Here is a 72,089-nt window from a genome sequence, read left to right as displayed (position 1 = left end):
GCCTTTTGTAGACTTTTTTAATATGGGTTTTTAATTTATAAAAATCTTCTATACTCTAAGTCTCACATATCCTTTCTTAGACTAAAATACAGGTTGCTCTTATATTGCATTTATTTATTTGTATAGAATTCATATTGAATGCGGAATGGAATGAGAAAACAGACTTTCTCTAGAGGAATGGAATGTGGCTCTAAAAAACATTAATGGAATAATCCACAGATTTATTCAGTCCTATTTATTGAAACTTAATAAGCATCAGCAACTGCTAGAAGGATGTTAAGTAGTTAATTCGAAGGCAGGAAAGCTTGCTCATTTGTTTTTTGTTTTATTTTGTTTTGTCCTTGTTGTGTTAATGAGAATTCTTGCCATGTTCACATCTATACCCAGTTCATATCTAAGAATTTAAGATTATTTTTAAGAAAATAATCTGCCTTTCCTGACATAAACATATGCATTCTAAAGTCAGGAAGAGTTCGTGTGTTACTAATATAGGTCAAATAAATATTTGCAATTCTGGATTATATTAAATTCAGAATTCAATTCTGAATTTTATTATTTTGACAAAATTAACATCACAAAAATTATTCTAACATTTTCAGTAAGATTCTATACCAATACTCAAAAATTATATATGCATACTTTTTCTTTTTGCAATCTTTGTCATATTTTTATATGTGATATGCTGATTTAAAATATGGAAACTTTCTCTTCATGGGTCCCTAAATTAAAATTTTTAGTTTCTTATTAGTTGAAAAGTAATTTATCTGTGAATAAAAAGGGACCTGTTGCATATGGAAGTGACTTGTTCTAAAAAATTTGCTTCAAATTCTTCAGAGATACTTAGTGAGTTAGATTTTTCTATTTCTTTATGAGGCATGGTTAATGCCATAATTCATAACAAAGGGATTTAATTTTATGCCTTTCCTTCATTTAATTTACTGCTTATTATTTAAATTATTTCCTTTCTATCATTTATATATTTGCTCAATATTGTGAATTTAAAAATATCATCTATTGCATTAGAGTGTTAACATACCTTTATTTCTTTTCCTAACTCCATGTTATCTTTTGGAAACTTATTTTTGTGCATGAATTTTTTTCTTCTTAAAAGAGTAGGTGTATATTAACCAAAATTGATACCTGATGGGATAATACAAAGATTATAAAATAAATAAGGAAGAGCAAAGTAAAATTTTGAAGACAGTATAATATTATTTTAAATAAATATTATAATTTTAAAATAAATAATAAAGATTTATTGAGATGATTTTCCAAAAGAAGAAGCCATATAACAAAATACCAAGGCAGAGATAAATACTAATAGTTGCTGACATATATGATGGACAAATACATCAATGAATTGAATAGACTTCAGAATCAAATGTAAACCTAGTCATCTGATGTAGAATTATATCATCGTAGTGCAGTGGGAAAATAATATTTTTAGTGAATTGTGTACCTATTCCTCTAAACTTTACCAATAAGCCTTTGGATTTCTATTAAATTACTATATTTTTTCAATATTTTGCTTTATGTATAGCTACTTGAGGAACTCAAGTATCTATAAAACTGAGAACCCTTAGTTTCACATCTTCACAAAGAATAGTATGTTCTCTTCCTCGATAGTGTGTAACTCTTATGAAGTCTCTGACTTTGTGCTGGTCTCTTACCATTATCAAGTAACTTGGGCAAACAAAGATAACAAAAACAATTTCCTGAGTATTGAGTGCAAATCCAGATAAACTAAGTAGAACTTTCCAAACTTACCCTTCACCATAAGCAAGTTAACTTCTGTTATGATTAGCATGTTTACTCACAATTTTTACCTAATAAAATGAATATTTAAGGTTATGAATGTTGTTTTCCAATCACTAGAGATAATTTTCCTAGTAGGATACATAGCTCTTTTACAAATTTATTTTCTAAATATTCTATGATGTGTTTTGCTTTATCATTTATTCACTCCTTAAGAGAGGAATCTATGGAAGAGGCTGCATATGTTTCTAGATTTTAAACTAGCTTGACTCCTCTATTAACATTATATTCTACATGTAATGAATTGAATTGTCACTATTTGGTCTTATGGTTCTCCATTTTAAATTACTACCTACCTGTACTTTTCTCTCAAGTCTGCTAGAAACCTAAAATTGCTTTTAAAATAACATTATAAAATCTCCACAGTATGCAGAAAGTCATAAAGTTGTGAAAAAAATGTTCTTGACAAACAACATTAGGGAACTGAATGTGACTAAACATTCATGACAGGGGAAAAACTTAAGGAAATACTTTGATGAAAGGATGGAGTCACATCTTCAAAGATAGTGAGTACCAACTAGGATGCATGGCTTTCCTACAATTAATGACAAATTTTAAACAGGAAAGTGACATAATAACATTTGCTATTTAAAAGTTTACTCAGTCAACACTGTAGAAGACTCACTAAGTTGGGGGATAACTCAAAAGACAAGCCTGTCAGTGAAGTAAGTATATTTACTCCCACATGACTCTTGGTGAGATAGAGTTGTGCAAGGTGTATGGGTTAGAAAGTTCTGGCTTTATTTCATTTTATGAGAGGTGGTGTAGCACAAAACTTAAGGTCTAGCAGGCTGTTCTTTCCAGTATACACTTCTGGTTGTCTTCTCAGCCACATATTCACAGATCGCCCGCTAAGTTCCCACAGGTAACTGCTATTTCAGCTCTCTAAGTAAAACATTAGGGATCTAGATAACAGAGCTCCATAATGCACCTCAACTTAATAAAAAAATTTGCTGCTGTTCTTTGAGAGAAAAGTGCCTTGTCTGGTTACTTGTCATTCTAATAATAAGCAATCTGAACTTGCTTATAAAAAAAAATAGGCCTTATCATGGCTTTTCTGTTGGTTATAGTGTATGCACAATAAATAGAAAGTTCCTCTTAAGTGTGAGATTTAGATAAAGCTAAAAAAAAAAAAGTATCATATTGTTCTTTATGTATTCCTTGTTTTGTACTAAATTACTGTGATTACTTTGGGGCACTGATATTTGCAAAGCAAGTCATTATTTTGGACTTTGAATTTTTCTCCAAAAGAATCACAATTTGTTTTTCTGACTTACTAATAAGAAATTTCTGTAACTTGTTAAAATATAAAATTTGTATATATAAAGGTTGATTAACCCACACTTAAAACACTGATAATGGGGCCCTCCCTGGTGGTGCAGTGGGTAAAAGCACAGCACTAAGAAGGTAAAGCCACTTCAGCATGAGTTCGATCCCTAGCCCCAGAGGTGATCCACATGGCGTGGCAGACCTCTCCTGACCCGCCCACTGCTCCCCTCAGTAGTGTACTTCGATCTGCCTGTTCTGCTTCCCACTCTGTGTCTGGTGAGTCCTCTCACCACCCCTGCACCTCTGGCCTCTACTCCAGTTTTGTATGCATAAATAAATAAATCTTAAAAAAAAAACACACAGGCAGATAATGATAACAGCAATAGCTAATATTTATAAATCAAAGTGCTATTCTAAGGGCTTTATATAGGTTAGCATATTTAGACCTTGAAATACTCCTAAGAAGCAGATTACAGGACAGTTGAAGTACTATTCTGCTCTTTATTTCATCTATGAGGAAGCAAGAAAGGGGTCAAATGTACACAATTGATACATTTGAATCCTTGCAGGAAACTTACAGTTCTTAAAACAACATTAGACTGTCAATCACCTGCCACATGATGAAATCTCAAAGATTCAAAGTGACTCGCTTTGCCAATTTGAAAGATTTGGTAACTTAACCAAATCTACAATTCAAAATGTTTTTTTTTTGAAGAATTTATCACACTAAATACAGGCTTGTTTCTTTATTTGCTTGGTGGTTATTTTTTTCCTGTTTTCTTTTTATTTTACACACTATGATCACAAACTATGGCAAACATAGAAAGAAAAAGGATGATGCTCAGAACAACGTGCTTATTCCACATTCTCTAATTAATTAGTTACTGAGAAGATGCTGTTTATATGTTCATACACATATAAACAAGGCAAAAAAGCTTTCCTGCCCTTTATGTCCAATAGTGAAGTCAAGAGATGAAATGTACAATTTCCATTTCTTTAAGAGTGGGCTAATGATAGTGATTTTGCTTCTTGTTTATAAAGAATAAAGGATGAAAAGATAAAAACTAGAACTTTATAGAGGATAAATCTGGCCAACTCTGCTTTAGTGAAGTGCTCAAGGCTAACATCAATAGTAATAAGCTGCATTGATAACTATGTAGCTTTTAGTATGAGATAAGGAGGGGAAACTCTGGTATTCTTTTTCAAAATCCATAAGTACAGTGTAATCATGAGGCAATCAGAAAAAAAAGATAATTGAAATACATAAAAAAAAATACAATCAGTGATCTTAAAATATTCCCAAGTCATGAAAAAGAAACACTAAGGAAATTTCACATATGATACGAATACAATATAATAGCTATGCTTGATAAGAGAAAACATACATGAGTGGAAAAACTACTTAATAGTGAAAAACAAAATATATATATATAGTTACTAGTATTGTACCAATTTACCATGCACACACCTAACGTTCTTCCAAGGAGAAACTAGCTGAAGGGTATTGTGGGTGCTCTCTGTACTAGCTTTCAACTCTTCTGTAAATATAAAATCACTCATAATGAAATATTTTCCATAATTACAGTGTTTACAAGCACTATTTTCAGAAAGAGCAAGGTGCTCTTGAGAACACTTTAAAAGTTCTAATGCAAGGGTTGGCAAATTAAAGTCAGCTGGCCAAAATCTGCCCTGGAATATTTTGGGATGACCTGAAAGTTAAGATAAGTTTGTAAGCCAAAACAAGAAAAGAATGACCAACAGAGACCATATGGGGCCTGAAAAACTAAATTGCTTAATAATCACCTTTTCCAAAAAAATTGTCACCCGTGGGTTGAGATAAATCAGAAATAACACTTGGTAGCAGTGACTTTAAATGAAAAACTGAAAGGTGGAGAGGAGTCAGTCTAAGGGGGCAAGGTAAGAGTAGGGCGGGCCAGGGAGGTTCTAAAATGCAAGGCAATATTCCAGGTCAAAGGCTGACCCGTGGAAGGGCAGAAAGAATGTGAGATTATGGCCTGCCTAAAAATCATGAGTGGAAATAATGGCCATGTGAATAGAATGCTTGATGGGTATGGGAGGAGTTACACTGGTGATTTAAACAAGTGCTCGAGCTGGCAAGGCCTTGAATGTGACATGAACACATTCAGGAGTCTAAGTTATTAATGAGAAATTGATCAGCTAGCAAGTTTACTTGATCTGCCTGATATTTCTAAAACTAGTCATTCTGACTTGTATATGGAAAAAAGAATGGAAGAGGAAAAAGACTAGAAACCTATAGACCATATGCACATTTGTAGTAGTTCAAAAATATAATGTTAGCTAGATAGTGAAATAAGCCACAAAGAAAAGGAAAAATACTGGATGGTTTCACTCATAGCAGAAATATAAAGAACCAGGTGAGAAAATAATACTAATAATGAACAACTATATACCAGAGTTATTTTACAGGGATAGAGTGGGGAATGGGATCCAAAACGGCTTGGGGAGGGAAGTGCACTGGACTATGGTGATGACACATGGGTGATTTGGTGATGGGAAGCCCACAGGCATTTCAACTGAGATGGAAAAGTCACAAAATTATGTAAAAATAAACTATTACATTAAAAAATGATAAAAAGTAATGTTAGCTTGAACATGAAATGAAGAGAACTAAAGAAATTTGAGTTGGCATATGAGATACAATAGTTAGCATTAGCTGTAGACAAAGGGGGAGAAAGATATGACAAATAGGATAGCACGTACTGGTATGACTCAACAAGATTATGAATAGATGCAGGTGAGCAGGTTTTAAAGGAAGGCATGGAACAATATTGACAGGAATCAACCTTTAGGTTTTCAATTAAGTGGGCCCTGGAACTTCAACTGGAAAAGTAATGAACTCATTAAGTCATAAAACCTACAGACATATTAGAACTAAAGACTACCTAGTTGAATAATCCTTGCTTGAGTATAGTCTGTTTATATAGAGCTATACATATTCTATGTATGTATGTATATTTCTATGTATTTATGCTTATATACATAGTCACATATGCATGTATGTATGTACACAAACCTATTCTGTGTGTGCATACATGTATGTGTGCACACATGTATATATATACATATTCTATGTATGTGTGTATATTTCTATGTATTTATGCTTATATACATAGTCACATATGCATGTATGTATGTACACAAACCTATTCTGTGTGTGCTTACATGTATGTGTGCACACATGTATATACATATATAACCAGAGAGCCATTCTGCTGGCAAATATCGTCCCACCTTTGCCCCAAGCAAATAAAACTCCGTAGACAGTGACCTGAAAAATCAAAGTACAATTTGGTAGAAAATCTAATAAGCAATGGATTCCTAATTGTTTTCTTGTTGTTAAACTCTGCTGCCAGCAAGAATTCTTGATGGTTAGGCTGCCATTATCCTAGCCTGAAATCTGGTTATTTCAGGTAAGGAGCAGTGGCAGCCACTGCTGGAGGCCCCCGACTGGGTCTACGCTTTCTTTTCCTGTTGTAAAACACTCATCTTAGGCTAGGTAATAGCTGTTTCCCAGGGCCCTTATTCTGCAGACCTTCGTCTGGGCAACTAATCACCTTTCAGCTGAAACTGTCAGTCAAAAATTTATTGGAAAGTAGAGGAGAGGTGTCAGGTTAATTTAACTTCACACTTCATTAGGTTATGTAGTTCCTATCTTTTTAGTTAAATATGTTATGCTAGAAAAAATATGACATATATTGCTTTGAAAGGGATTTTCAGAGGTCAATTACTTCAAGTATTTCCAAGTAAATTAGAATATACTTGTATATGATTTTCAAAATTTATTTTGTTTTAGATCACTTCTAAGCCACTAAGTGAAAAAGTGCTTGACTCAGCTAATCAACTGTCAAAACTTCCCTTTTTGGCATTAAAATAATAAAAAAAATTGCTACCATTCACCTGGTGACTGTTTTTCTGGGCATGAAAAGACTCAATAGGCAAGCAAAACAGTAAGAAAATGGTGAAAGCTCACCTTTCAACCTCAAATTTAAAAACTAAAGCCAACACTAAAATTATTTGCCCAAGAAAATTTGCATATGAAGTGATGTTTTCAAAATGTCTTTACTAAGGGATAAATAGGGAATGTGAAAGGTTACATAATTTACCTTCCTTACCTATAAAGACAGTTCTATAGTTGATTCAGTTCCCTAAACTCTTAATCAGCACATACATGTATATACTATATGTGTGTGTGTGTGTGTATAAAATGTAGCTACTAAAATTTGTATGTATATCATTATCATTTATACTAATCATGAAGAGATGATGAATGCTTCTTAAAATGCCTACAGAATACATTGGCCCTCCCTGGTGGCCCAGCGGGTTAAAGCACTGCACTAAGAAGCTTAAGCCACTTCCACATCAGTTCGATCCCCGCCTGCCCCGGAGGAGATCCACATGGCGTGGCAGACCTCTCCTGACCTGCCCGCTGCTCCCTCAGCAGTGTACTTCGTGGATCTGCCTGTTCTGCTCCCTGCTCTGTCTCTGGTGAATCTTCTCACCCTCTGCATCTCTGGCCTGTACCCCAGTTCTGTACGAATAAATAAATAAATCTTTAAAAAAAATGCCTACAGAATACAAAGAGCCAGGAAAATAGATTCATTTTCGGGAGCCAAAAGGTAGCAACAACAAAAAAATCAACCTTTGGAGGAAAATTTTCTAAAATGTCTAAACACTGGAGGCAGATCAGTGGTATCTAGGTAGTAAAATCACTTTTCAAGTTCAAATCTTGCAAGTTCTTAGAGTCATGATTCTGAATACTTATTGCTGCTTACAGTACAGTTGGAGATCTGGCAAGAATGGATATAAAATAATTTTCTTAATGGGTTTGTAATATTATGACCAAATTCTCCAATTTTGCTTAGTTTCAATTTAATATTAATATTTATTAAATACTAGTAATTTTTATATTCTATATCAGAATAGTTCATTGATTGAGATAGTTTTTAGTTTTTCTGATAATTTCTGATGTATTTAATCACTTAAAATTATGCAGAGAAAAATAAAACATCAACAAGAATGACACATTTATGACTGATATAACTGTGTCATTTTGGAACTTGATAAAAAAAAAAGTATGTTCGACCTAGTTTGATAATTCTAGTAAAATTTTGTAAAGCAGAGTTTTATATTTAAAGTCTAATTATAATCTGATAAGAAACCGCACATAAAACTTGAGTCTAGGCCGTCCCTGGTGGCGCAGCGGGTTAAAACACAGCAGTGAGAAGTTAAAGCCACTTCCACATGAGTTCGATTCCCGCCTGCCCCGGAGGTGACCACATGGTGTGGCAGACCTCTCCTGAACCGCCCGCTGCTCCCCTCAGCAGTGTACTTTGTTGATCTGCCTGTTCTGTTCCCCACTCTGTCTATGGTGAAGCCTTTTGCTGCCCCTCAGCCTCTGGCATATACCCCAGTTCTGTATGCACAAATAAATCTTTAAAAAAAAATTGAGTCTAGATTAATTACAGTCTCAAAATAGTGTCATTACTTATAATAAACAATGAATAAATTGAGAACTAATAGGCATAGTAAGTGAGCTCAAAGATTTTTGAGATTCTATATGCTAGTCCTCTCTTCTCTCTCTGCCTCCTCCCTTCTGTCCTTCCTTTCCTCTCTCTTACATTCTAGGAAATAAAGAAGATGGGTATATATCTCTCCAAGGAAGAAGAAAGGATTCGGGACTGATGCAGAAATATTGAAGAGTGTCAGGAAAACCTGATCATAGCTTATGAAAGTGTTGGATATAAGTGGTTCTTCAGCCAATATTTGATGTGGGAGCCTGAACAGGATAAGGAGGTCAGCCAGTTTGAGTGAGGTGCTATTATTGTAATAAATGTCAAAGAGAAAGGATTGGGCCCTACTTTAATGTCTCTTCTTTTACCATCAAGTAGAAAGTACTTCAGACTTAAGTAGGATAAATATAGAAAAGAGGAACTTAATTGCTTACATCAGATATTACAAGGTCTCATGCCTTTAGACACTAGAAAGATAGCATAAATGAAGAAAGCAAAGTGCACAATGTATAGAAATACAGGGGAAAGATGAAACTAAGAACACAAAACATTCTTATTTACAGGGATTTATGTTCCATAATAGAAAATAAAAATTCATTGTGTGGAAAGAATTCTTCCAAATAACTACTACCCTTTTCCTGATACCCTTGATATGAAAAATGTTCTAGAATTATTTGCCTGAACTATTTATTCTAATTTGTATTATATAAAATGCTCCAGGAAAAAAAAAAGATTCCCCAAAAACAGCACCTATGAATAATGAATGCATTATAACAGACAGCTGGGTTTTATTATTGTTGTTATTTGTTTGGTTAGTTATGACTGGGCCATTTGATTTTGTTTGGTTTTAGTGCTTTGAAGTCACTCCTTACTGCTCAAGAAGAGAAATCTCAGTGGTGATAGAGGAAAAAGGGAACAGGAATGCAGAGGTAAGTTAGTCGAAATTTAAAACTACTTTGGAACCTAAACAGAGACTGAAAACTAAGAGAATATCTTATGGTTGTTCAAACAGCAGGAAACATGCAAGTAAGAGAATTGGACTAGAAAACACACCTAAAATTTGACTCCATATAGTGAAATTCTCAGTGAAAAGATGGGGCAGTTAAAATTTTAATATAAACATAGCTAAAAACAGTTATTTAAATCCTCGACCACTTAATCCTAATTTGCTTAGGTCCTATATCTACCTATACATTATATTCAGGCTCACAAATGTTCTCTTAATTACTACATCAAAACCACTGAGACTTCATCTTACATTTCTTTGATAGATTTGTGTGTGTGTTTTCTGATTACTTGCCTCTTCCTCTGTGTTTCACATTTATGCATTTAAATGTGCAAGACTGTGCTTCATAAAAATGTATGTGGGGGTATGTGTCCTCATGAACACATTTTTTCAGTGCTTTTTCTTCCTTTCCATATTCTTTTTTATTTCTAACGGAATCCAAATATAAATAAGGTTATTACACCACTGGTTGCTTAGATTCTGTTGTTTATTTTCCTTCTAACAGCCCTTTTTCTCCTTTGTTTACTTCATTTGACAGGCTTTGGGGTGTGCCTGTGTCTTCAAGTGCCCTTAATTTTGTAGTGTGAGATCCAGTGCTACAACCTCCCTGAATGTGTGTGTGTGTGTATGTGTGTGTGTGTGTGTGTTTTAGCTCTTGTGGCATTTTTATACCTAAACATCCCCTTACCTTCTTTTTAATGATTTCTACTTCTTTATTCGTTATGCTTATATTTCCTTTACATCCTTAATTAGATTTTAATGGATTTTTACATGGCTCTTCTAGAGATGATACTCAATACAATGTTATGCGCGTTTAATGGAATCTTTCAACTCTTACTGACAACATAACATCATCAAACAAACATCTTTTCTTTTCAAGTTGTAAATATGCCAAAACAATAAATCACGTCAAATATGTGCCGTAACCAAGTTTGCAGAACATACAAAGATGTGCAATAAATGTAATGCCTACTCAGAAATGTAAACTGTTGCACTGTAAAAACTGGTCAGTAGTAGATCTTTTATGAGGAATGGTTTCCTGAATATGCAGAGTTGACTTCATTCATAAACACTTTAATTATCAGCCATAATAAGGGAATACTTAAACAGATTTCTGAAGCCCTGCTAACCTCTAAAGTCCACCTACTGTGTATTTCCTCAAAACTATTCTCTGCTTCTGCAAGTCAGCAGCACCTCTGTACTAGTTTTGAAAGAAATGCCAAGCCAGTGACTATTGTGATCATGGGGCTCATTTGTTTACCTTGTTCAGGGGCACAGGTAGTTTACACTGTCTGAAAATATTTTGAAAAGTTTAGCTGCCTAGAATAGAGAATTCAGTAACATTTACTTTGCAATGAATATTATTTTTGTCTAGGTTAATATTTAAGTATCTGTTAAATAATGCTGTCCTAAGAATAGGCATTTGAGAATTAGCTGAGTATTTAATGCAAGTTATATATATATTTCCAATCACATGGAAGGCATAAGCACAAAAATTCCCAAATGAATTTGTAGATAATAAGAAATGATTAGATCATAAGTATATTAAGTGTACTATAAAGTCATAAAGGAAGTAATTTTTTAGCTCATCTGTGTAAATATGTTTATTGATCTAGAATTTTTTTAAAGCCATGTGATAACTGTTGCTGCTGAATCAAGTAAATGTATAAAACTCTTGAGCAAGAATTTCATTTGATTTTCACATACATATGATTCACATTTGCAAAATCATAGTAAACCATATCTTAATGGGATTTGTGTAAAAGATTATTGATACTTTTAACAAATGCATTTGATTTTAACAAAAATATGCATATGAATATAGTATTTGAATTTCCTTTCAACATTTCAAAAACATTCCATATTTTTTGTGGGAGTGCTGATTCTTCATATTTAATTCTTTACTAGTGTCAAATGCTAGTCTCATTTAACTGGATGAGTAACCTGGTAAAATAGTACTCAGCAAGAAAGAAGTAAGACTCAAAATTTGAATCAGGGTTCAAGTGCATTTTACTATCATGATAACAGCAATCCCCTCTAATGTTTTTATTGCATATTTAGATATACCTCTCCTAAGAGTGCTTAGTTAGACACTCTTCCAAATTGATATGCATTCGGCACCTTTTTGGTGGCCTAGGGGTTTAAAGACACAGTGCTATGAAGATATTGCCAACCACTGTGCACTAGTTTGATTCCTGGCCATGGAGCTGACCCACACAGTGCAGCAGACCTCTCCTGTCTTAGCAGCTGCTCCCCTCAGCATTGTATTTCAATAGATCCACCTGTTCTGCTTCCCACTATGTCTCTGATGAATCCTCTCACCCTCCCACATTGCTGTCCTATAGCCCAGTTCAATCACCACTCAGTTTGCCATAAATAAATGTATAGTAGTATTTACATGGTGTTTTGTGTCTATATACTTTGCAAGAAAATGGAAGTTGGAGTAAAGAATAACATTCAATCTTTTGGCAATTGCCGCGCCAGCACGGCAGGGATACGAGTCTGAGCGGGGGACGTTGAGGTTGAAGAAGCAGCTCACACAGATGGTTGCAGCAAAATGTCTCTTTATTTTTTCCCTCCAGCCTCCCTTTTATACCCTTAGTACCAGGGTGTTGGCCTGGGGGCTAGAGGAAGTCTCCCTCACATGCCTTACTGTGATCAGGGCAGATATTGACCAGCTGCTCACAGGTTGATCAACTCACACAGGTGGCAGACAAAACAGGATGTTTTTCTTCCTGTTATGATCTTGTGCTTAAGCTCCGGGGGTGGTTAGGGAGGCTCATCCCGGCTGGGACCCAACAGGCAATCATTATCATTTCCTTGTGTATTAATCTGACATAGGATCAAGCGTGTGTTTTTTTTTTTTTAAAGATTTATTTATCTATTCATACAGAACTGGGGTACAGGCCAGAGATGCAGAGGGTGAGAGGATTCACCAGGGACAGAGCGGGGAACAGAACAGGCAGATCGTCGAAGTACACTGCTGAGGGGAGCAGTGGGCGGGCCAGGAGGGGTCTGCCAGCACCATGTGCCCCTCCCCACCCCCCAGGCGGGATCGAACTCATGAGGACGTGGCTTAAGCTTCTTAGTGCTGTGCTTTAACCCGCTGCGCCACCAGGGAGGGCCTCAAGCATGTTTTTTATACCATAAATTACTAGTTTTAGATCTAGATGTTCAGTTTGGGCCTTGTTTTATATCTCTTCAATATCCTTCTGAACATTCTTAATTATTTTTCTCTAACTTCTTAATATTAGGCAGTAGAGTTACAGCAGTTGTAACATTCTTACGTGCCAACTCTAAAATCTGTATCTTTCCTGTGTCATTTGAATTGATTTATGTTTCCCCTCATTATGGATCACATATTCACATGTCCATGCCTGTTTTCATTTTGGGTAAGATTTGATTGGGTCCCAGGTGACTTTATCTTGTTGGGTCTTAGATATTTCAAATTTCTAAGGAAAAAAAAATCAGCTTTATTAGACACAGGAAAGTTATTTGGAAACTTTTTTTTTTTTAAGATTTTCTTTTCAAGTTTTATTAGGAGCTGCGGAGATACAACTGGGGCAGTTCCCAGAAATAATTACTCAATCCAGTGCTCAGTGAAATTATGAGGTCCCTTTGTCCCTTCCTTTGATTAGTAGGAACCGATCCCTGGGAATTACTTTAATCTGCTTATCTTTGGGCAGGTTTTCTACACCTTGTGTAGTTTCCTAACATGCTGATAAATGCTCCTCCTAGCATAAGGGAAACCTACAAGTCTCGAAAGCCTTCACACTTTCTTTACAGTTCACTGTCCTTCAGTTGTCTCCTTGTGTTGTCTTTAGCTGAACTTAATCAGTCTTCTCAGCTTAGGGAGACTGCCAGGGGAAACTGCCAGACTTCAGTGCTTCCCCCTTCCTGTACTGCAATCAGGGAAGTATTTAGTCATTGAAGCTAGTACAATCAACCTACTCATTTGTTTCTTTTCTTTCAGATTTCACTATCATTGGCTGCTTGATGTTCATTGCCTAAAATCCATTGTTGCAGATATTCTTGTTTTAATTTTTAGAGGCAGGAGAGAATGTCATTCAATTTTGTCAATGTTATTCAATTTTGTCCACAAGAGAACTTTTTAACTATGATTTTCATTGGCCATAAAAATATTTTTTCAATTTTTTTTTTATCAATTACGATGAGTCTCTTTTATACATCATGAAACATAAAGCACGGTATATATATTCTCTCTTTAAAAACAAAGTATTTTTATGTCAAAGAACTGGGTTACTGGCTCAAGGTGGGAATTGAAAGGATTCACCAGAGATAGGATGGGGAGTGAACAGGCAGGTTTACTGAAATACATTGCTGAGGAGAGCAGTGGGTGAGATGGGAGAGGTTTGTTACACCATGGAAGTTAGCTCCATGGCTGTGGATGAAACTCATGCCCTTGAGATGTTAGCACTAAGATGTAACTCTTGGCCACCAGAGAGACCCTAATAATTGTCTTATTTCTTCGCTTTAATGGAGACAGTAGCTGATTTTGTTATGCAGCCCTAAATATTCATAACCTATGTCTATTGGTCTTGTTAGTTAGCATCCCATGAGCCAGATACATCTCTGACTTATATTTCCTTTTTTTAAAAACATATGGAGATTTTCATTTTTGTCTAAAGTCCCTTGATACAAAGAAACTGTTATTTTTATCCAATATTATATGGTATTGTAGTTGAGGGTGAAGTGGAATATAAATTAACCCTGACTGTTTAAGATGAAAATATTTCATTACAATCCCTTTTAATGTGACTGTTATTTACATAGCTTTTTATTTCAATATTTACATGCAGATGGAGGGCACTTTCTGAGTCTTTTGAGCCTTGGAATACATACATATATTTTAAAAACTATGTAGAAATTTGTCAGCATAACTAAAATTTGTGAATATACAGACCAAAAGAAGATGTAGGGAGAGATAACAGTTTCATAGTTAATTTAAGTGATATGGTTGGAAAAACATGAAGTCAAAGAGAAAAAGGAGACAATATTCTAGGTAGTAAAATCAGTGGAGAGGGCCTCTCTGGTTGCATAGAGATTAAGTCTCTGTGCTGTCACCAATAAGCCCTGAGTTGGATCCCCAGCCAGGGACTTATCCCTCAAAAGGCATGGCAGACCTCTCCTGTCTCGCCCACTGCTCCCTCCGCAGTGCATTTTAGTCAATCTGCCTGTTCTGCTCCCCACTCTGTCTCACCACCTAGCACTGGTACCACTTACCTACACCCCAATTCTATGAAAAAAAAAATCAGTGTGGAAAATGATGGAAATATGAAGAATAAAGTGTGACTTTAACAAAATGAGTTGTACTGATAATAGCCATATTAGGTAAAAGCAGCATATGAAACTTGGCATGATTGGCCAAATTTTATGCAGATGTGGGCTAAAAGGCAGAAAACTAAAGACCATGAAATCAGATTATTCAGAGTCTAACTCCTCAAGGATGTGAAACTAGCTTAATTAGTACACTTTAAAGCAATAATAGTGCTTTATCCCAAATGGGAAACAAGCTTAATGATCTTATTATCTACTTCTTTTTAGCTAGCTGGGTTTCATATACTTTAAAATGTCTATGAATCTAAGACAATTTTTTTAAAAGTCAAAGTAATTATAAAATAATTGGACAAAGATAAATCTTTCGAAACAAATAATTTGATGTAAGAATTTGCTCAAAACCAGGAAAAAATAGGAACAAAATTAATTGGAGCTCAACAAGAACAAATAAAACTAATTGTGACAGTTTTCTCCTTGGGGTAGACACTGGTTTGATGTTTTATTTACTGTATAAAAATTTTCATCATAATTATTTTCAAGCTTTTATAAACAGACTTGGAATCCTTACACAGTTATATATATATATATATTTTTTAATATTTAAACACAAAGAAATGGAGAAAAGGGCAGAGGAGCAGGGGTGGAGAGAGGATTCACCAGAGACAGAGTGGGGTGCAGAACAGGCCAACTGATGAAGTACACTGTTGAGGGGGGCAGTGGACTAATCAGGAGAGGTCTGCCACTCCATATGGGTCATGTCCGGGGGCGGGGATCAAAGTCATGCTGATGTGGCTTTAGCTTCACAGTACTATGCTATAACCCGCTATGCCACCAAGGAGGGCCCTACACAATTAATTTTTATGTGTACAAATTCATAACCTTAAATATAAATATGCATCGCAGAAAACAGTTTGTACTAATAATATTTATTAATTATTGTTAATAAGTAATAATCTTGTAATAATTTAAAAACTATTACATTTTCCTGTTGATACATCTGTAAATACAATATTTTAAATCTGATATTATAACTAGCCATCTCCTTAACATGGTGGGTTATGAAAGGGACAAATTCAGTCTTTTAACTCAAAAGAAATACAAATAAGATTGACTAAGTTCTCTGGGAAGTAGATTCTTTCAATGATATTTTTCAAAGTATACCAAGAAACATGGAATGTACAGTAATAATAATAGAAGAACTTGGGAGCAGGAAGAAGATGGGGAGTGGGCAAAAAAGGGGAAGGAAGAGCACAAGGGACTATGGTAACGGTGCCCAGATGATTAGTGGTGGGAATTTTACAAGGACTACACCTGAGAACAAAAAGCATGTTTTATACAAAAATGAAGAATAATGACGAAAAAAAATTTAATAAACAATTTAAATTCAGTTCTTATACAGTGGGATTTAGTGAATGATTGTGCCTCCCCTTACCATGTTTTCCTGATGACCTATAAATGTGGCAGAGTAACGTTAAATACCACAGATTGTTTTTTCTTAAATATTACATGAAAAAATCCACGTAAAGTAAGTTAGCAATGTTTGTCACATAATACTCAGGAAAGTGTAGGTGTCACCATCATCATCATCATCACACCAAATGAAGCTTCAGCTTTCCAGTTCCAATTTGAGTATACAAATAGTCTATATTCATTGCATGATGCACCTAACAACTTAAATAAACCCAGCATCTGAGCAACTAAATAAAGTTTTTTAGCTGCCTCACAAGCATTTGACCATTATTTTGAATACCGATTCTCCATTTCATGCTTTTTTTTTTTTAACCTATGCACACTTTTGGTCAATAAATATTAACTGAATTAATGACTAAACAAATGAATTTATCTTGGTTTAGCTCTTCAAAGTTCATATATCTTAAGTCCTATATAGCTATGACCCTGCAAATTTGTGTCTTACCAAATACTGTTTCATTAATCATCCAGAATTAAACAGCTTAAAGGTCAGATAGTTGGTGGCCTATTGTTTCAGAACTTCGTTATTTGTAATAATTCCAGTATTCTTAGGAAAGAGTTAATGTATTTGTGATTTTAAATGGATAATAAACATTGACTGTCTTTTCTCTCTCTGAGTTGAAGCTCATATAACCTAGACAGAGGTGATTTTAGTGTATACACCGACAGGGTATGTGTGTGAGATGCCAAGTGATTAATGCAGAATGTGTAGGGTAGTAAAAGGCTTATTATTTAAATGCTGCAAACTTGGAATCTCATTTGTTAGTATTTTTTGCTTTCCTTATACGATGGATTCCACTCTGACCCTTCAACTACTTCAATCAAGGAAATATTATTTTATTCAAATTTCAGTTAAATAAGATTCTGGCTGGTGCTGAATGAATCTTTCTGTTTGGTTATTGACAATATTTCTATAATTATTAGCATTCTCATCATCATTCCTTATATTTTTCTTCATTTGTAAATGTGGTTTATTTTGTTGAAAGAATATTTCAAATTTAAAGAGCACTAAAAAGAGTGAAGAGACCTAGTGAAAACCGAGGTTTTATGTTGAAACCATTTCTCTGAACACCTGTGAACTGTTGAATTTAATTGGGCTACAGCTGGAAACAGGCTGTAGAGAGCAAGAGGCTGGCTTGCATTCAAAGCAAGTGCAGTTAGCATCACCCTCACTTTCCTCTAATAGGCTAGAAGGCAGGGCAGTCGTGAATGAGTTGGGCTCAATTAGGACATTTGTACTCTGCTCTATTCTTTTAGCTCCTGGCTTTTTAATTTTTTTTTTTTTCTCCAAGATAGAGTCAGGGAAATGTTCAAATGACTGGCAGCATTTAATAGGTTAACTGATAGTATTACCATTTTATTACAGACACTGCCCTAAACTCAAGTAATGAACAGGAAATTGTGGAATTCTAGCAATCAGTATGAAGGAGTCAGGAAGGCAGAATAGGTAGTTTAAAGCATACTCAATGCAGATGCCTGACACATGTTAAATGCCCAGTAATTATTAACTAGTGTTCTGCATGAGAATGCTCTCTTTTAGAGGATTGTTCCAGTATTTTGAAAGCTGTCCCCTATGGAGATTCTATGCTGAATCTTCATGGATGAGGAGAAAGATCTAATTCAGATATAAAAAGCAGTAGATGATGGCAATCAATTTTACAGAAACAGGGCTTTGTAGCATATATCGTGTGGCCATAAGGTTTTTCCTTTATTTTATTATTATTATTTTTAATAGTGATAGAAAAGGAACCTTTGCTTAAGTTGGAAAGAAAAGGGAAAGAAGGAAGCAGGAAGGAGAGGAGAAAAGAACACCTGATTCATTGAATGGAGAGAGTTTCCAGGAGTACTAAGAGGTGTCATATCCTTAGTACTCAATAGGTGAAAACGTAGTCAGCACATACCTGACATAAAGAAAATACATATTTTGACTTGGCCACCAGAAGAGGAGAAGCAACTTAGATTAATAAATGTCTGGAAACTTTTGTACAAATATCACCAAATCACACCCACTTTTTATAAAATCCATTAACATTTTGTATGCAGCCTTTTCCAAGAGAAAGCCTGAGGTTAACAAAAAGATATACTCCTAACAACTCAGGATGAGCTCTACAGGAGCTTATGTTACTTACTGCTGTAGTGTACACCTTTTCACAAGTAATAGCATGATGATTCAAGCTGACCCTGTGCTAATTAAATCTATGATAAATTATTTTAGGGGTTACCAGATAACTCCTTGCTTTAGTAGCTAATTATTTACAAACTTGACCATTTTCTTTTTGTGTTATTTTGCAGTTTAATGTCTATGTAACTTTGGGGTTACACGTTTACCCCTTCATGTATACACATGGCTCACCCTCCACCAAACCAGCTGTGTCAGTGCCCAATACCCTTCCTGCCTCCCTTTTTCCATTTTATCTAGTAATTTGTTTATTTTTCACAAAGTAATAATAGTAACAACAACAACAACAATAATAATCATAATAATTGTTTTGTAGTGTTTTGCAGTATTCTTTTTTTTTGGTTATTCATGTTCCACAGATATGTGAAATTATCTGACATTTGTATTTTGCCTTTTGACTTATTTCATGTGATATAATCATCTCAAAGTACATTCAATGTGTCTGAAAAGGCATTATGTTATATATTTTTTAAAAAATTTCTTTGTATTACATTGAGTGTATAGTACATGCTATCTCGATCCAGTTATCTGTTTTGGAGCACATACATTGCATTGGTCCCATGTGTTGGCAATTGTGGAAAGTACAGCTGTGAACACAGGTGTCTTACATAAGGCTTTTTGTATTAATGTTTTCACATTCTTTGGGTAAATACCTATCAGAGGTATTGATGGATCATGTGGGATTTCAAGTTCCATTTTTTGAAGTTATTAAGGCAGCATTTAAAATATTTCATGTGTTTCAATCTTTTCGATTTCACATTAAATGATGTCATGCAGGATTTGCCTTTCTTTGACTTAATTCATTTTGCACATGTTCTCTAGGTTAAATCATGTTGTTGAAAATGATAGGATCCCCTCTTTAAAGTTTGAATCATTTTTTGATGACGATCTGTGTGTAATATCTATCTAGTATGTATCCATCTCTATGCATATAAATATATAGTATATATATATGTGTTATGCATATGCATGTATGCATATATATAACCAAAATATGGATTAAAGTTAAGGGCATGTATATGCATAGGCACACAAATATACATATATATTGTGTAAATGTGTATATAGAGATGTGTATGTGTGTGTGTGTATGCAGTCTGACTATAGAGGCCATTTTACTTAATAAACCTAACTAAGAATCTGAAACTTCTACAATGTAGACATTCTGAGTTATGCCAAGAGCAAACAATATTGGTAAACTTAATTTTGTTTTAGACTAGAGTACCTCTAAGGGCATACAAACGCTCACATTACGTGTTGTATCAGCAGCAACAGGATCCGGGCTCCTCAGGCTTAGCAGGCGATATAAAATACAAGAGAAAGCAAAATAAACTTCTCTCCAAAACTGAAGTGCAGACACCTCTTTCTCTTTTCCTTTGCTTACCTTCCTTGAATCTATCCGTAAGTAGATTTCTCCCACTTAACTCTGGAGCTATCACATTCTAGTGTGCTGTTTTCCTTTCTTTGTTCTGGAAAACAGGATAGCGTTCCCTACATTTTGAATGCAGAAAATCAGAGCAAGGGTCCTCCCTGGTGGTGCAGCGGGTTAAGACGCAGCACTGTAAGTGAGCCACAGCCACTTCAGTGTGAGTTCATTCCTAGCGCCAGAGGTGACCACATGGCGCAGCAAGACCTCTCCTGACCTGCTCTCTGCTCCCCTTAGCAGTGTACTTCATTGATATGCCTGTTCTGCTCCCCTCTGTCTCTGGTGAATCCTCTCACTGCCCCTGCACCTCTGGCTTGTACCTCAGTTCTGTATGAATAAATAAATATTTGAAAAGAAAAGAAAAATCAAAGCAAATGGGAACATCATTTGCAGTGTTTATTGAGATCCCAATATGTAAATATATGTCCTGTCATCCATGAGACCCCCAGTTATCCATCAGTTTAGGTAAGGACCTCTGAAAGCCTTTGCACCTCTGCGTCTTCAGAGTGTTTTTGGCTCCGTAGATATAGCAAGTTGGAAATGTTAAAAGAAAGGAACATGAGTAGGGAAAGTGCAATTGCTCTTTGATAGAATGTGAATATAAACTTTCCCTAGTCAGCTAGACAGCATAGGAAATATCTGAACTTGAGCTACCTTCCTTTAATTTACAAAACAAACAAACAAAATGAAGCTTCCACAAACAACACCACCAACTTGGCTATTGAATTGAAGTAATTAAAGAAAGATTTAGGGCTGTATTCTATTCATCTCTTCAGATACTCATTTTACTCTGCTCCTCAAGAATACATAGTTTCTTGCCACCTGATGTCCATTTGGGTTCATGTCATAAGACCCTAAGGTTGGGGAAGAGAGAAGTGGAAGATTATTTATTTCCCGGCACAATGCCTGATTTGATAGTGACTGTGTTTCTCTGCTTAAGCCAAGGCACATGTCAGGGGCTTCTCTCCAGTAATTAAAGCCTCAATGCCTGCCAGACAATTATTTCTACACAACTTCAGCTACTTGCAGAATTTCAGTAACTCTGTTTCAATAGTTTGCTCCTCAGGACTAAGAATGGAAACAGTTTTCAGGTAATAAAGAGTTCATTACTACTCTTTGGTAAATCCAATGAACAACTATCTAAATATTTGGCTTGTTATACTATTTCACTATTCCTTTTAAGTCCATCTATTCTATGCTAGGGATCTGACTGATACAAATTGTGGATTGGATCTATGTTTAGATACCATACAAAGAAAAATAGAAATCGGATGATAGTAAACTAGATCTTGAAGGACAGAACCTGAAGCCACAGGCCCTCAAAACAACTCACAAGTAACCTGCCAGATATGCAACATGTTCAACCAGTTCTTTTTAGATAAAGGAAAAAATGTGCCCAGCATTTTATATCTTTCTTTCTCTTTTTCTCTTTGCCTAGTCATAGAGAAGATGCATAGGAAAGAGAATAGGTCAGAGAAGTGAGGAAATTATCCCACCCCATTTTAACCCTACCTCCAGATTCCAAAATGCTAAAATTGCAGACAAGTTTAGTTTATTATAAAGAGAGAGAAGTGAAAATATTATAAATGAAATTTTTAATTGAACAGAACTAGATTTTATACCTAAAATGAGATGATTTAATTCAAGTTACTGTAATTATGGAATCTAATCACCAATTAAAAAGGATCAATGGAAAGGGGGTTGTATAGAATTGTATAGCAGTTATTTGAAAAATAAATGATTTCCCATTCAAATGTGTAAAGAATTGAAACTTCAATCAATCATTTATGTCAAGCGGTATTTTATAGTCAGCTTGTTGAGACTTAATTACTCCTTATAAGTACATAACCATTACATTTAACCTGCTCAACCACTGGAATTTAATTATTAAGGAAAATATTTTGATTTACTTCTTCCATTTGAATATAGTCAACAGCACTAGAGTCTCTTAATTTCTTTGATGAAACCATGATATGATACTATGGAGTAATAGAAAGTACATTAATCTCTGTCCCTAAATTCTGTAGTTATTTTAGGCAAATTTTTTTTTTTACTTTAACAAATGAATAATGTGATAAAGGTTCAGAAGAGCTGGTGGAGAGCCCTTCTTTTGTATTTCTTATATTATGATTGAATATACATAAAATCAAATTTAACAATTAAAAATTAAATCCTGGGACAGAGTGCCAAAAACCCCAGTAATTTCCTGTGTAATAGAATTGGCTTTTTTTCTAATGAAGTGATTCTGTGAGCTTCTAGAATGGGAGGGACTGGTCACAGGAAGAGCTTTGAACTTCCAGCCTTACCACTTCATCTTCCAAAGAGGAAAGAGCAGATAGAAATAGTTAGTGATTAATCATGCTTATCTAATGAAGCCTCTAAAAATCCCTGAAATGTAGGGTTCAGAGAGCCTCCAGGTTGGTAGAGGTGCATGAGTATTGGCTAGCCTAGAGAGTACCTGGAAGTTCTGCATGCCTTCCCACAACATAGCCCTGTGCATCTTTCCATCTGGATAGTCACCTCTATTGTTGTCATGCTCTTTTAGAGTAATCCAGTAAATGATATGTAAGCTTGAATTTTTTTCAACCTAGGAAAGTATGAGAAGCTAGTTTATAGTGGGTAGTGGACTTTTGATTGACACGTGGGATTGAGTTTGGGCCTTTACCTTTTGGATATGGCATCATTTCCACATGGCTTGTATGAGAATCAAGTTAAGTTGTAGAATATTGTTTTATCACATAATTGCTTGGTATGGGAGAATCCCCCCACATCTCTTGTGTCAAGAGTGTATGATGGTAAGGAGAGTATAAAAGTGTGAGGGTAAAGGAGAATTACACAGAGTGAATATTATCCTGTTCAAACAGCATACTTTTCTCACTTGTTCTTAGGTAATAAAAGTTTCATGGTCACTTTAAGACTTGGATTGCAATTTCAACTCAATAAATAAAATTTCTTAGAATATTCAAATTATATGTTGACTTAGAGTCAAAATTCCTCCATTTTCTTTAGAGTCCTAATTAAAGTCTAATGCTAAAAGGAAGCTTCAGTTCAACAGAGGTTCAGGTGGTTATCTTCTTACTTTCCTCACTTAGTAGTTCTATTCTTCCTTCTACATCTTGCTAATCGTGGCCTTCAGTGGAACAGGACCACTGTTACTCTTCAAAGACTTTAAGTTAATTGATTTTAGTAATCTAATTCAGGAATTCTTTTTGAATAGACATATCAGCTCTCCCTCTCCCCCCCCCATGTCATCACCCAGCTGGTACTTTTGGTACATTTTTTAGAAAACTATGTCTTTCTATTACTATATATTCCTTGAAATGGTCAAAGTCATTTTTATGTTGGATGGCTGCTGAAAAACTCTCTTTTCCTAAGTTTCAGATGAAGGGAACAGAGTTTCTTTACTCCAAATTTACAGTGTTCAACCATCTCATACCCTTAATCTCCATGTGGATAAAAGGTTGTAAGAAGTATACATTCTTATATTTTCTTTGCAGTATCATTCCAATTGACTTTGAATGTCAACAGACACATCATTTGTCTCTATATCACTTTGATATGGCATCATATGGATGCCTGAACTGACTGTAAACTCCATGTTATAGACTGAATATTTGTGTCACCCCAAATGTATATGTTGATCCCTAACCCCTAATATGATAGCAATTAAAAGTGTACCATAAGTATTAGGTTTAGGGAAAGACATTACGGTGAGGACTCCATGTTGAATTTTGTGTCCTGACGTGTACACAAAGACACCGTTAAGCACTAGTGTGCTCTAACTTGCTTGTTATCTTTCTCTCTTACTCTTTCTCACCTTGTATGAAATTACTAAGGAAAAGCTACTACTTGTAAACTAGAAGAGGTCCTTATCAAGATCCAAACACTGGCACCTTGATCTTGGACTTTCTAGCCTCTGGGATCATGAAAAATAAATGTCTGTAGTTTAAGTCAGTGAGCATATAGTATGGTTTCAGCAGTCCCAGAAAACAAAGATATGCTGTGTTTTGATATGCCCTCTAACCCCTACACCAACTAACTGTCTAAGAGAACACCAGCTAACTGTCTAAGATAGACTGTGGTGAATTTCCGTTCTGCATAGCTGCACTCCACTGAGAACGTGTCAGTGGGCAACCAGAGCTAAATGATGATGCAGTGTGTGTTTCCTACCTTGACTTCCTTTTCATGTGCCTTCTGTGCTCTTTGTTTGCAAGATCTGATACCCAAGAAGCTGGAGCTGGCTTGCAAACTCAGACCACCTCTTTATGGCAGCATACTGCAAATGAATTCAATGCAGATTTTATTTCTGTGGGTAGTTCATAAAGAATGGATTTCAGATTGGTGATTTTGAGTATCTCAATTGCCATCAATCTTCTTCAAAAGGGATAGAGGTCTTTAGGGACCATAAAAATCATTCAGTTCTGTGGAGATAAGGTAAATCGACTTGTGTAACTAGTTTAACTGTATTTTATTTTTAATAAAATTGACCAGAGGCCTGATAAGCCATTAGTTTGTCAAGTTAATTAACCTGTTAATAGAATGGTCATCACAGTTCTATCTCTAGGAAAAATTGGGGACTGCAGGCAGGGAGAAATGTTTAGGTCAGGAGACATAATGAACTACATTTTTAAATTGGGAAACATTTATTTTTTTCCAATATCTTTCTCTGAAATTTTATGCATGATATATGCCCCATTTTATACATATTAGGTACACAATTCAGAAAATACATGTTTCCTTTCTACAATATTTTAGAGAGCATGCCTAATATTTTGGATATTTGAACCATGGGATAAATGATTGAAAATTTGAGAGGAGATGAACAAATTCTCAATTCCTATTATAATATTGGGTGTCTGTTATGAACTCAGCATGCATAGAATTTTTAGTAAAATTAAATTTGAATTGAATCCATTTATGTTAAATGTTCCTAGTTTTAGAGGCCATATGTTTGCATAGCAATTACAGAGTAAATTACTTAATTTTTATCTAATGGTATACAAGAAGAGAAAGTCAATTTGCAAGGTCCTCACCTTCATTTATCATCAGAACATTTTTGAAGTGAGCCTACATATATTTATTGCCCTATTTTCTCTCTTCCTACCCTTCCATCTCCAGAAGAGATGAAAGTTGAAGAAACCAAGCACGGTTTTTAGATGGTAGGGCATTAGGTGGCTGGGTTATACCCAGTGAGCTGTAACTGTTCTATATTTACCAAGGAGTTGAACATAAGTGTTTTTGAAAATAAAATAGGTCATATGAAAAAGGAAATAACAGATGTATTAGTCATAGCTTAGCCATATTTCAGTCGATTAAAAGGGGAGCATGAAAACACCTGGTCAACAGAAGTTACTGAAGAAAAGAAAGAGTGATGTATTTTTCTCAATTGTAGTTTGACATTTCAGAAAGACTTTTAGAAATACTTATGTCCTTATGGAAAAATTCCCACATTGATGCCTGCCTATGACTTTGCAGGAGACTCTTCTCCTTTCTCCATACTTTTAAAATGTAAAAATAAAATTGTAATTTTGCCCTTTCCTTTTTTAGGCTTTGGGGTTAAAAAAATTGAAATAAGTGTTTTAATTCTTTAGATTATATCATAAATTATAAATTACATGCAATATTCAAATGGTCAAAAATAATATATCAAATTGATCTTTAACACTCAGATTCAGTGATATACACATACAGACCTTCATTTACCGATAATTTTTAGTGAATATCTTAGTTGGATTGGGTTTTTATATGAAAGTATTATAGGTTGAGTGACTTATAGACAATAGAAATTTAATCCCCATAGTTCTTTGAGAATAAGGCAGTTGCACGAGTTGCAATGTCTTTTAACATCGGGACACACAAGATGGACACATAATTTATCTGAATTGTACTAATTTTGAATTCTTTAGGAATTCCATCGAGTTAGTTATAATACAAATGTGTTACAGAGCATATGACCCTAAAAAAAGGGAGACCAGCACAGTAGCTATGACAGACTGTCAGGCATAAAATATATAGCCACTATTTACCAGAATGTCTGGTTGGTGAATTAATTAAGAACATGGGCCTTGGTTTTCCATATTTAGAAAATGAGATTATAGTGTGTATTTCCTGAGACATCATAAATGCTTAACAAATATTAGTGGTTATTTTAAGTTTTGTGGTATCTTCTAATCATATGAAAATGTCAATAAAATCTGTGTATGCTAATGTGTGCTCATAGAAAAAATAAAATATACTGCTTTTTCACTGCAATTAAATTTTTTAGACTCAACTGTCTAATAAAAGATGAACTATAAATGAAATTTTCTACTAGTCACATTTTTAAAAATATTTTAATCTGTAATATAAGAATTGTTAGTGAGATATTTTACATGTATTTGGTAACAAGTTTTTGAAGTTCAGTATTTAATTTACTTAGATGACTCATTTCAGATCAGACTAGACATTTGCATGTACCTGTATATAGTTTGGAAGGTACAGTAACTGCATGTAATTGGAAGACATAGTGCTAGAGCGGTTACCAAATTCCTTGCTCATATAACATAAGCCTGATTCATGTGCCCATGGAGTCCATTTCATTCATTTCTGTAGTGCCAATCATTGACCTCAGCCCCTTCTCAGCTCAATACCTATGTCAACACTCAATAAGACTTTGCATACTAGAAGAAACTTTTTTTTTCTTATAATACTCAATCCATATAAATGACAATTTATAGCAGAAAATTTTTCTTTGGTCACAATGTTTCCCTCTACTAATAGCACTAGTGAATATTTAATTCTATTAATTGATTCTCAGATATCATTAATTTTAGCAAAAATAGATTAGGCTAAATAGTTGGTTTATAGAAAAGCTGTCTCTAATAAATAATTCTCCATAGTGTGTATTGGGAGGGTATACTTGTAAATGTTTATTAAATTACATTATTATTTAAGATGATTAATGTTTTCTAAACAAATGTATTAAAACCCTTTGGTTAACAAAAGCTTAAATTAGTAATTTTATGAAAGAGTGATTCATTTCTTCTAGTCTCACTGTTACATCCACTTTCTTTTATTTGCAGCCTCCCTTCTTTCTCCTACTTTCTATTCTTTTTTTCTCCTCTTCCCTTCCTGCCCTTCTCCTACCCCAGCCTTTCTAAGTTCCTCCCAGTGATATGTCAGTAACTATCTGCAGGACCTATGACAGACCTTCTCCATAATGCACCTACTTCCTGTGGATCATAAATAAATTCATATCATTAAGTAGAACCTGATCCCTTTTGAATATGCCTTTGAGGGACATATTCTTCATGATTGTCAAAAAAGTCAGCTTTTATTCCTGAAATCATGGATCTTCTCTCAGGACTAAATTTCTTTCTGTGAAATAAATTGGGTATGATGTATAGAACACCCAATTGTGAACTGAACAAATCTTCTTTTCTTAAACCTGTTTTGACCCTGACCCTTTGTAGTGAAATAAACAGATAACAGTGCATATTCTGTGTTTCTCTTCCTCTAGCAATTTTTGTAGACTTTTTAACTGGATAAGGCATTGTCCTTGAGGAATAACACTTACTGAAACCACTAAGCAACTCATTAGCTGAGAATTTGTAGGTGGGTGTGCTCCAGGGCACCAACAGATGGTTTAATTGGGTACAGAATTCCAGAAGGCATTGTGCAGATTGACAAATCCTAAAACCAGAATGACTTTTGCATTATTTGGGGAAGAAAAGTGCTACCTGAATGTAATAGGAGATTTCCAGGAAAGTAGCATGGCTTCCTATAGACAATTCTTCCTTGGTTTGTTCACAGAGGCCTGAACTTTTGACATTACAGATTATTCTGTGACTTGAGTTTTTTCTTTAGTTGAAATTAAACTCCCTTTAGAGGTTTTAACAAATTAGATCTGACTGAAAATTTATGTCTTTTCCAATTAGGTAAAATTGTAGCCAGTACTTTGTTGGTCCTAGACTCAGCTATATATTTTATTAGAAGCACACTAGTAATAATGAGTATGAGAAAACAACTACAGGTAAATGAATATTTGAATTGAAAGCTAAGCTTTTTCTCAACCAGTAAAACAGGGCAGAACAGTTTTCTGTGAGCTTCTATATGTATAGTAAATGTGGCTAAAGTCTTCTGACCCAGAGTTTTGTCATTCATGACTCTACAGCAGGAGGTGAAAGATGAAGGAAAGGGCTTTTGCTTCATGCTCAGGTGAGTTTACAGACAGGAACACTAATGGGTAATTTTACTAATACAATTGGTTCACATTAAGCAACCCGGTTCTTTTTTCTTTTTCTTTTTTAATGATTTCTATTTTTTACTTAGGCTTAGCTTATACAGGATATATCTAGGTGATTTTCAATTTGACATCTTCAATTCAAGGTCTCAGACTTAACCGTGGCTGACACATTATTTACCTCTTTATAATGTATTATTCTTAAGTACTTTCTAATTGTTTCCATTGATTTGTTCATTGTGCTTATCACAAGGCAGATTGGCTGTTTGTCTAAATGTGTTGACACTCACATTGATTTTGAATAGCCTTCAATGTCTTTCTTGATTTTAACAGGGTTGATGAGGCCATTCCCAAATAAATAAATAATTTAAAAGAGGGTCTTTTTTTATTGGTTTCTAATAGTTTTTAACACCCACATTCTATAGAGACAAGTGGCTACAAGTTGAGGAAGAGGACATCTGAGAAAATACAGGGAGGTAGATTGTAATTACTTAAACTTCTATAGTGTTTACTACATTCCAGGCATATGTTTAAGTGTTCTCAGTATAAACATACTTAAAGCAGCCCTAAGAAATAATATTTGTTGTATATATGAGGAAACAGGCACAGAAAAGTTAAGTAATGTTCTCAAAATCTTAAAACATTTCAGTCATGCAGTGAATGGTTAAGAAATACAAAATCAGTAGATAAGTGAAATTTACTTCTATTTTCCCCTTGTAGCTAATCTTTTGGAGAAAAAGTGAGAGAAACCTCTATAAGAGAGCTGGATTTGACTTTGCAACTTACATTCAGACAAACAAAGGGAATCTGGGGTGTCCTGCCCTGGCTGTAGCTGATGGAGTTGGCATCAGGAAGGAGAAATACACACATTGACTTAAGGAGTGTCTGTATGTGCCTAAATGACAGACTGAAGTGGTTTAGCTATTATTAATGACAGTTAGGCTATGACTTCTAAAAATTAAAGCAAGTGCAGTGCTGAACTAAAGAAAAACCTATAAGCAAAGAATCATGGCAGAACACTTGAGGTCCCCCTGATGGAGTTCATCAGAACAAACGGTGCATCAATACTCAGGACACAGTTCCTGCTCTACTGATCACTGAACAAATTCGGTAATATGGATCCTGGAGATCAGTCAAGTGTACCACGTGTATAAAAAATCATCTGAAGTCACATAGATCAGAACATGTGTTCACTTTTAGTCTATATCTTAGGTCTTTCAAAAACATTAAAACAGCCATCTCAGACTTGTGCCCACAAATTATACATTATTGATTCATTCCTCAGACTAAATTAATTTAGTAGAAATTGGGAATTAGAACTATTGCTTATAAATTATTGAAAGCCATGCAATATGCTTTCATATCATGTATGTTATCTTTAATATCACAACTGTTAAAGCAACTATTATTTTCCTGATAGTGTAGACAAAGATTAAGAAGTATATCTCATGTTCACGCTTTGCCAAGTCTAAGCAAGGATCTTACAGATCTTTATAGCAAACCTGTTAAAAGTGGGATGTTATCTCCAACAACATTAAGAACCAATGTTTTCATAACTGTCATAATATTTCACTGGTGAGATCAGGAAACAAAATTGGGGTTAATTCCAGCTTATACTCTCAGTTAGCTAAGAGCAAAAATATTTAGGCTTCTGACTAATTTATAAGCATAACTCTGAGAGTTGAAAACTCTACTAGTGTAAATCCTAGGAAATTTTCTCAAACTATAGAAGTGATCCCTGAAAGTATACTCTTTCCTAGGAGAGTCTAAATCACTAAGGGTGACAACAGCCAAAATGAACCTTTATAACTGCCAAATGTGGTTCTGCAATTTTTCATGTTTATACTAGGCCTTGAGCTTGCCAGGTGATGTAATATTACATTTTAAACTAATGTAGCCTGTGTATGGATGAGGTAAGTTTTTTTCTTTTTTATTAACTAATCACAACAACCAGCTACTTTATTTAAAATTTTAGCCTTTTGAAGTCATGTATCAACCACATTGCAAACTTTAAAATTATAAAGATTTATTCCTGTTTTCTTCTAGAGATTTATAGTTTCATCCCGAATATCTTTTATCCATTTTGAGTTAATTTTTGTACATGATGTGAGGTGTCAGACTTTAACTTTTTTGCACTGAAAATCCAACTGCTCCAATGCATTTGTTAATGTGACTATTCTTTTCCATTGAATATCTTTACACTCTTGTTAAAAATTAGCTGGCCATAATTATATATATAGGTATTTCCAATTTGGTTGCCTTTCCAAAAAGCAACTATTAGTTTGAAGTATACTATAATTTTCTAGTCTTTGTTAAGTATTGGCTTTTTCTTCTCCCATATTTACATTTATTTTTGTCTTCATTATGTAATTCCTCAAAGTGTAAGGTTTTGTTACTAATGATAATTTAACTTTTTCAGTGTGGGTATTTATAATTATACGTTTATCACTGAGAACTTCATTCACTTCCTAAATTTCTGTATGGTGTGTATTATATTTTTCCTCTAAATATTTAAAAATGTCCCTTTGTTGTTCTTTTCACATTGGTTACCTAAAAAGGGCCTTCTTTAATTTACATATATTTGTGATTTCTAATTTTCCTGTTTCTGATTTTCAACTTCATCCCACTGTGGTCAAATCCTTTGTACAGTTTAAAATCTTTTAAATTTAGGGAGTCTAATTTGTAATCTAACATATCTCTAATGATAATAGTTTATGTTGACATGAAAAAAATGTGAATTTTGGTTTGAAATGGCATGCTCTCTATCTAGGTTTATTAAGTTCACTTTGTTTCTGGTATGCAATTCCTCCATCTTTTTGTTGATCTACAGCCCAGATATTCCATTCATTATTAAAAGTGCTACTCTAAAGTTTCCTACTACTAGTATAGAACAATATATTTCTCCCTTCAAAACTACCTATTTAAGGCATGACTCTCTTTTTGTGCACATATGTTTATATTTATTTTAACCCCATTATTTAGTTACTTACAATTTTCTATATTAGCTCATGACAATTTTAACACAATATATATTTTTGTATTGTTATTGCCATTCCATTTCTCTTTAGGTTCTTATTGACATGTAATATCTTCATTCATCCCTTTATTTTTAAACAACTATGGCTTCCCAATTTAATTGAGTCTCTTTCTGAGCATGTCAAGTAAGAATATATTGTTTGTGTATTTTTAATTAAATTTTTCATTGAAGTAATAATGGTTTAAAGCACTCTATGTGACTCAGATAGAAAGGAGCATACCTCTTTAGATGTATGTATACATTTAAATATATTTTATCAATTTCTGACATTTGATGTGAGGTTTCATTTATTTACATAAAAATGACTGCAGATAAAAAAATTTCTCTCATTTTAATTTTTTTTTCCTGTATCATCTACATATTTTGTTGATCATTTTCTCTAGCACATCCCTCTAGTGCTTGATTTTTGTAGTGAAATCTTTGCTCCCTACTCAATTTCTTTCTGTACATTTTATGTATTTTCTTATTACTATGGAGGTTATATAAAATACCATAAATTTATAATATAGTTCAAGGTGATATCATTTTAACTTTATAACATATGAAGACTCCACTTCAATAAAGTTCTACCCCAATACGTTTATCAAAATTACATCTTTATGTTTTATGTAACCACTAACATTTCTCCAAGTGTATCAATGTATTTGTCTATTAATTCCTGAAATGAATTTAAAAATAGCTATAAACCCAAAAAACAATGGTATGGACTTTTATATTTGCCTATATAGTAGAGTGTTATTTCTTCATGTGATTCTGTTAATGTTTACTGTCCTTTCATTCTAATTGAAGGATAGTTTCTTTCTTGTATTTCATGTAGGACAGAACTACTCAGTAATGAACTCCCCTAGCTTTGGACTGATTATTTTTATTAGTCCTACAGTTTGAAGAAGAATTTTTCAGGCTGTTGAGTTCTTGATTGACAAATTATATATAGTATTTAAAATAATTCTTCTTACTGTTCCCTGCTCTCCAAGGTTTCTCATCAAAAAGGAACTGATAATCTTAATGAAAATCCTGTGTATGTTATGTGTAAGTTTTTCTTAATATAAATCTTTTTGCATTCATCCCATTAAGCTTCTTGAATATGTGAATTCACATCTTTCATCATAGTTAGTAAGTTTAGGATATATTTTTAAATATACATGCTTTCCCTCTTCTAGGGAATTCTAGAATATCTGTGTTGGTTTATTTGATATTTGTTGCTAATCACCCAACGGTGCGCTGACCGCTACTTTCGCGCGGCGCGAACATAGGATACTTGGAGACGCAAGAGAATGAAGCAGGAGCCTGGGGTCTGGAGTGCAAAGTCTCTCTATTAAGACTGCCCATGGATCTATGTAGGGTCTGTAGGTTCAGGGAAAAACAGGAAATGTGCCCTACGCAGGGGTCGGGTGCATGTTTGCACGGGCCTGGGGCTTCTTGTAGCTTCTACTTGAAACAAAGTAGTGGGCTGTTGCTCTTTGCAGGACACGGTGCACTGTGCTCTGCTGACTTGTTGACCTTGGTGGGGATTGTACTCACCCATGCACATTAGCCAGAGCAGACAGGTGCACTTGAGGTCCTGCAGAGTTAGCCACAGATATTGATACACTTCTTTTTTGTTTTTGTTCAGATTTCCTTCATTTTTCTCTTCTGCCCCTCAGACAAAATTATTTCATTTGTAACCTACTTATTTGATGAGTCTGCCTTCTGCCTTATTAATAGGCTGTTGAAATTCTCTAATGATTTTTTTTTCTGTCTTTTAAATTTCTTACGTGTTTCTTTGGATAATTTCTATATCATTACTGATAATCTCATTTTGTTTGTGCTTCACTTTCCTGATTCCCTTTGTTTGGTTGCTCATATTTCCTCTTAACTATTTAAATTAATGTTAAGGTTGTCAATTTAAATTATTTATCTAGTAAGTCAATATCTGGGCATTTCAGATTGCTTTATGGCAATAGAATTGCTTTCTTTAAACGGTCGTATTTTCTTTTAAAATTGTTTTGTTTTTACTGGAAATTGAATAGTTAAATATTATAATGTAAGAATTCTGAAAGTCATTTTTTTCTCTTTTCCAAGGTTTCCTGGGGTTTTTGGATCTTGATGATAGTGGTGATTTTTTTATTTTGTTAGTTTCCCACTTTTTCTTTTTTTAAGTGACTCAATAGAAAACAGTTTTTAAAGGATAAATTTTCTCCCTCTATATTTAAAATAAAAATATATTTATTGATGAAAGTTGTAAATACTAAAAAATGTAAAGGAAACTCTTAAGTATTTATAATTTAACACACTGAAAGAATATTCAAAGTTTACTGTGATTTATATTTTATGCTTGTATGTATATACTTAACAAATTTAACATCTAACTTCATAACAGCCTATTCTAACTTTATCACATGTCCATGTGTCATAGGCTTCATGGGACTATAGTTAGGGTGATCATTATTTAAAAACCACTGCATAGTTTTCTATCATATATATGCCATAATTATTTATTATGTCATTACTTTTTTCCTTTGATAAGTATATTTTTAGAACTCTTACCATATTAATATGATTTCTATAAAATAAATTTTATTGTTGCAATTATACTGAAAAAAAATGAAAATATCAAATATCCCTTCAGAATGTTCTTACAAATATTCACATTTCCCCCAAAGTGTGAATGTTCCTAAAAGCTAATTCTTACATAGGCTAATTTGCATTTGTAGAGTACTTTGTAATTTGTAAATTATCAGTATGTACTGATTCTCTTAACTTGCTAGAAGCTAGGCAGGAAAATGTTATTATACTAATTTTAGTATGAGGAAACCAAAAATCAATGGTATTATATGATTTGAACAGATACAGACTAAAAATTAGCAATTTAATAGTCATATCCTTAAAAACTTTATTGTAAATGTTTTGTAACATATTTCTGTTTCTAAGGCACACAAATTTTAGATGTTTTCAACATACAGAGAATACCAGAGAAGTCCTGGTAAAGAAAGATGACAGTTTAGCAACATCAATGTCGTCGAAATAAATATGCATAAATGCTTTTCATATTTGAAACAAATTAGTCACTGATTATAAAGTACTGAGAGTTTTCAAAAAATCTCTTAATGTGTTACAGTATAGATATGAAGTTCTCCATATAGTTACATACTTTTATGACTTTAAAATACTATTTTGAATTTATGAGAAAAAGTAACCAATTTCATATACATGGCCAATTTCATATACATTGCCTAGCTTCTAGCAAGTTAAGAAAATCAGTACATACTGATAATTTACAAATTACAAAGTACTCTACAAATGCAAATTAGCCTATGTAAGAATTGGCTTTTAGGAACATTCACGCTTTTGGGGAAATGTGAATATTTGTAAGAACATTCTGAAGGGATATTTGATATTTTCATGTTTATATATATATATATATATCCATGTATATGAAATTGGTTACTTTTTCTCACAGCTTGGTTCTACCATGAGGATGGGAGAACTTTCTTTTTTTTTTCTTCATAGAAAAATGGTGTAGGCCAGAAGTGTGGGAGGTCAAAGGTTTCACCAGAAACAGAGTGGGGAACAAACGACATGTTTACCAAAATATGATAAAGTCTGCAGGAAGCAAGACAGGAGAGGTTATGTGGGTTAGCTCCCTGGCTCAGATAGATCTTAGGCTGGAGAGGTGGTAGTATTAAGATTCATAAATAAAGTAGATACAAAAGCCAGAGCCAGACTCAGCAGGGAGATGAAGGATAAAAGATTTTAGGTGAAACATTTATTAGATGCATATCATGGTCATATGGATCACATGAGCATAAGCTGAGTAGTTAAAGTAAGAAAAGTCAAGGTATAGAATTTATTTAAATTGAAGGTATATGTGTATGGATTATAGATGAGATATACAAATATTATAATATTTGTAATATAATATAAATTTATTTGAGTAATTTCTTTGAGATGTAACATGAAAGTAGGGATGTGAATCAAAAGGTATTAGCAAGCATTTATACACTTCACCATGTGACATTGTTCTGAGTACATGGTGAGAGGAATAAAAAATAATCTGAAAGGAAAGGATTATAAAAATGTTTCATATTTTTGGATGTTTGACATTCTTCTCACTGTTTTGAGACATAAAAGTATGAATTCAGAATTCATATCTCATTCTAAGTTGCTTGTAATATAACACAAATTATATAAACATGTATACTTCAGCATTTTTACAGTTATAAAAATATTACATTCCTACAGTTTTGAAATTTAATGTTGATAATGCACTTAATATACTTAACATTTATTTATTCATTAAAACATATTTTCTTTACTTTCGAACAAATAGCTCTAGTTATACTAAGGGAACGATTCAAAAAAAAAAACCAAAAAAAAAATTGTCTCTACACCTGGAAAGAGGCCTCAGGTTAGTTATTGAAGGTAGGATTCAGACTGACAGTGATGCAGTGACCCTTTTCAAATCATGCAGTAGAAGTTAAACCACCATATGTCATCACAAATGGCATGCTGGCAGGAGGTAACTGCTATTTCACATGACAAAATAGAGTCAAAAGCACTTCAAAAGGTTAACAAGAAGGTTTAAAATTTGAAATGAAATCTAACATTATTCTATATAAAACATTTTGACTTGTGTTTTTAAAAGCAATTGCATAGGGTTGAAAAAGGAAGGATTCAATTGAAAAGTTTTGGTATAAAACATCAACACTTTTATTGACCATGTTAGCAGATATCAGTGAATAATATTATATATGTGGAGGTAGAGACTTCAGAATGACTAAACAAAGACACATGCCCATTTTTCTTTGATCTGCATAGGCTATAAAATAATAATAAAAAAATAATCACACACACAAAGACAACAACATGGCATTAGACAAAGACAAGCTGTGAATCAGAAGCTTCCACCCATTCATGAGTAAAGTAGATCCAGAAAGCCAGAGACCACATACATAGGTGACATTTGCCAGGGACAGGAGAATTTTTCTGGATGAGCAGCAGAATCACAAAACTGGTAACAAAAATTGCTGAAGAACAAATTACTCTGTTAGTCCAGTCCCTACATTCTTATATTACTTCAACATTGTTACACAGTTCCACAAGTAGAATATGAGAGAATTACATTTTAACATTATACATCATCGAGGAAGGGTCAGTATTTAAAAAGAGCTATATTCTAAAGGGAGTTAGAACTACTAAAGTACATTTGTACTCCTGGAGAAAGCTGTACTCATGCTAGAATTTGGTCATCTTGAGTCTAAAAGTGAGGTATCTACTTTTGGCTATGAAATAAATATTTACAGCTTCAAACCTGAAACAAATTCTGAGAAAATTTGATAAGATTTCCCACTCATGGGAGTGCTGGACAAAAATAACATAAATCCATGGACAGACTAATATAGGTACAAGCTGTTGTCCAAGGAAAAAAAGGCAATATCATTAAAAGTTTGTTTCCTTGAAGTTAGAAAAAAAATCTGTTTAATTCTGAAATGTAGAAAGTATTTCTATAGATATTAAAATGCTAAAAGGAAAACATATGAACCCCTCAAGTAATATTTAAAGTTAGTTTGCTTCAAGTAATGACTAACTGGTATCAAGTTACAAGAAGGCAGAAATGTGGAAGGAGATGAATACCTGAAGAAGGCAATTGTAATGATTAGAAATTGTGTTGTGTGGCTTTTTCATAGAAAGGAGTCCTCAGTCTGTGCATTCGAAGATGACATAAAATCTTGTTGAAAATGAAAGAAATACATTACATTTAGGGGTATAATAAGAAAGCCAGCTTCATTCGTTTCAGAAACAATGTAACATGAGAATAAAATAGAACAAAGGACATATATTTTAGACCTGGAAAAAAAAAACAAAAAACCCTTGCTAACTATAAATTCAAGGTCCAGCAAAATTCTCCTTCATTTGAAGGGAAAATAAAGCTTCAATAGAAAAATAAAATGACTGAGTGCACTACTAACAGAACTGCACTGAAAATAACAGTAAGTAGGTTAATTAAGATGCGGAGAAGTGAGAGCAGATGGAAACATGGATATAGAGAGAAATGAGAAGCACCCAAAATGTTAAACATGACACTGTGTTCTGTGGTTGTAACATACATAGATGCAGAACACATGAAAGCAGTTCCTAAAATATGAAGGTTTGATCTATTTGTGACAACTTTTTGCATTTTATGTAATCATTTAAGGAAGCATTATTTTGTCCTTTGAGAATTCACTAACAAACTTAAGGAGGACCAGCTATAAAGAAACCATACTGGCATAATAAAAACAAATAGACTAGATTATCCCTAATAAAGGCAAGAAAAAGGATTAGGTTGAGAAGGAGAACTGAATAAATAGTAAAGCAATAGCTATCCATCCAGCAATTTATATTATTTTTTTAAGAGATAGTGGTGTTAAATTCAAATTAAAGATGAAAGAGAATAGGTAACAAAGTTAGAAAACTTTATGCTAATTGAATAATCATACTTTGGAATTACCGTATTGATAACACTGAAACAAAATGATGAAAAATGAGACATACCAGGCAACATTAGAAAATGATATGATTGTAAAATAGAAAATACTAGGTATCAAACAAGAGAATGTTACCTGAGATGACACGAGTTTTAAAATTCAGTTAATTAAACTAATACCTTAAAAAGATCCTCAAACTGGGTTAGAGATGAATCCAATGGTGTAAATGGAGATTACAGCACATGGCTCAAAGCAAATGCACACCAAAAAAGGATATAGAACTAAACATCAGCAATCAACCTAACTTAATTGACTTTTATAAAGCACTATGTCCAATTACTACAGACTGCACATTATTATGAATGCACATAAAATATTAACCAAAATTTACAATATGTATTAAAATAAATCTCAGTAACAAAGATAAAATACAATAAAGTACATTCTGTGAAAACAGTGGTTTCCAATTAATAATCAGAACTATTTTGTAGTTTCATGTATTTGCAAAATTTGAAACTCAATAGAACATATCTTGTGCCATACAGTTTATAATTTCAGGTCCTTAAAAATAATTTTGAGTCAGGCCATTCCTGGTGGCACAGTGGATTAAAGCACAGCATTAAGTAACTAAAGCCACTTCAGCATGAACTCAATCCCTGCCCCAGAGGTGACCCAGATGGCATGGCAGAGGTCTCCTGTCTTGCCTGCTGTGCCCCTCAGCAGTGTACCTCCTCCACCTACCTGTTCTGCTCCCCACTCTGTCTCTGGTGAAGCCTCTCACCGCCCCTGAGCCTCTGGCCTGTACCCCACTTTTGTATGTACAAATAAATAAATCTTTAAAAAGAAACTTGAATCAAATGATAATAAAATTGCAGCATATATAAATTTGAGGAATAAAGCTAAAACATTGATTGCTGAAAACTTTATATAAATGCCTTCATAAGGAAAAAAAATAGGCCTTCTACCATAAGAGCAAAAATAGCTGAGTGATTTAAATGAAATATAATTAGAAAACAGCAAATAATAGAAGTAGAAAAAGGAAAAAAATGTGGATTAGTAATTTAAACATACCAAAATTTTATTTTTTCCTTAGAGAAGTCATGCTTGTAAAACATTGCAAGATCAGAGGCAGGCACAGAGCAAACTAATTACAGAAATAACTAACTAAATATATATGTATATATATAGAGAGAGATATATAGATATAGATATATATATATAACATTGCTAATCTGATAGTGTGTGTAGAAACAAATATAAATTATTTGACAAAAAGTTGACTATTTCTTAAGAACAACACATCTTACCACGTTTCCGTAGGAAAAATCTTTTTTTTAAAAAAGATTTATTTATTTATTTATTTTTATGCATACAGAATGGGCTATTGGCCAGAGGTGCTGGAACAGTGAGAGGATTCACCAGAGACAGAGCAGAGAGCAGAACAGGCAGATTAAGGAAGTACATTGCTGAGACAGAGCAGAGAGCAGAACAGGCAGATTAAGGAAGTACATTGCTGAGATGAGCAGTGGGAGAGTCAGGAGAAGTCTGCCTCCTCTTGTGTATCTGCTCCCGGTGGAGATGGAACTCATGCTGAAGTGGCTTTAGCTTCTTAGTGCTGTGCTTTAAGCCAGTGCGCCACCAGGGAGGGCCAAAAGTTTTTTTTTTTTTTCTTTTATTACTGCCATGTTATTTTACATCTTTGTTGTTTTCCACAAAATAGGGTTTCTTCTATCAGTTTTGGTCACCATAGTTTTTCAACCACCAAAGCACCCATAGTGCTCCACCACAGTTCACTTAACTTCAATTAAAGAAATTACATTATTTTGAAACAGGAAAAATATTACCACACAAACAAAAGTTGAGACCCCATTGGCTTCACTGTGAAGTTTTCTCATTCATAAAAGATTGACTATTACCATTTTTAGAAAATGATGGTAAAAAGAACCTTCCCAAACATTTTATGAAACCAGAAAATCCTGATAATGAAACTTTACACTACTATAGAATAAAATTTCCTGAAATAACAAATCTAGCAATGTAGTCATTATAAACTAATATACTATTAAGTATCATTTGTTCCAAAATGTAAGCTGGGCTTAGCATTTAAGAATCACTTAATTTGCTACACAATTACAGGATGAAATTGTAGAGTAGTCTCAACATATGAAGAAAAATCTTTAAAGATACAGTTGTACATCCTCTAATAAATAGTTGTATACTTTTTTAATGGCACTAACTTTTAACAATGTAGTAGAGTTAAACAATAATCATAAGGTTGCTATTAATACTGTGATAATATACATTATTACAAATAATTGACAAGACTTATAATAACCTTCCAAAGTATACTAAGACTTTAATAAAGACAAGGAATTCAATCTATCATGAGAAAGACAGACACTTTCATTTGTAAGTTTCAGCATCTTTTCTCAGTTACACCAGTTTTACTCCTTTAGATCACAAACCACCAAGATATGTGAGAGATGTCTTAGTCTCAGCATAGCTGCATAGCATGTTTATTGTAGAGTCTTTTATACTTCATTGGTCAGGGAGACAAAATCATGCTGGGTAATTAGGCAAACCAGGTGCAGATTATCAGTCTGCATCCTTTCAGTGATCACTGCAGATACATTGGCACACTGGTACAGAGCCTATCAAGTGGAATTTTGGGACATTTAACAATTCATTTTAAATAACTTGTGGGATTTCCCTTAGTTTGATTAGTAGTCATTGTTAGGATGGCAGACACCCTTGCAGATGAATATAGATTTGTACAACTGCAAAGAACAGCATAGAAATCCTTACTTCCACAATCACAAAAATTGCTACCAGGCTTTATGTGCCTCACATTACAAATATTGCAATATTTATATAAAAGGAAGGGAAGAAAATATAAGAGAAAATTAAAGGATAAAAAGATGAGCAAGAAGAAAAAAAAAAGGAAGAACAGAGTGAATCTAATACAAACTCCAAATTGAAATACCATTTTAAAGAAAATACAGAAGTTACATGATATAGGCAACAAAATGTATAATGTGAGAAACTAGAAAAAAGTAACCCAAATGTGTAGAAATACACTGACTAAAATTATAAATCCATTGGATCCTATTGTCAATCTAACAAGTAAACTATAAAAATATGAAACACTTCAGGTTATTTGGAATTGTCTGGATATATATTGGTATTCACATATCACTATTTGTGTTACTGGCATGGTTGATGATTCTACATGTCCTTATATATGTAGTTACATATTAAAATTATATAGCAATTTTGTGACTTTAGAGAATAATTCAATAGTATTCTTAGAGTCTATGGTAGGTTTACAGTACTAGGGAGAGCATATAACTTATTTCCAAACCCATAATGTTTTCTAGTAATATTAGGAGGAGATTTTAGGAATTTTTCTGGAATGATTTCCATAAACCTAGCATGATTCTGGCAGAATATGATATATAGTGGGCTACCCACTGTATAACCATGTGAATGGACTTAAGTAGAAGATCTTGTATATAATAGAAAAAATCCATAATGATCAATCTGGATTTAATTAGACTATTTATGACAAAGACAAGATAGTCAGATTTAAGATACATTGAAAAGATTATGATGACTGCTACATCGAAGCCCAAAGATTAAGAGAGATGAAAAAGAAAAAGAAAAAAAGCTTATTCTTTGCTCATCATCCAATACATTCTAGCTGTGCTTGGAAATAAAGATGCATCCCGTGCCTACCAAAGTAAGAATAATGACATTCTTTTGGAAGTCGTTATTGCTATGAAATCTCATTTGTTACTTCATTTAACATGTTAACTCACTGTGGTAGCCTCCTATATTTATAAACATTATTGTTGTTAAGTCATCTTGGGATAAAAAATTCCTGCAAAATTTCTCTGGATATACCAATATAAAACAAGCAATATTGTGCAAGAAATACTCCCCAGCAATATTATACTAGATGTCTTCAACTCGTTGGAGAAAAAGTAGGGGGATCTATAATGAAATAGCCAAGATAGGTGGGAATGTTCCTTATAGGAATACACTCATTGCTCTTGTCCATTTTGTTATATAATTAGTGTAAAGTTATATTTAGACTCTATGACCATTATACATTAAATGTAGTCCTTAAACTTTCTAATTTAAACATAGTCTAATAAAAATAACAAACATTTTTAGGTTACTCTGTATTTCATAAATTTCATTCACATACTACTAAGAATTCCTGGAATGCTTGATCAGGAAGTCAGTGAAATATTTCACATTATATAAAATTTCAAATATAAGTTGTTTAAAAGGAAAAATAATGCCAATATATACAAACATTACATTTACTATTAAAAATTTAACATACCTATTACATTTTTGTTGGGGCGATTGCCATTTTTTTTAATGATATTTATGCATCTTCTCTCAACTTTTGAACTTTTTAATCACAAGTGTTCATCCTATCAGAAAAATAGTATATGATACCAACTAGCCAGTCATACTTTTTCATCTCAGAAAATAAGATTATTCACGATACACTGCATTATTTGATCCACGAAGTGACCACAGTGAATTTTCAAGGATGGTTCTAGGCTTTGTGAGAAGGAGATTCTTACTTTGATTTTGATAATGAGGCTCTGGCATATGCAGAACTATCTTTGTTACTCTATATAAAACAGATAAAATTCTAAAAAGAAAAAAAATTAAATGCTAAACATGATATTGTATTATAATAATATTTATATGTTGAACCATGTGGACTCCTTAAACTGCCTTGCTTGTAACTAATAGAATTGGTCAAATGTGATGAGGTGTCTTTCTTAGTAGCATTTTTTTTTTAATATCTATTTTTGCATTGAAGAAATGGGAGTATAGGCCAGGGGGTTGGGGAGGTGAAATGACTCATGAGAGACTGACTGGGGAGCAAAACAGGCAGATTAGCTGAAATACACTGCTGAGGGAAGCAGCAGATGAAACAAGGGAGGTTTGCTGCTGTATGTGGGTCAGCTCTCTGCTGGGATCCAATTCAAAGTGTAGAGGTGATAGCTCTGAGACTGACCCTCTGGCCACCAGGAAGGCCAGAGATGGCATTGTTTAAGACTCTTGCTAGCAGACCCCTTGCTGACTGGTTAAATAATTGCCCATGTTTGGGAAGTACACATGGAATGGAGGCTCTGCAGCCTTATAGAGCTAAGGAGATGATAGCCATTAGCAGCAAGAAGCAGAGGCCCTCCACCCTACAGCTGCAATTCTGCTAACAACCAAGCAATCTTGGAAGTTAACTTTTTTCCGAATTGAGCCTCTATTTGAGAATGTAACCCAGTATTTGATTGGGTCACTCTAAGAAACTAAGCAGAACATCTTATTAAACAATGACTCATCTCGGACCTACAAAGTGTGTGAAATAATAAATACATCTTGTTTTCAGTTGTTAAGTTTGGTGTAATATGTTACACAGCATATAGCTAATATACTCAGAAAATATTGTCATTTTAGCCATATTTTCAGTTAACATACCTAATGATGATGTTGATGCATTAAGCTTTCCTACACCAATATTTAATTCTCATTTATTCATTTTTCTACTCCTAGAACAGTGTAAAATTTGGGGAACACAAATTCCATTTAATACATAATAATTGGTAACAAACTCTGGAAGTGCTGTATAGTTTTATTATATTACAATGAATACTTATGTGATTCTGCCATAAATTTGACTTCTGTGTATAATAGTAGACCACTTTGACTGCTAAACAAGCAAAACAAAACAAAATAATAAAAGATGAGCTGCGTTTAAAAAAAATTTAAATGTAAAATCACAGAGGTTTCATGAGAAACCTTCATGCAAGGCAAAATTTACAACTTCGTAATGTAATAGGTGTGCTGGCAGAAATATAAAAGGAACTGTGGGTGTATATGGAACCCATTACATAATTACAAGGTAAAAACCATGTACAGCTTTGAGAAAAGAACCAGTTTAATGCACAGTAGCCTGGCAAGAGGGTGAAGGCTCAAAGTAGTCTCCCAAGTATAGGACTTTGGGCAGAGTTTATGGTACTGAGGAAGAAAAAAAATGTCAAAATAAAAACAATAGACAAATGCAAGTTGGTAGAGTATGAGTGCTTGCTGCCGAATCACGGTGTAAATCAAATTTCTTTTCAGAACTATAGCAGACATGAGCATCCCTGCTTCAGAATGTGGTCTGTGTAATAATATGAGCTGGGCATCTTAGTTCTAACTTTCATGGCTACTTTCCAGTGTGTAGAGTGAGAGGTCACCTCAAAAACAGTGAATTGTCTTCTGGGCCTGTACTTTGAAACAAGACTTGTCAATTCTTCAAAAATCTAGTTTACGTTGTTTATAGTTGCAAGGGTATTTTTGTCCCATTGTTTCACTGTCATGGTCTGTAGACCCTGTTGTTTTTACAAGATCAGGAAAATATCATTACAACCACCCGTTTTAGAAACTTGATGTCTACACACTTTCCTGTTATTCTCAGAATCCTATCTAGTGCATGTACCCTGAGTGAATGTGATGGGATATCATGTCTGTGATTAGGTTTCTTCACTTGGCACCATTGGCTTTTTAAATGGGAGGTCATACTAGGTGGATGGGATTAGCCAAGAGCTTTTCTTGCAATTCTAGGCATAATTCTAAAATGATCCTTATTTGCCTAGAAACCCAAGGGCTTCAGAAGACCTTGAAAGTGCCATGCAGCCACAACCTGCTTCCCTTAACAAACTCAGTCTGTGGAAACTTCGATTATATGAGAGAATTGGCTCTTCCTCTCATAGCCAGTTTTAATTCATGAACTTTCTCTAAGATACACCATAACTGAGATATAATAATTTTCCAACAGGTTCTTGACAGACAACTGTGCATTGAACTCGTTTTTATCTCAAAAGCTGGTGCATGGTGTTTACCTTTGAATTGGGTAAATTATTATGAGTTTCGTGAATTGTTCTAGCAAATTTTCAAACTTGAGAGGGGTTTGACACTCTCCACCTGCCCAAAATCTGAGTGTTGCTTAAAGTCTCTAATTTTGTAACTCATTTAACTTAATTTGAATGTATACTTAAAGCATGTTTTAGATGTAGTATTAATATAGCCCTGCAACCTGGCATGGAAATGAGCACATAACAAGTTGCTAAGTGTATCTATTAAAGTATCCTCACTATTATTAGTGCTGGGCCCTCCCAGATGGCAGAAGGTGTTAAAACACAGAACTATGAAACTATCTACAGCCAGTAAACCACAAGTCCCATCCTGGCCAGGGAGCTATCCCACATGGTGTGGTATACCTCTGCTGTGTTACCAGCTGCTCCCGCAGCAGTGTATTTCATTCAATTCCCCTGTTCTGTTCCTCACTCTGTCTCTGGTGAAACCTCTCATCCCCACACCTCTGGCTTGTACCCCAGTTCTTGTATGCATAAATATTTTTTTAAAGTGCATTAGTGTAGATCAGTAGATCCATGGAAATAATCCCTACTCATGATTTGACAGTGAATGAAATAGGTAACTACCAGTGAATATTGATATTCTATGAAATAAATATCAATTCAAGAGAACTGCTAAGCCTTAACCAGATCTTTTTAACTTGTTTAAAAATTTAATAACATTTGGGGCCCTCCCTGGTGGCGCGGCGGGTTAAAGCACTGCAGTAGGATGCTTAAGCCACTTTCGCATGAGTTCGATCCCGCCTTCCCCGGAGGTGACCACATGGAGCAGCAGACCTCTCCTGACCGGCCCTGCTCCCGTCAGCAGTGTACTGAGTCGATCTGCCTGTTCTATTCCCCACTCTGTCTCTGGTGAATCCTCTTACCCTCCGCATTAAAGTGGATAAATATAATGTGTTCAAATGCAAATTGTCAAAAATTTAAAAAGCTATAAAAAATATAAGGAATTTGCATTAAAGTGCATGTATAGTCAATATTACTGTCTTGCTTAAGAGTTTATCATTGCACTGAAAGTCCAAATTTATCTCTGCATATCTTCAAGTTCTTTTACCTAGGAGTTCTAAGTGAAATGGAAACAAAAAGTATTGAACTCAATTGAGGAAAAAAAGTGAGATGTACAGAGTTTATGAAATATTTTCATGAGAGTTTCTTAGTAAAAAAGTTAGGAAAATTAAAATTAATTTTCAATTAAATTGAAAATTAATGCTTTAACTGAATATTGATACATAAAAATGTAATTTGAAACAAAGTGATAGAAACAAATCTTCTAAACAAGCTAAAGCTGTACTAAAATTGAATATTCATTACCATAATTCATGTCACTAGCTTTTCTGATAAAGAACTAGAATTTATATCCTTAAATTGCCTCACAGACTTAAAGTGTAATTAACCTGGTTTGATATGATAATTATGAAGGGGAAGACATATTTTAGTATACTGATATATTTGAAGTTCCATTTTATTAATCTTTTCTTTATAAGTCTATTAAAGGTTCATTATATTGACTGTCATCTTAATTTTACATATAGGTTAGCAGAGATTTCAAAATATAAGTTCAAATGTATCTTCATTATTAGGTGAATTATCAATTAAAATTTTTTTTGAGCGAGGAGTAATGGCACCCTCTCCAATTCATTTTCACTCTTCTTAACAAATAATGCTTTTATATTTGATCGCTTTTCCTAGTTCTCCAACTTTGCAGATATAATAGATTAGAACTGGAATTTTGAAACACAATCTGTCAGTTGAAATTATTCAATTAAAGTAATAAAGACAGTGCTAGGTTAGATTCATTTTGACTTCAGGGAAATAGAGTTGAAAGAGGAAAAAGAAATAAAGCTTGAAAATGAATTTGGCTCTTAAAAGCACAATTTCCCAGCCAAATTGAGAGAATCTTGCTTGACATCTAGGTCAGATCAAACTCTAAACTTGATTTCATTCAAATTGATTTGATTTGAACTTAAAGGTTCGACTGAGTTTCACCTGATAGAGACTTTCAGATTAATGTTATTAGCCCAATGTAGTACATGGAATTGAATGTGAAAACTATCATGCATTCATTTAAGAAATACACTAAAATAGGACAGATTCCATTGTACAGATAGAAGGTAATGACCTGAGAGTCTTTCCATCAATATTGTTGCCAGGTCTGACAATGACTTGTAAAATAAAATATTCATTTGTGAGCCACAAGTTCCTAATATCTACACACAACGCACACACACACACACACACACACACTAATGGCAGATGTGGAAAGGAAGAAAATCCTTAAGGAGAGCAAAGTTTATCAAATAGCTTTTGATTTAAATATTAAATTTAGTAATTCAACAGCAATATGCATAAATGTTTTCAAAAGTAATGATAATAAAACATATGGATTAGATATCTTGCTTCAGAAATGACAGTGAAGTGGTATTTTTCCTCTCTATGAGTAAAACTTTTAGAATGATCTGATTTAAACCTGTAGACAAAATCACCCCTATTTTAATGTAATAGATCAGCTACACATAATTATGTATGAAACTTAAAATTTAGAGCTTTAGAGCTTACAAAATATTTCAGTATAGAACTTTTTATCTCAAATATAAAATTTAGTGTAAAAAAAGTTTAAACAAACAGATATATACCAAATCAAAAATCAATGAACTAGAAATTTATACTATCCATTCTGAAAGCTTATGTAAGTGTCAGAAACCATTCTTGATGTTGTATGCCAGTAAAATTCCTGATGTTAAAAGGGATTCATGATAGCTGAAAGGAGAACCTATTAATAAGGAAAGAAAGGAAAAGAGGTTTAATAACATGATCTTTATATATATTGTAGGGTTTATCATTGATGCCACAGGTTAAAGTGTGCCATGAACTCAGTATTTAAAGTCAATACATTTTTTTTTAAAAGATTTCTTTATTTATGCATACAGAACTGGGGTGCAGACCAGAGGTGTATGGGGTGAGATGATTCACCAGAGACAGAGTAAAGAGCAGAACAGGAGGAAAGACTGAAATACAGTACTGAGGGGAGCAGTGGATGGGTCAGGAGTGGTCTGCCATGCCAAGTGGGTCACCTCCCTGGCCAGGGATCAAACTCATGTTGCAGTGGCTGTGATTGCTTCATAGTGCTGTGCTTTAAGCCATTGTACTACTAAGAGGGCCTAAAGTACAATACTCTTTAAAAATTATAATCATCTGTTTTATAAAACTTGCAAATCTATACAATGGATAGTATTTCAGTCACAATTTTCATATAAATAATAAATCCAAGGTGTAGACCTTGAATATATATAAGGGCATGAATCTTCCCTTATCTCAGTGTTAAGTGATAGATAGATAGATAGATAGATAGATAGATAGATAGATAGATAGATAGATAGATAGATAGATATGATTCTACAAAATACATTAGTTAGCTTGTAACAGAACCAAATTCTTCTGTGACCTATTTACCGAACATAGCTAATTTCTTTTTTAAAAACAATGCCAGAAGTACTTAAGGAGCTATAGATGTACCTGAAGTTTTGAAACTGTTATATAGAAGTTTGTCTAGGTTTTATACATAAAAATCTGTCTCATGTTGAACATTCTGATTCTTTTTCTTTTGAAATAATTTTGTGATTGCAAGAAATTAAATTCATAAGCACATTTCTTTTTTCTAGAATTTAATAAACATCATTGAAATATTGGCCAGATATAAAAAGCCAGTTATGTAAATTGTCCATAGTCCTGAATTAAATAAATCTGAGCCTCTTCGTGGTAAACTGTACCTATGAATCATTCTTAAATACTTGGAAATGTGGGTTTTATACTTAAGCAAATGTCCCTTCTGAATTTTGCATTGCTACAGAGGACTCGGAAAAATGGCACTCTATATCTCTTGTCATTCGAAGCCTGTTTTTCCATTATTACTGCCAGAAATACATTGCATACTCAACTATTGTGTCATCACAAGTCATTTCAATTTTTACACAGTTTGCAAAACATTTATATACCTGTTTTCAAGTTTCATAATCCTAGTAAAGGAACTACAAGTAGGTTTCATTCTGTGGGCTAATTCTTATAAATTAACCATTGAAACAATGAGAGTATTATTAAATTGTGAATATGTGCCTTGAGTTTGAAAGGAGGACTAAATTTGTCATATAAATTTTGTTACTGTGATAAGAATGTTGGAAGTGTTTCTTAATATTCATAACAAGCTCAACTACAGAGCTTTTATGATCATGGACAGCATGCCTATCAACATCATTCCTTTTTCCAGGGGAGAATAGTGAAGCAATAGGAAATTTCTTAACCCATAGATCTATAGTTACTGATGTACAAAAGACAATACTTGAAAGCATTTTCTACTGCATTTATTCATTTATCAAATGAGTAAAATGGAGACTTCCAGTAACTCATAATTATATTTGGTTTTAAGAGCTCTTATGGCCTCAGTTAGAGTTAGACACAGTGAAAAAATTATGACCAAAATAAAAATTTAATGTATGTCCTCACCCAACCTGTATGATAGAATATACTGAGCATATTATTAATTTCATGATCTCTCACATTCATAAATTTGAAATCCGCTGAACCTTAATTTGTAGATTGAGAAATGTTAAACTGTAGTTAAGACTATAACCTCATTTTGAACTATTTACTTATTTTTATTCCTTTTAATTAAAGAAATATCGTGGATACTGACATGAAGTTAAAAGGCATTGAATCCTTTTAGACTGCAGGGTGAAGATATGCCTACTCTTCACAGGAATAACAATAAGGTCTGACCTGCTGTAGTTGTTTCTGGAAAGGAATGGTATAGGAACACTTTTTTTTTTTTTTTTTTTTTGTCCTGGCAGCCTGATTTACATGAGTAAGTTTTGAGTAGTCACTAACATAGAGATATTTTTCTCCATTAACCTACTTTCCAAAATGGTTGGGAGGATTCCAGAATTAGAGTACCATATCCTAGTAATTCACCAGTAGTTAAATTCTTGAAGTATATAGGAGTTTCACTTAATTTTTTTTTTTGTCTTGATACCCACGTGTTTTATTAGGCAGTTCCAAGAGAATATTTCCACTTTAAAAGGGCAATATTGATTTTAATATACCTCTTTTTAATACTTCACTTTTTTGTTGTTTTATGCTGGATTTAAATTTTAACCTGGTTAATACAATGTAATCTATTTTAATGGTTTAAAGACATTGCATTAAGATAATTTGTTTTCTCTGTGTTGAAATTTTTTACTCATTTTAAATTACTGCATCTCTTAGCTAAATATATTTCAATCAATTCTTGGTAAAATTTCTGTGCAGTTTAGTAATTTATTTTCTGATTTACTAGAAAGTTGTTTTCTTACTTTATATGCTCACAAACCCACATGCATTCTGTGTTATAGTTTCACATACATTATGCTATCAGTATGCTTTCAAATTCCATTGATACTTTACTGAAGTGAAAGTGATCATTAATAATTTTGCAAGAGATGAACAAGAACAAAATGAAAAATGAAAAATCCAAAAGGTAGAATGATTACTCATTTCTATTAAAATACATCAAAATAGGTACATACTGTGAAACATTTTAAAGAAACATTTTAGTCAGTGAACTTCTCTCTATACTTTGGCCAAGTCCAATGTGGTCATTTCATTATCAGATATCATTTCTTGTTTTACACATAAGATTTTTGTATTTATTATCACTATTTTATCTGATAGTGATATGCTGAGCAAATGAATTAATTCAAATAATTTTCAACAGGCATGTATTCTTTTAAAATACCTCTTTTTTCCTTGACTTTTAAAGTTTGATCTCTAGCAATTTGGAGCAACTCACACATATATAGGCACTTAATTAAATGAGGCAATGTAGCATGTAAAAAGATTGCATCAATGTGTAGACTTCACTTGCAAGCAGGGACATTTTGTCAAAGGATTACTTCATGAAAAGGCAAAATATCAGGAGAATAGAGTTCCATTGTCAAAAGAAGCTCTAGATTTACTAAATAGGCATGTGATCTGAAATTGATGGACTTAACAGTTTTACAGTTTGTATATATTATTTTGCTTCTTCAGGCTTCAGTTTTCAGTTTTATTAGTTAAAATATAGCATATGATCAAACTTCATGCACAGACAGGCACACATACACATTTCATATATTTAGTTATCTGTTGTTAATGAAAGAAACAAGGTGCTTTCTTGACTCTGTATTTACAAGTCATTTTGTTGATCAGTAGATTTTTTGAGTACCAGCAGTGGAATCTGGACCCAACATAAAACCTATCTTTGATATACCAATCTTTACAGCATTGTTTTAAACAACTTTCTCAAGATATAATACATGCACCATTATGCTCCTCTTTTAATTATTCTGTTCAGTAGTATTTGCTCACATGTTTCTTTGCTAATCATCATTTTCAAATTTTGGAACATTTAAATTGCACACAAAAAGACTCCATCCCCATTACTTATGACCCACATTATTGGTGTATTTTCTAAGCTTGTCATCTCATATAAATGGAATGGCACATTGATGGCTTTCTGCAACTGGCTTCTTTTATTTAACATGTATTCAAGTTACCTGCAGGCTATAAAATATATCCATGCTTCATTCCTTTTCATTTGTCTTTCTTTTTCAATTTTTCCTTTTCTTTACGTGTTTTATAGAGGGCTAATTGTAATATAATGTTTCATGAGTTTTAAGTGTATAGGAATGTTTCAATATTTATATATTGTGAATTATTACCACAATAATCTAGTTAACATCTACCTCCCTACATAGATAACTATTTTCCTTTTGATAAGAAGGTTTAAGATTTACTCTCTTAACATAATCCCCAGAAAGTTCATCCATCTTGCTAAAAGTGTCAAGATTTTATCTTTTCTTATAGTTGAATAGTATTTCATTGTGTATATACAATATTTTCTTAACCTACTCATCTGTTGTTGAACTTTTAATGTTCTTTTCATAACTTAGCTACTGTAAATTGTGCTTCATTCAAAATAATAATGCATAAAACCCTCAAATTAGTCTTTTGGAATTCTTCAGATAGCTACCTAGGAGAGTAATGCTGAATCATATGGTAGGACTGATTTTAAAAGTGAACCTCCATGGTCTTCCTCATGAGGGTTAGGCCAGTCTGTAAATGAGATACAGTGATGTAAACCATTGTTGCCTCAGTGAAAAATAATACAAGCAAAATAAAAGGTTTACATGCTTAGCAACTTTCAAATATTCAGTACAGAATTATTAACTATTGTCATGATTTCTATTTCATCCCCAGGATTCATCAATTCTAACTGCCTTTGACCACTATAATCATAACCATGAGGCCAACTAGCTCAAATATCTATCTTACCACCTATTAACCTATATTATTAGTTAAGTGAATGTTTCATCACAAATAAAAAGGAATTACAAGACTATGCAACTGCATTTGTGAGAATTAAGTAAATTGATAAAATAAAAGTAGTTATGATACTTCTGACACGCTTAGATTTATTTAATCTTGAGAGAAGTATCATTAGAATCTTGGAATCTTAGTTCCTAGGACATATAATCCACCATTCCACATTATTGCATTTCTGCACATTTCAAAGTAATGGTATTCTGAATGACAGCTAAATAAAGGAAAAATTCTAATGCAGTCATATTTTACACTTTTCTGCCCAAGCCAAAAGTGAAGACTTCTTCTCATGGACACTCATGTCAAAAACCTCAGGGAGGGAGGAAAAGAAAATATCTAAACAATACCATAAAATATTTACACTTCTCAATTTGACAAGTGAAAACTGTCAAAACAAACCTTTGGCATGGTTCACACATCCCAATTTGTTATCTAGAAACTAAAGTTTCTTTATCTCCTTCCAATCAATTTCAGCCTCTTGTCCTAGACTTGCCTGTGAACTCAGATCTATCAAAAACTTACAGCAAGCAATAAATAAATAATTATGACACAACCAATCTATATTCTTAGAATACTGCCTCTGTCTTGATTTTTCATATTTAAGAACTGGAAGCTGGGCTATTGACATTAAAGATCCATTTTCCATCAAATTGTGTGAACAAAACAAAACCCTGTAGGTGTAGTGTGGAAACACACTGGAAGTGCTTGATCTTGTATTTTTAAATCATACACAGTGTATAAACCAATGTCACCTCATAGAAAAATGAAACTGCAGAAATGATTGGTAAATTGATGTATCAATATATGGTACATCTCATTTCATTTGTGTCCTCATACAGTTTTTCTCCTAACATTCCAGTTTACTGACTCTTCAATTTCTTTGTATATCTGCCATCAACAAATTTTTTTAACACACTCTTTATGGAATCAAGTCTTAAATCAACTCTTTTTTTCTCTGTTCTGTCTTGCTACAAAATTGCCCTGCTACCCATGCAGGTTCAGAGAATATATAAATATATAATGATCAGTTTTATAAAATAATGGAACTAAATAAATATTTGGGTTTTAAAAATACTATTAATGGAGGGTTTAATCATAAGGTAAATAAGTGCTTCAGTACTTTTTTTTTTATGTTTTCACCTTTACACCCAATAGGAAATGATGAATATATACAGTGCTTAATCTAATAGTATAATACTAACATTGTCCAGATACTCCAGATGTTAATCTATATTAATCTACTATTTTATTTTTGCTCAGTAATTCAAAGGTGCCATATCCCATTTCAGATCAAAAATCTATACAAACCTGTAAACCTGTTCAGATTTGTTCTCCTGCTGGTTACTCTATGTGGCTACACAAATTAGTAACAATACATATGTCTACTATTGAATTTACTGTTTTTTTGCACTCAATTTCATTACTGAAACAAAGAATTTAATATATATTTTAAATTCACTGAAATTTTAGATAAGCTGTGGAAAAATATTCAGTTTGTAGTATTTGCTTTAATAAATTTTATCTTCCAGCTCCATATTTTTATATATGGTAAATGTTTCGTTCTTTAACCAAATCATATTTGCTTTCATAGGTATCAACATTCTCTTATAACACACTCCTACTATGCACTCATTCATAGAAAGGACTGAGTACTGAGTGCCAAGGCCCGTGTGTGTGTGTGTGTGTGTGTGTGTGTGTGTGTTTGTGTGTGTGTTGTCAAATAGGGAAAATAGGGAAATAGGGCATGGTACTTTTGCAAAGTGTCTTAAGGTTATCTCTATCCCTAGAATTTGTCATACTAAGACCCCCTTTACATAGATATTCATAGTGTGATGGTGTGAGAATCAGTTTATGAGAATAATTTCTGTGAAGATCAAATGAAAATTGTATACAAGTGATTTGTATATTTGCAACAGAAATAACTTAGATATATGTCAAGCAATTATTAGCTAGTACAGATTTAAAATATAATAATTTATAGGTGACAAAGAATATGTTTTGTTATTTTGTTTGTTTGCAAAGAGATTTCAGCTATCTAGATATCTCATAGCCTCATTACACAGAAAAAAATAATTATTTGTTGACATATAACTAACAGTACATGTTATTGGAACCCAAGAAAATTATAAATAGAATACTAAAATTTACAAAAAAAATCATGGTACTGGCAGGTTATGAAAAGATAAATTTCAAAAAAGTGATTTGATGGCCTTTACAGCGGCTATCTTCTAACTTATTTTCAAGGAAATGTGTTAGTTTTCTTTCCTTGAGGATCTATTTACAAAGAGCTGCTGTCCCCAGCTACTTTATACTACTAATGAAGTAAGACCATGGTGAAATTTTTCCTGAATTGGACTGTTAAAATTAAGTTCTGACCTGTTAGAAGCCTCCTTACTGTTTTGTCTGCTTAGGTCCTTAGTCTTATTCTTTTGTCTGCTTAGGTCCTTAGTCTTATTTTTTAATATAACTATTTCAGTATTATTTTAATCAAGTTTTAGTTTTGTTTCTACTGCAAAGCTAAACTAGGAGGATATTTATTTTTTGCTATGATGTGAAATAATAAAACATTATTTTCACTTCTTTAAAAGATGAATTTAACTGAAATTTGATGTAATTTGAATGTATTTTAATTGGTTTAGATCAACCTCCCTTTCAATATATTCTATAGTAAAACAATTCTGAATAATGCACAAGGCTGAAGAGCATAAAGGAAATTAATCATCTGATAAAAGCATAAATTTCTAGGTCTTAAGTGTCAGTACCAACTGAGGGATAAAATAAAACGCTGAAGTTTATTCTGAGATGTTCTCATTTTATTGATCTGAGGAGAGCTTGAAATTTAACAATATTTTGTTATGAATTCTATAACATTATTAGAATGAATATCAAAATAATATTTTAAGTATAATTCAAATATCTCTACAATTCTTAAAATGCTTATATTTATATTCTTGTTATCTTTCCCCGCTTCTTATCTAGAGTTATATCTTTAATTTTATATAATTGTACTCATTTTATTCATATAGAAATGATGTTAGTGAATTTTTGTTCAAAAATATAAGCACATACTTTTTGGAATAAGTATCATTTTTACTTAAAAAATTTTCAGTGATTTTGCAAATATTTATTTCCAAATGAGTAATTATTTTATTGATTTTCAAAATTTATTTCACTTTCCCTGCATTATAAACTGACAATGGTCTATAAATTACTCTTAATTGTATTGATTATTTTTAATAGATGTGTAAAAAAATATGATTGCTCTTTCATGAAGTATTTAAGATAAGCAATTTAGAAAGACAGAGTGTACCATAGACTGGGGGTAGGGCAGGAAGATAGGAAGTTATTGCTTAATGCATACGGAGTTTTTGTATGAAATATGAAAAATTCTGAAAAATTTCAGTTAAATTGTTGTTAGTGCTAGCTAACATTGTCAGTGTACCAAATGTCACTTAGATATACAACTAGTGATAAACAGGGTAAATTTCATGTTCTCTATTTGCCTAAAAAAATTGAATTATTAGTGGTTCTATACATTTCTGTTGATCTTAGTTTTGTTTTAACTAATTATAGTAATTCCTAAAGCATCTTTCCTGGATGTAGTTTTAAAAATAAAATATTGTACTGAACTGTTTGAATAGGGCCTCCTTAGTGCCACAGGGGTTAAAGACAGCCCTAGCAGGATTCTTCCAGCCACTACAGAAAGTTCTATCCCCAGATGGCCAGGAAGCTACCCACTTGGAGCAGCAGACCTGTCCTGTCTCACATGCTGCTCCCCTCAGCAGTGTATTTCAGTATATCTGCCTATACTGCTCCCCACTCTGTCTCTGGTGAATGCTCTCACCCTCTGCGCTTCTGGCCCTTACTCCAGTTCTTGTATGCATGAATGAATAAATCTTAAAAAATAAAATGTTGGCGGGCCCTCCCTGGTGACGCAGCGGGTTAAAGCACAGCACTGAGAATCTAAAGCTGCTTCCGAATGAGTTCGATTCCCGCCTGCCCCGGAGGTGACCACATGGTGTGGCAGACCTCTCCTGACCCACCCACTGCTCCCCTCAGCAGTGTACTTTGTTGACCTGCCTGTTCTGTTCCCTCCTCTGTCTCTGGTGAAGAGACAGAGCCCCTGAGCCTCTGGCCTGTACCCTAGTTCTGTACGCACAAATAAATAAATCTTAAAAAAATAAATAAGTAAAAAAATAAAAAAATATATAAAAAAATAAAATGTTGGCATTCTATTTTAATCAAGTCAAAATTTTATCCTAAAAGTTTGCTTCTTGCAGTAAGCATATATGTATTTTCCATTATCCTTTCTCCTTGATTTTAGCCCATATAGTATAGCACTTAATTTGGTATATTGATTTTGTTCCCACAGTTATGTAGAATCATTGTCATATATATATATATATATATATATATATATATATATATATATATATGAGACACACACACACACAGATATATATGTTGAATATATATTTTCAACTGGATTTACTACTAAATTGTATATATCATCTACAAATAATGGAACTTGTTTTTGCTCTTTTCCTTTAATCTTACAATTCTATTTACTTTTTCTCTCTGAATTTACTGACACTTTTTCCAATTCTACGCTATGTACCTATATTCATCAGTTCCTCTATCTGAAAGAGAATATATTTACAGTTTCTTAATTATTTATACTTTTGCTTAAAGCTTTTTATTTTTACTCACCCCTGTACTGGATTTAATCTGTTGTTAAGCTAAACCATTGAGTTTCTAATTTAAGTCATTTTATTATTTTATCCCTTTTTTGTAATTTCCCCAAAATCCTCAGTTGTTTTCAAAAATAATTTTTAGTTTTCTGCATAGTGTTTAAGTGTGGCTTGGCTTGTGTCACTAAGATATTTGTTATAAATATAATTTGTTTTCAAATCTGCCCAATAATCTATGTTTTTCTATAGTCCCTAGAAACTTATTCTCTCCAAGCACATTTCTGATGCGGTTCTCATATTTTCTTCTCACTTCATATATCTGATTATCCTTGATTGTGCTTTAGACACTATATTGGATGATAATTTGAACAAATATCTTGAGTTCTTAGAAGATTTACCTTCCTTTGCTTTTCCAGGATCTACATAATGATGGTCATTTTCATTATGTAAAAATGTTACCTGTTGTATTGAAGTTTTACCTGTTTATGCAAATGATATGAAGCTGATCAGAAAGCCATATCGTAACTGTCTTATTTCTAATTTCTTTCAGTTTTTGAATAGCCCTCAGGGCTGAACTCAAGGAATGAACTATTCAAATTTCCACACTTATCAGACCTTGCACTCTAGCTTTTGTCCCTCAAGTCCCAGTTAACTATCAAAACCACAAATCAGCCTCTTGGCATTATTTTCTACATTGTCAGTATCAAGAAAATGTCGCCTCATGTCCTGGCATACTGCTTGAATTTCTCTTCTAGATATTAGCTCTAATTTATCACTTTTAAATTAAGTATGTCAAAAGATTTTTAAGAATTTTTCATCTCAATTTAAAAAAATAGTCTTCATTTAGAGAGTATCTCATTCTTATTAGTATGATTATTACTACATCTTTAACACCACCATTATCATAACCATTTTACTCACTTGTCTTTTCTATCCTGCATAAAAATTAATTTTGTAGAAGCTACATAATTTGAGTGTTCATTGTTTCCTTAGCTTCTGGCTTAAAGTCCTTTTGGGTTTATTGTTATTGTCCTTTGTGCTTTTATGGGTGACACATATTTAATGGCTGTATTCCTATATTAGAGAGAAACTTAAAAGGGATAAGTGCTTTGGCTTTTGTCATTGTCAACATCTGCATTATTACCAAATTGTCATTCCATTGTCAAAGAAGGATAAAGAATTCTTGTAAGATATTGGACAACAAAGATACGGAGATATTTTGAACTTTTTCCCATTAACCTGAAAGCAAAACTGAGCTCTTCTTGGAAGACTTTGGAACTTATAAAAAAAAAATAATAATGCTCAACTCTCATTGGAAGTTAGGAATACTCTCATTTAAGAATTATTTTATGCTTTATGTACCTATGTAATGTTTCTTTATTTTTTAGACTTCAATGCACCAGACTTCTGATGATGATTGGCTGTTCTTACTGATGTTAAGATTTTTATCTTCACTGGTTAAATTCCCCCACTCTCTCTCCAGCATCTTTGTCTGAATATTTTTCTCTAGCAATATTTCTTTGAAAACTTTTCTTTGGATTACTAGTATTCTAAATGTATGTACCTGCTGATATGGTGCTTACAGAATTAACTGCCACAAGAAATCGGAGCACTATTTGATTATGAAATCATCATGTTCCACGCAATAAGAAGTACTTTGGAAGGGCACAACCCTACTGATAAGCAATGTATTATTTTTATTCTTAATTATTGATGCAGTTTTACTAGCAAGGTTCTTTGAAATGTATTCCATAAAGACAAAAATTCCTAACATTCATTAGCTCTGTAACTTAGACAAATTACTTAACAACTTTGAACTTCAAATTTCTGAACTGTAGACTATGGATAATAACTGCCTTTTCTCATAAGATATTTATGATGGTGAAATGAAATAAATACACTTGAACATTTGAAAAAGCACCAATAATTGCTGTTACCTATATTGATATAAGAAGCTAGGTAACAAATTCATCACAAAGAATTAATTCTATTCATTTTGATTTTGATTTTGATTTTTAGGCAATAAAACAGGATCACTTTGAGCTTATGGCTAGAACTTGAAAAACCAGGAACCTTCCCTACCTGCCTGCTGCTCAGGCATCATAAGGCAAGTACTGTACTCACTCTGTGAGCAAATGTGGTATCAAGGTTTCCCTAGTTGTCTAGGATTAAATCTCAGCACTATCATTGATATGGCCTGAGTTCCATCCCCACCAGGGAGTTAACCCTCCTATAGCACAGCACACCTCTCATGTCTGGCCAACTGCTCCCCTGGCAGTGTATTTCAATGGATACACCTGTTCTGCTCCCTACTCTGCTTTTGGGGAAAATTCTTACTCCTCTCACCTCTAGTCTATTCCCCAGTTCTTTTAAAAAATAAATATATACATATTAAGTGGCCTCTTAATTGTCAGCTTTGAGCTTCCTCATCAATATCTAGTACCTCTCTTTATTTTCTCACTTTTTGCTCTATGACACAGGAAGCATAAATCACAATTCCAGTAAATGATCACTTGGTTGCACCTGCAACAGCAGACTATCACCAGCCAGCAAAACCAGTACTTCACCATCCTGACATGCTTTGCTGCAGTTACTTTTTCAGAGTAATGCTGCTGCTCATTACTATGCTACAAAACTGACTTAGTGAATCACAATCATCATTTAAAACAGATCATTTGATAAACAAGTAGAATAGAGATAACATTAAATATAATTTTATTAATTTCTAATTTCACTGTATCTTTTTTACAGAGTATATGTTTTAAATCTGTCTTATCAAGAAAGTTAAAAGCACAGCTATATTTCATTTCTTAATTAACATGAATGAGAAAGACAGTCTAGTAGTAACAAAAGCTTAATTCTTTGTAGAAACCGCTTTGCATGAATTTGAAATGTGCGAAGCTGAGATGGTATCAGCAGTGAGCAGAATATTGACCTCACTGGTAGTTTTTGAAGAGTCAGAAGACCCTGATCCTTGAAAATATCTACTTCCTGAAGGTACTAAAGCATGTATAATGATGCAATACCCAAGACTTGTTGCATGTTAATGTTTATTTTGTTTAAAAAAATGTTTATTTTGTTTAAAAAACATAATAAACACATAATCTGCCATTCCATTTGGAAAAACATTGAGCTATGAGAAACTGCCCTGTGATGAAAGTATGTTCCACTGCTAGATGGTATCACACTGCTTTCATCAGCATCAGTAGGGTAAGGAATGTTAACCTTGTTAAAATACATAAAATCCCAATACAGTGGTACAAACACTGATACAGAAAGCGTCTTTCAAACAACCCATACCACAGGTGAATATTTTTGATGATTCACTGATAATTGCTCAATGAAAATGAGGTGATGATTAATTAGAAAAATATTACATCAACTGAGGTTATAAAAGAAGATAAGAGATGATCTGACATAGACTTATTTACAATATAAATTAAATAAGGCTAGGTATAAAACTATAAGGTTGATTGTGCCAACTTTAAGTTCCTATCAGTTAAAGTAGATGATATATCAGGAATTTATTTATATACTTATACATACCAGTTCATTGTTGTATTAGTTTTAGTTTATAAATTACAAAGCTGATAGAAAAATTAACATGCTTAAGTTAACATGAACTATAAATTGCAAATATATCCTAATTCAGACTTGTTAATAAAAAACTCCATTTTTTGTGCTTTCCTATCCACCCCCCACCCCTGCCACCCAGAACACACGTTTATATTTTTAAACACAATGCTCAGAATAAATCTATCAATTTGTACAGGTGTCAAATAGAAGTAACAGAGAGAAAAACTCTTGCTTTATCCCATAGTGGCATTTTAAGAAGAGTGACAGGATCCAGATTAGTAGGCCTAAGAGATTTGAACACCAACTTCAGAATTTCTCTTATGGGTATCAGTGTTAGTAAGGAGTTTAGAATTTCTGTGAGAGAGACAGAAAATTTAAAATTCTACATAGCCCCTAAGATGTTAATAGATTTTGACAAGTAATAAAAACAGTATTATTCACCACACCCTTATAACATGGGATTTACATATTTCATTTCATATATGAGAAAACCAGGCCTGCAATATTCTCAAGAGACTAAAATTCTTTTAAAACAACTCAGTTTTAAAAGTCACGATTGGAAGCTAGTTTGACTTTTTATTAACCATTTGTCTCATTTCCAACAGTAAGTTAATTGACATTGTCAGTATCTAGAATAATTGAATGGCAGTAGGACTTTCATAGTAGTGAATTGAAGCTATTTTTATGTTGACAAAGCACATTTTGTCCAGTGTCATCAGCGAGATGCCTCTAAGCTGAGCCATAAACTCAACTATTATACACAAGGAAGGCTAGTCTCCTACATGCATTTGAGTTGCAATGATGGTAACAAGATTCCACCAGCCTGGAATTTATCCTTTCTGGTTATTCATCAATATAGTAATGAGATTATTAGCAAATTGCTTTTTTTTTTTTTTTACTTAAACCAACTTGATCCATTTGACTTCTTCCATTTGCTTGAACTGTAGGGAAAATAATTTAATATATGCAAATGAATTATGAATTTGCAGAAATATCTCCCTATGTGATTTATAATCTTGAATTAAGTATATCTCAAAATAGCCACATACAAAGAAAGTCTGTTATATGTGTAGGCATAATTCTAATAATCATGTAATTTGTAAGTTGAAAAAAGGGAAAAGATTAGATGACCTCAAGCCCCTTAGAAATGAGCTTTTTTCTTTTACTTTCTACCTCTTTATCAGTCTGTCAATTAGAGAAATTAAGTATATTCCTTTCTTGTATAACTTTTAGCAATGCATTAATTTTGGATGAGTAATTAAATCCCTTTGGAAAATTGGTTTGATTTTCACACCGAGAAAAGCATGCATAAATATGAACTCACTAATTTATTTATTTATTCTTTTTAAGACATATTTTATAACAGCTTAATAAATCCCAATAAATACAGTCTTATTTTAAGACAGTAAATAAGAATGTTTATATTATTATTATTATATATATAACACTGAATGGTGTATATATAAACATATATACATTAGCACACATATACACACACATGTACACATAGATGCATGTGTGTTCTGTGAAACACACAACAACTAAAGAGAGAACATGAGATAGGATCAATAAGCAAATAATTCAACAGATAAGAAAATTTTGGTTGTACTAAGGAAAGTAATCATGACATAGTATTATTTTTTGTTTTTGCTTTTTAGTGGTATGTTTAGAAAAGTTATCTTTGAAGCAATTTCAGCTGTGTCCTATAAAAGCAGGAGGTATCAGTCCTTCAAAGATGTGGGCAAAGAATCTTCTGGCAGAATAAAGTACAAAGGAAATCAGGAAGGCCCAGCTGATTGCAAGAACACCGAGGGCAGTTTCAACAAGTTGGTGAGTAAAAACTAAATGTAGCCAGAGTTTATATCACTTCAGACTTACAGACATGTTTGGGTTTACTCTTAATGCAGTGTGACACCAAGACAGGTATTAACCATGATTGGCATAACTTCTTAGTTTTAAGCAGTGTGAGCACTGGGATCTCTTTTTATTTTGCTTAAGTATATTTCCCAAGTCTCTACAAAATTACCTGATATAGAATATGTACTCATCAATGTGCACTGAACTGAAAAACACATATAAATACCTTTCTGCCATTTTTGAGTAGGATGAAATTTGATATTTAAAGTTTTCTGAGTGATTGACTATACATAACATTTGAACTGTCGTGACAGTAATTATTGTTATTAATTATGATGGTAATCATGACATATACATCTTATAATTGCATTTGCTATTGAAGCCCTATATCCTGGGTTTTTGTTTTTGTTTTTGTTTTTTTCTTCTTTCAGTCTGGCCTAAATTTTAAAATTTACAAAAGAAAGCAAATTCTGATGACAAGAATCAAGATATAACTCATCAGATTTTATTTGTAGCTATCTAATGACCAAACTAAATAAATAAATCAATACTTGGGGAATACGGAAAGATAAATACATATTAGTCAATTGATGTGAGGTTGTTAAGTTGATGAAATATATCAGTGCTTTCAGTTGAGTAGCTAGCTTGACGTAGGTACTTTATGTGTCAAGAAATAAGAATTAAATTTCCTATGGTTGTGTCTGCTGAGGTTAACAAATCCTTGTAGGCATCCTGTCATAGAAAATAAATGGGCTACTATGGGTAGACACTGTATTTTCTTTCCAGCTGTAACCCACTGCACTATCCATGTGAAACAGGTGAAATGAGTGGTATCATGAGCTACATCCTCATAACTATAGATAAGATATTACAGAAAGTCACTGATAGTTGACAGGGTATACATGCTTAGTTCCTGTATTGACTAGTATTTTGAATTTCGAAATACCCTGCCTCTTACTTTTTCCACCATTCTGCTGTGAAAAATGCATTCTTCAAGCAGTCTGCTGATTACATAAATAAGTAGTTTATTCAATATTAATTAGCAAGTGGTAGAATTGAGAATGGATTAGCAACTTGTCTCAACTTATTAAATAAACAAGGCAACGAGGCATTAGCAGAAAGAGGAGTAAACTATTTTGGGTGACAGAATAATGGAATTCAGTTATGACTAAGTTTTTGTTACTCGAAAGATTTCCTTACCTCCTACGCCTCAATTTCTACATCTATAAAGGAAGAGGCCTGAGCTTCCTAAGATTAAGATCCTGCTAAAATTGAGGTAATTTAATTGCAAGGATTAGAAATTCCCTCAAAATTGCTTTAACTAGTAAGGCAAATTTGTTTGAAAAACACAGATTTGCATAAGACTCTAAAAGTAGAAAGTGAATTATACTTCAATAAACCAAAATTAAAGATAGAAAGTAAAGACCCACCTATAATTTCTGTTCCTTATATATACACTTTATCCCTATGCATTTTCTTTCTTTTTTTTTTTCTTTCCTTTTTGCTGTGCTTCTATTAAGTATTTCTGGTTTCAGTTCTGTAGTATCTTCTAATCATGGTTCCTCCAGAGACCAACTAGAATCATTGTATTCTAATAAAAAAATACCTAGGAAATAAAATAACTTAGACTCACTGAAGTCAGATATACAGCTTTGATTCTAATCAGTTGTGACCTGGTCAGTCATTCAGTGATCAGGGGTTATATGATACACAGAACAAAAAGAAAAGGGAGGAAAAAAAAAATGAAAAGAGGTTTATAGGAGGACTCTTAGAGCCCTGATACAATGTATAAACTCTTTTAAGAAATAAACTGTTTTCTTAAATTGTATAAATTTACACTTTGTCAGGGAAAGCTCTTAAAATAACCAAGTTTTCATAGGCAACAAGTAGCAGGGATTTGAACTGAAACATACTATTTCTCTCTTCTGATGAGAGCAAGTGTCAAGCAAATTCTGTTTTCATGGAAAAGAGACATATTGCTTGGATTCTTAGGTTGTTGCTTTTCTTAATTTTCCTTAGATTTTTATATTTTGACCAATTCTTGAGTGTACCTCATGTTCTTCATTCCTTATTCAGTGAGGAAGTGTAACTCTAGTTCTCCAGGCAAACTCATTATATAATGGAGGTAAAATAGTTAAATTGGTGTTAGACCATAAGAGTACCAAAGAGAGGAAAAACTCTCTCTAAACTTTTCTATGATCCTTGCTCTAATAGTTACAGCAGAGCCTAGAGATTTATTTGCTTAAATTGAGGTGAGTTCCAAGGCTGCAGACAGGTGTCCATAGCTACCTACAAACACAGCAAAGGGGAGCTACCTAAAGGTAAGGAATCCACCAACAAAAATTCTAAACTCCAGTTGTCTTTAAAAAGGACATTTCATACTTTTTCATAAATAAACTTCTATATAACTAACCAATAAATTTCAGTTAAATCCGTATTTCTTTGCCTCTAACTTATTTTTTAGCCAATAAAATTTTAACTCCTTCAGTTTCAACCCTGATCCCCCAAAAACTATATAAATCACATTTCCTTTTGAATCAGAGACAAATTTGACTTTATCTCCCACCTCTTAATGAGTTGATTCACAACCTGGTGTCATAGTATCAGTTTCTGTGTACTTTGGCTAACATTCCATTTGCTTGGCAACAATAAACTGAGAGCTGACTGACTGTCCTCACTTAATCTGAGAGTTACAGCTTTCGTGATCTATGAGAACTCTGCTCTTTCTTATTTGTCTAGTTGTTTCATCTTGGAAGTTTGTTCAGGTTCTTAAATCTGTTATCCAAATAGGAAGGTAAATTTCAGGTCATGGATTTAGTCTTATGATAGAAACCATATTACAAAAATTTTTATATAATCTCATATTTCTATTGTAGCCCCACTGGAAGTAGATGGTACTGCCATTTAATTCACTTGGTTTTGTAGATCATGTAAGTTTGGAACTGATGAGAAAGCGTGAAAAACATCATTTAACCTTTGAAAGGCTTTCAAAAATAATTTTAATTTTCTAATAAATGGAAAAGACTACTTTCCTGGTTCTCTTTAGGGAGAAGCAAAATTATACTACTTGTTGTCTCTGCTAATTATCAGGACACGCAGAAGGATGCATTCAGATGTGCCATACCTGTTCTATTTCTCCATAGTTTTTTAGTCAGTTTTGACATCTGTTTTTGTTCCTCTGTCTCCGCTGCTCATCTATTTTAAAGATGTCATTTTGGTTTTTGAAACATAACCAGGGATAACTGTACATACAATTTTCAGATTCTAAACTGGCTAATATTCAAATACTTTTTCATTCCAGTTTGTAATATTTGGATTAAATTCATGAAAATGAAAGAGAAGTCAATGGTGAGAGAAATTTGTGGGCTCTAAAATCAGAGACTGGCAAATACTAATCAGCTGTGTAAGTTAATTGGATTTTGAAAAGAAACAAAATGAGAATGTTCAAAATAGATTAAATTCAGGCTTAATCAGGCTAATATTAATTCCTATCAATTTATCTAATAATTTAGTCCCTCTCTTTCCTGAGAGATGGCATCCCTGCTTATATCTGGAAGGCCTTCAGAATGGTAGCATATGGAGTGGGCATCTGTAAGCTCAGCTGTGAATTAAGAGTTGCTACTTTATGATTTGGGCAAAAGCACAGCTCAACATCTTTTCCTGGAGGACTGAGATTGTGTAAACATGGTGCAGAGGTGACCATGGACACTAAGACCCTAGCCCAGAACCAATGCTCTCTGTAAGTGCAAACTAAGACTGTCAGAACATGCTCTCTTCCACATCTGCGGTCAGTTTCCTCAATCTTTTGTGCTTGCAGTGACACCCAAGATCCCACAGCTCTTCAGGCCTATATTTCTGCCCTAAATCCATGCATACCTAACCCTAGACAGACAAATTATTTAAGCCTTCTCCCTCCCTACATCAAATCTTTATTTTCAGTATTCTATGATCTTGGAATTTAATTTTGGGAGTTATATAAAAGCTTCAAATTGCTATTTAGGATCTTAAAACCCTTGCATTTTTTTTTCTGCCCTCATCATAATGTTAAAAAGTGTGACATGACATAAAAAATCTACCAAAATTACTCAACATGAATTCAATAATTAATAACTGATTCACACTGATCAATCATAACCTGTGCATAGTTGTAATCTTTCCCCTGATTTAAAGCTGAAAAGTATTTGTTTTATTGTTTGTTTTACTATATATACAAACAAATATGATGCATTCCACACAAGTTATAAAAATGTTAAAATTTGACACTTGTGAAAATGCTTGATGAAATACAAAATTTACTTATTGTTTGAAATTTATCCTCATTAATATAAGTTATTTTGATAGCAATGAAAGTTGAGTAGAAGATAAAAACTGAGGCCCTCAAGTAACATTTTAAAATAGAATAAGATTTTATTTTCCTTTTCTCATAGTAGGTTCAAGTCCTCATGCATAAATCTGGCAGTAAACTAATCCATTCAGTTTTGTTTTTTTCATAATTATTTCAGGTTTAGTTCTAGCAAAGATTGTTCACTTTATCTTTTTAGTTTGGAAAGATTATAGTTACAGTAAGTAATTTCATCTGAAAACTAAATTCAATACTAAATTAAAATCTTTTGAATTTGAATTATCCCATAATTTCTGGGTTTGGAAAAATGTAAACTTAAGTTAGAAACATACCTACAAGATAATCTCTTAGTAGTAGTTTGTGATTGTTTTTTCAATGGAATATTAAACTCAAGCCTCTGATAATATAACTCTTTTTGATTTAAATCATGAAATGACTTACCTTCATACTAAGTAGTAGGTAGAGGGGAAACTTGCATAGGGGAAATTCTATTATTAACAGTTTAAGTTATTTTTCTTAATTTTAGCTAACTCCAGAGATATTCACTCACTAGTTTAAAAGCTCTAAATTAGTTCTGGTCTATGAAATAAGTAACCTAAAAACTAGTAACAAATAGCATTGAAAAGTGAATAACTTAGTATTAAATGATCTATTTCTCACTGGAGGTGTTGGAAGAGGTCAAAGAGGAAAAAGGATGAGAGCTTGAAAGGATAGAAACACTTAATTTTCGGAAGTGAAATTATAATTGTCCATAATTCTGGTATCCTGAGAAGAAGAAAGGTATTTCAATTAAATGATCTATTTCTCAGCTAAGTCAATGAAGTATGATTATAATGGCTGATTAAAATCTGAAGTTGCAAAATCCCCATTATGTTTTATATGTCTCCATTCAAAGGTACTGTGTTCTGGTGGTCAACAGCACAGGTTCCAATTTAAAGGCAACTTGCAACTCCACCAATTTGTAGATATGTGAAGTGAGGATTTACTTAAATTTCCTGTTCCTCAACTTTCCAATCTGGACACTGAAACTCAACTTTCCAATCTGGACACTGAAAAGGGAAATAGTATTTACCATAAAGGAGATTAAAAAGATAAACTAAACCCAATGCAAAAATAAACAACAAAACCAAAATTTCTGCTGTGTCTGGCATATAGTAAACCTGTTATTAACTACTCTTATTTCTGAAACTTGCTTGTCACCTTAGTTATAAATTTTAATACATAATATCTGTAGCATCTTTTCTGACTTCTATCATTAAAAATGTGTCTTCATGGATTAGATTTAGATCACTCTTTATAGTATATAAAATGTTGAACACACATAATGGACTATTCCAGTGGCTTCCTTTTACATTTTATTCTTTTATTTATCAAACTGCAAGTTTTACCATTTATTCACAGTGCCATTTGTATGAGAATATACTAACCTTGTATAAAATGGTTGAGCCATAAAGTAATTTTGCTGTTGTTAGGGGATGTGTTTAGTAGCTTTACCCAAGAATAGTAATCATTTATATTGTACTATATAGGCCACTTTTGCCACAGCTATTTCCCACTGCAGATATGCTCTGCTACTTGATAGTATGCTCTCAATGAAATCCTTGAACTCAGTTTTACCCAGTTTTGTTAAGAATTCCATCCAGTTACTCAAGCCAATTCAAACTTAAAAGTCATTCTTAAACATTGTCCTTTATTTGCATATTGTGTCTCATCTGTTTGAAAAATAAAACCTGATCATGCCTGCAGGTTTCAGTCTCTTTATGTCTCTCCTTTTCTGCAGTGGTCACTGTAGTCTAAGCCAACATCACTTTCCATCTGAATTACCATAAAAGCCTCATATCACACCATTCTGTTCTTGCCCTTGACTACCTTCAGCATACTCAAAGGGCTGTAAAAGAGCTCCATTTAAGAATAAGATTACATAGATATGCTTTTAAAACTATAGGAATAGCCAGTCTTACCACTTAAGCACAGAAGTACATTAAGGCCTTACTTGATCTTATCCTCCATTACAACTTTTTCATTGTAAATCAAAGTTTTGCATCTCATGCATGGTTCACTCCATTCCAACTCTACAGGTGTCTTTACTATTTTTTAAACATAATGATCATGTTCATACCTCTCAAGATTGACCCTTTACCTACTCTTCTTTCTCCATAGATGTACATGTCTGATATCTTCACATCCTTCCAGCTAAATGCTCTTTTTAAATGAGGCTTAACTTTACCTCCCCTTGCCATTTTATTTAACGCTGTCAACTGTGTCTAAGTGACTTATCCTACTCTGAATCATCCATATAAAACCTGATATACTTTGTCTTTTTATGACATATATATATATATACATACACACATATACATGTATATATACAACTTTATATATAAATATATATGCATATATGTGACATTTTTATATGTGTGTATATGCACACATACAACTACACATGTATGTATCTTTCGTAGATAAAACATTTGGAATAGTATCTGACACAATAAGCACTCAAAATTATTTTGTGTGTCAATAAAAAATGAATTCCTATTATGATGATGTGCTCTTGTCAATAATATGTTCTGGGAGTATCTAATAGGACAATTACACTAAGCTGCCAAGTTAGGAAAGACTTACTAAAGAAATTTAAGTATTTAAGCAGATATATGAAAGAAGAATAAGAATTAGATACACAGTGGCTGAATATACAGGAATGATGAAAACAAACAAAAAAAAGCATATTATCCTTAGGTAGGAAGGAGCATGACCTATTTAAGTATTTAAGGAAAGTCATATTGGCAGATGCTAATAGAGTGGAGGGTGATTAGTGTGTTGAAATTTTAACTGAAAATTTCATCAAGGACCCTCCCATTTTGATCAGGAGTACTTTTTACTTAGCATTTTCATTAAAAGAGACTTAGAACCAGCCAACCATGATTTGTAGAGAATTCCCATTTCCAATTAGTTTTTTGTTAGTGAACAACTCAGTGCATATCTGGGTCTCTCAACCTGGATGATCAGCAGTTGGAGTGGAACCTATTCAGTGATTCATATGAAATAGAACAATTACATGGGCAATTGTAGTTTTTCTCCACATAGAGAGAAGGGAGTAGATGATAGAAACTTCAGGTCTTACTCTTTTCAGTTGTACAAGTTATTCTTCTGCAGGTTGAATATTAGCCAAGTTACTTCTGTCTTTTCCTCACCTTCATTGATGGACCAGTTTATTAGTCAGTCTTCCTTTGAAAGGTGTTGTTTAAATTATGAGCAATTGTATAAAATGTACAGAGTATAGACTTTGGTAAAACTGAAACCTAATACTTTACCACTCAAAGATGACCTTGTGGAGGTTATTTCTCCTCTATAAACCACTGTTTCATTATCACTGAAATGTTGTGATTATTAATTTAAATGATATATATGAATCACATACTTCATGCTAATCATTAGGTAAATTCTAAAAACAGAATTATTTCTGTTAAGAATTAACAGCTTTCTCAATATTGTCATAAATTTCCATATTGTATGATGACCATCTCATTAATTTAAACCCTGCATGATGTAAAAATACTACCTGACTTACTGGGGCTTTTATTTGTGTGGAGTTGAACAAAATAAACGTGAATAAGACCATTGATATTGAGCAGAAGTATGCAGAAAGCCCCATATACTCACTGATGCCTTTCACTCTATTTATTTGGGTATTTTTTTCTGTTCTCAAGGAGTTTTCCATCTGTGACTAAAAATTTCCTTTATGGCTATCCCTATACATAGTCCCTTGAGTATATTTAATTCAGATATGTCTTTGTGATGTGCAAGCCAAAGTATTAATAGTTAACAGTCTTCACTTGATATTCATTGGGGGAATAATTTAAATAATTTAAGTTAAATGCTTTCTTTCCTTGTATTGAAAGTTGGGGGATGATCATTTTGTAATGTGTTTTTAATACAAGATGGAGGCTACAATCTCCTACTCCCATGGATACATTTTACTTACTGCTTCTTCATTTCAACTTCAACTCATATATGAGCATTGAAAAGGATTTCAAAGTTCCAATACTTGATTTCAGGAAAATAAGATAAACTTTCCCCTAAATTTTTATTTTATTTTATTTTTTTTAATTTTTTTTATTTTTTTATTTTTTAAATTATTACAAAAGTTTATTTTTACATCATTTTGCACATTTTTTTTTCCATCTCGATTGTAATCCCTGCGGGTTTCCCATCACCAAATCACCCGTGTGCCACCACCATAGTCCCAAGCATTTCCCTCCCTCCCCCGCCCATTTTTGATCCCATTCCCCACTCCACCCCCACAACATGTCTCTGATATATGGTTGTTCATTATTTTTGTTATTTTCTCGCCTGGTCCATTATACTCCTGCTATGAGTGAAACCATCCGGTATTTTTCTTTCTCTTTCTGGCTTATCTCACTAAGCATGATCTTTTCCAGCTCCATCCAAGTTGCTGCAAAAGACATGTGTTTCTCTTTTTTGGTTGCTGAGTAATATTCCATTGTATATATGTACCCCTAAATTTTATTCAAAATAACTTGGGTCCCAACAATGTTAAGAAAACCTACCCACAGATAGCTAGTACGGGAGTGTCTGCTGTCTTCTATTAGCATCACCATATAGAGGTCTATAATAGATGCTGAAACTGAAAAAATCCAAGAGTAAACCCCACTGTAACATTACGAAAATGTGTCAATAATATCCATGACCAATCTAGTAATGGAAGTTATTAAACAAAGGACTTGTCCATCTATGTGAATCTCATTGAATAAAAAACCTGACAGGGATTTCTCACAGGTTCCAATAGTTTCAAAAGCCATTTGGCTTTTCCCCTCTTTTTTAATGTCTGATTATAAAACTTGAAATATAAAGCATAAGCATGAAAACCCTGACATAGCCTAACTACTGTAAAACTAGCAGGCAAAGCTATCATAATTTCAGCTTTATAATATAATCTGAAATTGAATTACTCTCATTTCATGGCCAAGTCAATATTGCTAATGGATTAGAAACATAGCTGATGAAAGTATTTTTGAATTTATATTTGGGAATCACATGGAAAAATAAGTGATTTCTCTTGCAGTGTGTGAATTGTGGCACATATCTTAAAAATAACTTCATGTTATGACCACATGTAAATACTTGAGGCTTAAGATATAGTAGATTCCAGGTGGGTCTGCTAGAGCAGTTGTGAGTCTTTTTTGGTAACCCTTATTCTGTCATTAAACTACGTTAGTAACATGATGCACCCTGTGAAAGACTTAATCCCCCAGGTGACAGTTATGTCCAGAAGTAGAAATATTGTGGTTTCTACAAACATATTCTGTAGTTGGACAATGAACTAAGAATCCTAAGGATTTAGTCCTAAAAGATTAAACTATATTGCATTTCAAGTTCTGTAAATGCAACAACCTTCCAATCTCTAGATCAGTCAATAAGGAGGTGGTTTATAACAATGGGCTAATTTTATGTTTCTGTGATTCTGTAATATCCAATTATTGTGTTCAATTTATTTAAATTGTTCCAATTTTGCAGAGATCGGTGATTAATTATTACCTCTGCTACAATGACATA

This window comes from Condylura cristata, unplaced genomic scaffold (assembly GCF_000260355.1).
Source record: "Condylura cristata isolate star-nosed mole 26May11 unplaced genomic scaffold, ConCri1.0 scaffold00031, whole genome shotgun sequence".
NCBI classification, from domain to species: domain Eukaryota; kingdom Metazoa; phylum Chordata; class Mammalia; order Eulipotyphla; family Talpidae; genus Condylura; species Condylura cristata.
The sequence above is the reverse complement of the archived record's forward strand: the minus strand, read 5'-3'. Positions refer to the sequence as shown.